General features: G+C 39.8%; 1 protein-coding gene, 1 long non-coding RNA gene and 1 pseudogene across 2 annotated transcripts; 1 reads left to right on the top strand and 2 right to left on the bottom strand.

Moving 5' to 3' along the window:
* Window positions 1-3847: 3847 nt before the first annotated feature.
* LOC109888254 (NLR family CARD domain-containing protein 3-like) lies at window positions 3848-5047 on the bottom strand (annotated as a pseudogene).
* Window positions 5048-13034: 7987 nt separating this feature from the next.
* LOC116364161 (uncharacterized) lies at window positions 13035-17489 on the bottom strand. Its single transcript, XR_004207929.1, has 3 exons — window positions 17234-17489; window positions 14319-14386; window positions 13035-13085 (listed from the first exon to the last, which is right to left on the bottom strand). It is a non-coding gene; the product is annotated as an uncharacterized LOC116364161 (long non-coding RNA).
* An 11810-nt stretch (window positions 17490-29299) lies between these two features.
* LOC116364162 (NLR family CARD domain-containing protein 3-like) lies at window positions 29300-63949 on the top strand. The gene is made up of 6 exons (XM_031817399.1): window positions 29300-29395; window positions 41395-41547; window positions 44374-44490; window positions 57258-57374; window positions 61389-61624; window positions 61782-63949. The coding sequence occupies exons 2-6, from the start codon at window positions 41411-41413 to the stop codon at window positions 63947-63949; spliced, it is 2775 nt and encodes a 924-aa protein (XP_031673259.1). The 5' UTR covers window positions 29300-29395; window positions 41395-41410.
* The last annotated feature ends 8140 nt before the right edge of the window (window positions 63950-72089 follow it).

Genomic DNA, 72089 nt, shown 5'->3' with positions numbered 1-72089 from the left:
GTGTATGACCTTCTGCCTGCCCCTGGACACAGCTACCTGCCTCCTCCTGTGTATGACCTTCTGCCTGCCCCTGGACACAGCTACCTGCCTCCTCCTGTGTATGACCTTCTGCCTGCCCCTGGACACAGCTACCTGCCTCCTCCTGTGTATGACCTTCTGCCTGCCCCTGGACCCAGCTACCTGCCTCCTCCTGTGTATGACCTTCTGCCTGCTCCTGGACCCAGCTACCTGCCTCCTCCTGTGTATGACCTTCTGCCTGCCCCTGGACCCAGCTACCTGCCTCCTCCTGTGTATGACCTTCTGCCTGCTCCTGGACCCAGCTACCTGCCTACTCCTGTGGTCCTCTACAATAAATACCTCTTATTTTATATAATTTTCTTTACTAATATACACCCTGCTGCACCCTGCGCTTGAAACCTGCTCTCTGTCTCCCATCCTATTAATTAAAGATGGTGACAGGAGTAATTTTATTTACAAGTGAGTAGATTTTATTTCATTTATTTTACCTTTATTTACCTTTATTTAACCAGGCAGTTAAGAAAATAAATATTATTTTCAATGACGGAACAGAGGGTTAACTGCCTGTTCAGGGGCAGAACGGCAGATTTGTACCTTGTCAGCTCGGGGGTTTGCGGTTACAACGCTCTAACCAGTAGGCTACCCTGCCGCCCCCAGATAACATGTTTCTAAACACTACTAAATTAATCCTGATGATGCAATGTTTAAGAAAAACCATGAATGAATCAAGAATAATAATTAGTGAGTTACAGAGGCTACAACAAAACATGCTAACCTCTCACCATTACAGAGTCTACAACAAAACATGCTAACCTCTCACCATTACAGAGTCTACAACAAAACATGCTAACCTCTCACCATTACAGAGTCTACAACAAAACATGCTAACCTCTCACCATTACAGAGTCTACAACAAAACATGCTAACCTCTCACCATTACAGAGTCTACAACAAAACATGCTAACCTCTCACCATTACAGAGTCTACAACAAAACATGCTAACCTCTCACCATTACCAATAACAGAGGCTACAACAAAACATGCTAACCTCTCACCATTACCAATAACAGAGGCAACAACAAAACATCCTAACCTCTCACCATTACCAATAACAGAGGCTACAACAAAACAAGCTAACCTCTCACCATTACCAATAACAGAGGCTACAACAAAACATGCTAACCTCTCACCATTACCAATAACAGAGGCAACAACAAAACATCCTAACCTCTCACCATTACCAATAACAGAGGCTACAACAAAACAAGCTAACCTCTCACCATTACCAATAACAGAGGCTACAACAAAACATGCTAACCTCTCACCATTACCAATAACAGAGGCTACAACAAAACATGCTAACCTCTCACCATTACCAATAACAGAGGCTACAACAAAAAATGCTAACCTCTCACCATTACCAATAACAGAGGCTACAACAAAACATGCTAACCTCTCACCATTACCAATAACAGAGGCTACAACAAAAAATGCTAACCTCTCACCATTACCAATAACAGAGGATAAAACAAAACATGTTAACCTCTCACCATTACCAATAACAGAGGCTACAACAAAACATGCTAACCTCTCACCATTACCAATAACAGAGGCAACAACAAAACATACTAACCTCTCACCATTACCAATAACAGAGGCTACAACAAAACATGCTAACCTCTCACCATTACCAATAACAGAGGCTACAACAAAACATGCTAAGCTCTCACCATTACCAATAACAGAGGCTACAACAAAACATGCTAACCTCTCACCATTACCAATAACAGAGGCTACAACAAAACATGCTAACCTCTTACCATTAGCAATAACAGGTGAGGTTAGCATTTATTCTGATCTTTGTGCCTCAAACTTTGTTATTCATCATCACGATTCATTCCTGATGATCCATAATCATGGTAACATTCACATGCATGTAGAAGTGTTCAGAAACATCTTCTATTCTTACTGACAATACAAGTGAAGTGACTCCAAAATCACAGGACATTATTCATCATTCAGTTTCTATTAGGAAAAACATCCAAAACACAACCAAGACAAATTGCAAATGCATTCAACAAGTCAGTAGAATCACAAGCTTGATGAAATCACTGCAGGCATGGAATATGGGACCAAATACTAAACTTTCGTTGAATGTATTTATCCAAATAATTAAGACTTCTTCAAATTGGAGAACAACATTCATAAAGTTTTTCATTTCTAAACATATGTATGAAAATACCTTTAAATAAAAGGTGGCTTTCTGTACTGTCTCCTAATATGACAATGTGTGTCTGGTGAACACATGTGGTTCTGGTGAACAGTTATCACTTGTTGACCAACTACAGGAATACTGACCTCAGAGTCTCCAGTCTACAGTGGGGATTCCCCAGTCCAGCAGAGAGCAGCTTCACTCCTGAATCCTTCAGGTCATTGTTACTCAGGTCCAGCTCTCTCAGGTGTGAGGGGTTTGACTCCAGAACTGAGACCAGAGAAGCACAGCCTTTCTCTGTGACTCCACAGCCTGACAGCCTGCAAAGAGATCATCATGATTTCACAAACACACTGTTTATTTAATGAGTAGTGTAGAAGGACAATTGCAGATGCATTTGGTTTATTCTCTCAAACAACATATAGAATCATCTTCCATCTCCTAGAATTGTATGGTCATATTGTTATACTGATGTGAACATCAATGAATTTATTGAATATGTTATTCAATATAATATTATTTACATATTATAATACATATTTTTCTCTAAACTGAATATTTCTTCCTGATGATTAGTTCTTATATGTCATTTTATTTACTCACAGAACAGCTCTGGAGGCTTTGACCACTGGCAGCAGCCTCAGAAGACCTTCCTCTGATCTGGAGTATTTCTTCAGGTCAAACACATCCAGCTCCTTTTCTGAAGTCAGCAACACAAAGACCAGAGCTGACCACTGTGCAGGGGACAGGTTGGGTTCTGAGAGACTTCCTGATCTCAGGTATCTTTGGATCTCCTCCACTAGAGAATGGTCATTCAGTTCATTCAGACAGTGGAACAGATTGATGCTCCTCTCTGGAGAGGGATTCTCCCTGATCTTCTCCTTGATGTACTTGACTGTTTCTTCATGGCTCTGTGAGCTGCTTCTTGTCTTTGTCAGTAGACCTCGTAAGTGCTTCTGATTGGACTCCAGTGAGAGGCCCAGAAGGAAGCGGAGGAAAAGGTCCAGGTTTCCCGTCTCACTTTGTAAGGCTTTATCCACAGCACTCTTGTAGAAAGTAACTTTACGCCTTTGTTTGTTCACACAAAAGTTCCTGGACGTCGATTGCAGTTCGGCCAATAGATTCTTATTGTTGTTGATGAATGAGAGGAACACATATACAGCAGCCAGAAACTCCTGAATGCTCAGATGAACAAAGCAGAACACCTTGTCCTGGTACAGCCCACATTCCTCTTTAAAGAGCTGTGTGCACAATCCTGAGTACACTGAGGCTTCATTGACATCAATGTCAGCCTCTTTCAGGTCTTCTTCATAGAAAATCAGATTGCCTTTCACAAGCTGTTGAAAAGCCAGTTTTCCCAGTGACAGAATGCTCTCTTTATTCCAGTGTGGACCTGTCTCTTCATTCCCAAGATACTTTTCATTCTTTTGTTTGGTATGAAACACCACAAGGTGTGTGTACATCTCAGTCAGAGTCTTGGGCATCTCTTCTCTCTTATGTTTCAGCATGTGTTCAAGGACTGTTGCAGAAATCCAACAGAAGACTGGAATGTGGCACATGATGTGGAGGCTCCTTGATGTCTTTATGTGTGAGATGATTCTGCTGGACAGGTCATCATCACTGAATCTCTTCCTGAAGTACTCCTCCTTCTGTGGGTCATTGAACCCTCGTACCTCTGTCACCTGGTCAACACACCCTGAAGGGATCTTATTGGCTGCTGCAGGTCGGGTAGTTATCCAGAGGAGAGCAGAGGGAAGCAGATTTCCCTTGATGAGATTTGTCAGCAGAACATCCACTGAGGTTGACTTTGTGATGTCACAACAGATCTTGTTCTTCTGGAAGTCTAGGGGCAGTCGGCACTCATCCAGACCATCAAAGATGAACAGAACTTTGTACTTGTTGTAGTTGGAGATTCTTGATTGTTTGGTTTCCATTGAGAAGTGATTGAGAAGTTCAATCAAAGTGTTTTCCCCTTTCATCAAATTCAGCTCCCGGAAAGGGAATGAAAATACAAATTGGACATCCTGATTTGCTTTTCCTTCAGCCCAGTCCAGAATGAACTTCTGCACAGAGACTGTTTTTCCAATGCCAGCAACTCCCTTTGTCAGCACAGTTCTGATAAGTTTGTCTTGTCCAGTTAAGGGTTTGACGATGTCGTTACATTTGATTGCAGTCTCTGGTCTTGCTTGTTTCCTGGTTGTTGTCTCAATCTGTCTCAGCTCATGTTCATTATTGACCTCTCCTGTTCCACCCTCTGTGATGTAGAGCTCTGTGTAGATCTTATTGAGAAGTGTTGGGTTTCCTTGTTTAGCGATCCCCTCAAATACACATTGAAACTTCTTCTTTAGATTAGATTTGAGTTCACGTTGGCAAATCACAGCGAGCTCATCTGAATGAATAAATACCACAGAGGATATTAATATTACGTCTGTTTTAATGCCTACAGTATTGAAGGACTGTTATGAAGTTTAAAAGTATAATCATTTATTTTCTTAACTGACTGTATAAATGTGTAAAAGTTTTCATAATGCATTACAGACTGGTGTGACTGATTATATTATTATCGGTATTATTGATGGTATTATTAATGTTGTCTCTCTCTCTCTCTAAATTAATCACCACAACACATCCCTGCTGCTTCTTGATGAGGTCACTAGGTGTTGTGTTAAGGCTGCTACAATATCATTGAGTTACACAGCTACTTTAGCTGTACTTTAGCTACATCTTTTAAATGTTATAAAACATAATTCAACATGAGGCAGACAGATCTTACATTTCTCCAGTGTGTCAGCAAGCTCCTTCTGGTTCATTTTCCTCAGGATGTGCAGTGTGATCTTCAGAGCCCCCTCTCTGGCACTGCTCTCCTGCTTCTCATCTTCAGCATCCACCACTTCCTTATCCTGCTTCTGACTCTCAAAGCCTTCTGGGAGTTCTGGACTAAGAATCTTCAGCATCCACCACTTCCTTATCCTGCTTCTGACTCTCAAAGCCTTCTGGGAGTTCTGGACTAAGAATCCTCTTGAACATCTTCAGCTCGTTCTTCACAAATGTCATAATATTCTCTTCAAGCAACTGAAATAAATCAAGTAAATAAGTTAAACACGATAAGAAATGCTTTCTCGTTAACACCTTAATGAATGATTGACAGGTCAACTTTATTTGAGGTAAACAAAAACAAATGTACATAATAGGACCACATACACTGAATATGGAGGCCAGGTCTGTTTGATGACTCTGGGAAGACTGACCACTGAGAATATCTGACTCTGATCTCTCCTGTTGGTTTCTGTGGACAAAACATGAGATTACATCTCCTCATCCAGGGAGTGCACACACACACACACGCACACACACACACACACACACACACACACACACACACACACACACACACACACACACACACACACACACACACACACACACACACACACCCACACACACACAGGGAGGGAATGTTGTGTTTGTTTAATATTGTTTTAGGACTATGAAAATGGAAAAAAATTTAGCCTATGGATTATGAAAACAACAAATTGAAATGGGAAAATGGGAGAGAAATGACTAGAGACAGTGTTGTTTAACTCACTGACCAGGACCCATGAGTTCTTCTTACCTTTGTTCAGTAGAAAATGTATAAGGTAGTTCCATAGACCAGTCACTCTTCATGGACACACAGCTGGGAACAGGGGAGGCTGGTCTCTCCTGCTTGATTGGACTTCAACACAACAGAGACAAACATTACATCTCTCATCTACTCTGAGCTCAGATGGGGAAACATAAGAAGAGTTTCATTCCAAAACGCTCTATATTCATTTTTATGTTGTTTTTATTGTTATTAAACCACAACGTAACTTTATAAAAGCTTCTAATTTAATTTAATGTTTAATTTACACTTAAAAATGTCAGACTTGATTTGATGATAAATGGATCAGCTCCTACAAAAAATTTCCCTTAATTATAAATCACATAAAAATGCCCATTTGCTGTTGCTGCAGGATTATTTTCCTAGTGTGAGAAACTGGTTCAAATTAAGATATGGCATTTGTAAGTGTCCGTATATACATTGGTGTTTACACAGACACAGGTTGTTCCCACTGTGACTATTAAAACCTGCCCAAACCAGAAACCATGGATAGAGGGTAGCATTCGTGCTAAACTGAATGCGTGAAACACCGCATTTAACCATGGCAAGGTGACAAGGAATATGGTTAAATACAAACAGTTATTCTCTCTGTAAGGTAAACAAACAGGCAACACTTCAGTACAGAGATAAAGTCACAATTCAAAGGCTCAGACATGAGACGAATGTGGTAGGATCTACAGACAATCACAGATTACAATGGGAAAACCAGCCACGTTGCGGACACCGATTTCTTGCTCCCGGACAAGCTAAATACCTTCTTCGCCCGCTTTGAGGACAACACAGTGCCCCCGACGTGGCCCGCTCCCAAGGACTGTGGGCTCTCTTTCTCCATGGGCGACGTGAGTAAGACATTTTAGCGTGTTAACCCTCGCAACGCAGCCGTCCCATTCCTGGCCGCGTCCTCAGAGCATGCGCAGACCAGCTGGCTGGAGTGTTTATGGACATACTCAATCTCTCCCTATCCCAGTCTGCTGTCACCACTTGCTACAAGATGTCTACCATTGTTCCTGTTCCCAAGAAAGCAAATGCAACTGAACTAAATTACTATCGCCCCGCAGCACTCACTTCTGTCATCATGAAGTACTTTGAGAAGCTAGTTAAGGATCATATCACCTCTACCTTACCTGACACCCTAGACCCACTACAATTTGCTTAGTGCCCCAATAGATCCACAGACTATGCACTGCACACTGCCCTTTTAAAAATACATGTTTTAACCTCACTAGGGTAGGGGGCAGCATTCATAATTTTGGATGAAAAGCGTGTCTATATATATATATCTAGGTGAGACAACAATGGATATATAGATATCTAGGTGAGACAACAATGGATATATAGATATCTAGGTGAGACAACAATGGATATATAGATATCTAGGTGAGACAACAATGGATATATAGATATCTAGGTGAGACAACAATGGATATATAGATATCTAGGTGAGACAACAATGGATATATAGATATCTAGGTGAGACAACAATGGATATATAGATATCTAGGTGAGACAACAATGGATATATAGATATCTAGGTGAGACAACAATGGATATATAGATATCTAGGTGAGACAACAATGGATATATAGATATCTAGGTGAGACAACAATGGATATATAGATATCTAGGTGAGACAACAATGGATATATAGATATCTAGGTGAGACAACAATGGATATATAGATATCTAGGTGAGACAACAATGGATATATAGATATCTAGGTGAGACAACAATGGATATATAGATATCTAGGTGAGACAACAATGGATATATAGATATCTAGGTGAGACAACAATGGATATATAGATATCTAGGTGAGACAACAATGGATATATAGATATCTAGGTGAGTCAACAATGGATATATAGATATCTAGGTGAGACAACATTGGATATATAGATATCTAGGTGAGACAACAATGGATATATAGATATCTAGGTGAGACAACAATGATATATAGATATCTAGGTGAGACAACAATGGATATATAGATATCTAGGTGAGACAACAATGGATATATAGATATCTAGGTGAGACAACCACATATCACAGTCAGATACACAGGATACAAACATTCCATTCCTGTTAAATAATGGATAAATAGATATCTAGGTGAGACAACCACATATCACAGTCAAATATACAGGACACCAACATTCCTGTTAAATAATGGATATATAGATATCTAGGTGAGACAACTACATATCACAGTCAAATATACAGGATCCCAACATTCCTGATAATCAATGGATATATAGATATCTAGGTGAGACAACCACATATCACAGTCAGATATACAGGATACCAACATTCCTGTTAAATAATGGATATATAGATATCTAGGTGGAGACAACAATGGATATATAGATATCTAGGTGAGACAACAATGGATATATAGATATCTAGGTGAGACAACATGGATATATAGATATCTAGGTGAGACAACAATGGATATATAGATATCTAGGTGAGACAACAATGGATATATAGATATCTAGGTGAGACAACAATGGATATATAGATATCTAGGTGAGACAACAATGGATATATAGATATCTTGGTGAGACAACAATGGATATATAGATATCTAGGTGAGACAACAATGGATATATAGATATCTAGGTGAGACAACAATGGATATATAGATATCTAGGTGAGACAACAATGGATATATAGATATCTAGGTGAGACAACAATGGATATATAGATATCTAGGTGAGACAACAATGGATATATAGATATCTAGGTGAGACCAATGGATATATAGATATCTAGGTGAGACAACAATGGATATATAGATATCTAGGTGAGACAACAATGGATATATAGATATCTAGGTGAGAACAACAATGGATATATAGATATCTAGGTGAGACAACAATTGGATTATTATAGAATCTAGGTGAGACAACAATGGATATATAGATATCTAGGTGAGACAACAATGGATATATAGATATCTAGGTGAGACAACAATGGATATATAGATATCTAGGTGAGACAACAATGGATTATAGATATCTAGGTGAGACAACAATGGATATATAGATATCTAGGTGAGACAACAATGGATATATAGATATCTAGGTGAGACACAATGGATATATAGATATCTAGGTGAGACACAATGGATTATAGATATCTAGGTGAGACAACAATGGATATATAGATATCTAGGTGAGACAACAATGGATATATAGATATCTAGGTGAGACAAAATGGATATATAGATATCTAGGTGAGACAACAATGGATATATAGATATCTAGGTGGAGATAACAATGGATAGCTGACAACAATGGATATATAGATATCTAGGTGAGACAACAATGGATATATAGATATCTAGGTGAGACAACAATGGATATATAGATATCTAGGTGAGACAACAATGGATATATAGATATCTAGGTGAGACAACAATGGATATATAGATATCTAGGTGAGACAACAATGGATATATAGATATCTAGGTGAGACAACAATGGATATATAGATATCTAGGTGAGACAACAATGGATATATAGATATCTAGGTGAGACAACAATGGATATATAGATATCTAGGTGAGACAACAATGGATATATAGATATCTAGGTGAGACAACAATGGATATATAGATATCTAGGTGAGACAACAATGGATATATAGATATCTAGGTGAGACAACAATGGATATATAGATATCTAGGTGAGACAACAATGGATATATAGATATCTAGGTGAGACAACAATGGATATATAGATATCTAGGTGAGACAACAATGGATATATAGATATCTAGGTGAGACAGGTGAGAACACATGGATATATAGATCTCTAGGTGAGAACAACATGGATATCTTAGATATCTAGTTGAGAACGACAACAATGGATCCCCCCCACCCCCCCCCCGGCATAGATATCTAGGTGAGGGACAACAATGGATATATAGATATCTAAGGTGAGACAACAATGGATATATAGATATCTAGGTGAGACAACAATGGATATATAGATATCTTAGGTTGAGCAACAATGGATATATAGATATCTAGGTGAGACAAACAATGGATATATAGATATCTAGGTGAGACAACAATGGATATATAGATATCTAGGTGAGACAACAATGGATATATAGATATCTAGGTGAGACAACAATGGATATATAGATATCTAGGTGAGACAAACAATGGATATATAGATATCTAGGTGAGACAACAATGGATATATAGATATCTAGGTGAGACAACAATGGATATATAGATATCTAGGTGAGACAACAATGGATATATAGATATCTAGGTGAGGACAACAATGGATATATAGATATCTAGGTGAGACAACAATGGATATATAGATATCTAGGTGAGACAACAATGGATATATAGATATCTAGGTGAGACAACAATGGATATATAGATATCTAGGTGAGACAACAATGGATATATAGATATCTAGGTGAGACAACAATGGATATATAGATATCTAGGTGAGACAACAATGGATATATAGATATCTAGGTGAGACAACAATGGATATATAGATATCTAGGTGAGACAACAATGGATATATAGATATCTAGGTGAGACAACAATGGATATATAGATATCTAGGTGAGACAACAATGGATATATAGATATCTAGGTGAGACAACAATGGATATATAGATATCTAGGTGAGACAACAATGGATATATAGATATCTAGGTGAGACAACAATGGATATATAGATATCTAGGTGAGACAACAATGGATATATAGATATCTAGGTGAGACAACAATGGATATATAGATATCTAGGTGAGACAACAATGGATATATAGATATCTAGGTGAGACAACAATGGATATATAGATATCTAGGTGAGACAACAATGGATATATAGATATCTAGGTGAGACAACAATGGATATATAGATATCTAGGTGAGACAACAATGGATATATAGATATCTAGGTGAGACAACAATGGATATATAGATATCTAGGTGAGACAACAATGGATATATAGATATCTAGGTGAGACAACAATGGATATATAGATATCTAGGTGAGACAACAATGGATATATAGATATCTAGGTGAGACAACAATGGATATATAGATATCTAGGTGAGACAACAATGGATATATAGATATCTAGGTGAGACAACAATGGATATATAGATATCTAGGTGAGACAACAATGGATATATAGATATCTAGGTGAGACAACAATGGATATATAGATATCTAGGTGAGACAACAATGGATATATAGATATCTAGGTGAGACAACAATGGATATATAGATATCTAGGTGAGACAACAATGGATATATAGATATCTAGGTGAGACAACAATGGATATATAGATATCTAGGTGAGACAACAATGGATATATAGATATCTAGGTGAGACAACATGGATATATAGATATCTAGGTGACAACAATGGATATATAGATATCTAGGTGAGACAACAATGGATATATAGATATCTAGGTGAGACAACAATGGATATATAGATATCTAGGTGAGACAACAATGGATATATAGATATCTAGGTGAGACAACAATGGATATATAGATATCTAGGTGAGACAACAATGGATATATAGATATCTAGGTGAGACAACAATGGATATATAGATATCTAGGTGAGACAACAATGGATATATAGATATCTAGGTGAGACAACAATGGATATATAGATATCTAGGTGAGACAACAATGGATATATAGATATCTAGGTGAGACAACAATGGATATATAGATATCTAGGTGAGACAACAATGGATATATAGATATCTAGGTGAGACAACAATGGATATATAGATATCTAGGTGAGACAACAATGGATATATAGATATCTAGGTGAGACAACAATGGATATATAGATATCTAGGTGAGACAACAATGGATATATAGATATCTAGGTGAGACAACAATGGATATATAGATATCTAGGTGAGACAACAATGGATATATAGATATCTAGGTGAGACAACAATGGATATATAGATATCTAGGTGAGACAACAATGGATATATAGATATCTAGGTGAGACAACAATGGATATATAGATATCTAGGTGAGACAACAATGGATATATAGATATCTAGGTGAGACAACAATGGATATATAGATATCTAGGTGAGACAACAATGGATATATAGATATCTAGGTGAGACAACAATGGATATATAGATATCTAGGTGAGACAACAATGGATATATAGATATCTAGGTGAGACAACAATGGATATATAGATATCTAGGTGAGACAACAATGGATATATAGATATCTAGGTGAGACAACAATGGATATATAGATATCTAGGTGAGACAACAATGGATATATAGATATCTAGGTGAGACAACAATGGATATATAGATATCTAGGTGAGACAACAATGGATATATAGATATCTAGGTGAGACAACAATGGATATATAGATATCTAGGTGAGACAACAATGGATATATAGATATCTAGGTGAGACAATAATGGATATATAGATATCTAGGTGAGACAACCACATATCAGTCAAATATACAGGATACCAACATTCCATTCCAGCTAAACAATGGATATATAGATATCTAGGTGAGACAACAATGGATATATAGATATCTAGGTGAGACAACAATGGATATATAGATATCTAGGTGAGACAACAATGGATATATAGATATCTAGGTGAGACAACAATGGATATATAGATATCTAGGTGAGACAACAATGGATATATAGATATCTAGGTGAGACAATAATGGATATATAGATATCTAGGTGAGACAACCACATATCAGTCAAATATACAGGATACCAACATTCCATTCCAGCTAAACAATGGATATATAGCATTTTGCAATAAATAAATAAAAAATATATATACCCATCTAAAATCTATTAGTTAAAAATCTGAGAACAGTAATATTGAAGGTAACCATAAGCAACCATTTCTGATTAAAAAACAAATGGAAATAAAAACATATTAATGATATCAAAAATTGTCATCTCACCTCTTAGCTTTGGTGTCATGTTCCCCAGAGAAACTAATTTTAGAGGCAGGGACCCAATCCTCTCTCTCCCCAGAGAGACTCCTTTTAGATTCAGGGACCCCCTCCTTTCTCTCCCCAGAGAGACTCATTTTAGAGGCAGGTTCAGTCTCTCCCTCCCCAGAGAGACTCATTTTAGAGGCAGGGCCCCCCTCATCTCTCTCCCCAGAGAGACTCATTTATGAGAACTGACCCCTAAACAGAGATCCAAAATGTTGGTTGTGGTTAACACAGTAATTATTTAATGTCAATTGTTATCATTTATTAATTATCTCTTGTAAAACATTTACTAACAGACATAGAAACAATCAGATGATTTAATGCAATCACATGAACATGACATTAATATGTAGTTATTTTCAAAATGTATCTGAGAATGTAGACAGAAGGGCTAAAACGGACATGATTGATCTGAGGAGGAAATCATTGATCCATTCAGAAAGGTTATTTGCAACAAGTAAGAGATTTTATATTATGTAAAGTAGACTAGGTTATAATGTATAGTAGTGGGTTGTTAGTGATATGTAGATGTTATATTATGTAAAGTAGACTAGGTTATGATGTCTAGTAGTGGGTTGTTAGTGATATGTTATATTATGTAAAGTAGACTAGGTTATAATGTATAGTAGTGGGTTGTTAGTGATATATAGATGTTATATTATGTAAAGTAGACTAGGTTATAATGTATAGTAGTGGGTTGTTAGTGATATGTTATATTATGTAAAGTAGACTAGGTTATAATGTATAGTAGTGGGTTGTTAGTGATATGTAGATGTTATATTATGTAAAGTAGACTAGGTTATAATGTATAGTAGTGGGTTGTTAGTGATATGTAGATGGTATATTATGTAAAGTAGACTAGATTATAATATATAATAGCAGTTTGTTAGTGATATGTAGATCAAGGTCTATACCTCGGCTATAGCCTACATATCATAGATGACCAGTCTAAACCTGTTCAGATCAGTTCACATAATGTTATAGTCCTTCCAGTAGCAGGACAGAGAATGTACTGTATATAACCTACATATCATAGATGACCAGTCTAAACCTGTTCAGGTCAGTTCACATAATGTTATAGTCCTACCAGTAGCAGGACAGAGAATGTACTGTATATAACCTACATATCATAGATGACCAGCCTAAACCTGTTCAGATCAGTTCACAGAGAACATCAGGTTTGTCAGCATGATAAGTGATCATAACTCAAACCTACTCTGACTATTGAATGTCTGACATCGACTAACCTTATAATAGTTTGTAGAAAGCCAAGACCAACGAGGGTTTGCCCATCTTTCCTACGTCTCAACACATTTATCTGACTTCTAATGTACTGAGAAATATGTGCCACAGTTTCAACAGCCATTTTATAACTGCGTAGGCTACAAACATACTTTTAATTTCATATGAGGAAATCACATAACTTACAGTCACTGGTGCAGACGCCTGTTTTCTTACAGATGAAGTAGCTTTCATAGGCAACTCATTCAACCAGCCTAAACAACAGTAAATACAAGATGTCAAATGGTCAAAGGAGAACACATGGAAGACAGGTGTTTTAGTCATATACATTAGAGAGAGGTATATATATCCTGATAGAGTCATACACATGAAAGACAGGTGTTTTGCTACAGATGTAGGATCTTAATTTGAGACAGTTTACTGAAGCAGAAACATTATGTGGATTATAATTAACATTTTAAAGCGGAAAGTGGAAATGACAAACTTCAGAAGCCTTTTAAAACATCAAATACACTGCAAGTTTTAGTTTTCCTGCAACAGGGTGATCAAATTCAGATCCTACATCTGTACAGAGATGATGTCTTTATCTGAAAAAGGAAGTTTGAGTTATTAGCAATGAAGTTGCAACTGTCAGCTGCTGTAAACCTCTGTGATTGGATGTTATAGACCCCAATCTGAACAGTTTCTTCCCCGTGGTTATAGCCTTTAGCTCTATGCTCACTCTACCTAGTTCAATATATTGTTGTACGTAAACTTTGTGCAAACTGCACCGCCTGTATTCTGTCTCTTAATGTTTTCTATCACTAGCAGCACCATGTCACCATGTTAAATAATGTGTACAGATGTAGGATCTTTCCAACTCTGAGGACATGTCATTGTGATGTCATTTATTACATTTCAACCTGTTGATAAAGGCAACTAGAAGGCTGAACCCAGAAGACAACTCTAAATCAACACTTACTGATATTATCCTAAAATCCTTTCACTCGTATTATTGTGTCTCTTTCTTCAACAAATGTCAGGGCAGCCTGTGCTGTTAATTTAGTTGAAAACAGCAGGCAGGGAGGTCAACACCCTACGGGCAGCCTGTGCTGTTAATATAGTTGAAAACAGCGGGCAGGGAGGTCAACACCCTACGTATTGCACCAATAGGGTTAACCCACATGGTGGGAATTGTTACCTGGCTCACACAAAAGCTTGTCTCAGACACCACTTCTGACACCAATGTAGCAAACAGCAGGGCAGGGAAGTGAACACAGGTTGCATGTGTTAAAGGTGAACAACCTACGCATCGCACCATTGGCATCAATTGGGTAACTTGGTTGGAATTGAGACGTGGCTCATATAGTGAGGATCACTACAGTATAGAGGAACTATGGTACAATTACATGATCATATGAAGTGTTAAATGTAGAACTATAATATATGAATATGGATATATTGAATTTGACTTGACCACGTCCAGTCAGCTCCATGTTGTATGATTAAACTGACACCAACCTGTCTCAGTAGAAGTAGACTGTTAGGAGTGTTTTACTTCACTATACTAACATTACACCAGACATTTAATTTATCTACAACCTGGGATGTATTCATTAGTTTACCCCTCAGGCTACGTTCAGGTTTCAGCATCAGGCAGGTATCAACATGCCGAGTCGTAGGCAACAACCTGGGCTGTGTTCATTAGTTTACCCCTCAGGCTACGTTCAGGTTTCAGCATCAGGCAGGTATCAACATGCCGAGTCGTAGGCAACAACCTGGGCTGTGTTCATTAGTTTACCCCTCAGGCTACGTTCAGGTTTCAGCATCAGGCAGGTATCAACATGCCGAGTCGTAGGCAACAACCTGGGCTGTGTTCATTAGTTTACTCCACAGCCAACAGTATTAAAATGTTGCATAAAACATAGACAGTTCTCTAAATGCTGTACAATGTGACCTAAACGGTTTCTGTTGTTTTGTTACAGTGGGCACTAATGAATACACACAACCTGTTTTGAGGAAGTGTAAGTTGTTGTTAGTCTTACAGTAGGAGATCACCCTGGTCTATAGACCTATGATACAGTAGGAGATCACCCTGGTCTATAGACCTATGATACAGTAGGAGATCACCCTGGTCTATAGACCTATGATACAGTAGGAGATCACCCTGGTCTATAGACCTATGATACAGTAGGAGATCACCCTGGTCTATAGACCTATGATACAGTAGGAGATCACCCTGGTCTATAGACCTATGATACAGTAGGAGATCACCCTGGTCTATAGACCTATGATACAGTAGGAGATCACCCTGGTCTATAGACCTATGATACAGTAGGAGATCACCCTGGTCTATAGACCTATGATACAGTAGGAGATCACCCTGGTCTATAGACCTATGATACAGTAGGAGATCACCCTGGTCTATAGACCTATGATACAGTAGGAGATCACCCTGGTCTATAGACCTATGATACAGTAGGAGATCACCCTGGTCCATAGACCTATGATACAGTAGGAGATCACCCTGGTCTATAGACCTATGATACAGTAGGAGATCACCCTGGTCTATAGACCTATGATACAGTAGGAGATCACCCTGGTCTATAGACCTATGATACAGTAGGAGATCACCCTGGTCTATAGACCTATGATACAGTACACTCTTAGACTAAAGGGTTCCAAACAGGTCCTCTGGCTGTCCCCATAGGAGAACACTTTTGGGTTCCAGGTAGAATTCTCCTGGCTTCTATGCAGAACCCTCTGTGGAAAGGGTTCTTCATGGAACCCTAAAGGGTTCTACCTAGTACCAAAAAGGGTTCTACAAAGGGTTCTCCTATGGGGACAGCCAAATAACCCTTTTAGATTCTAGATAGTGTAGGAGTGATCGCCCTGGGGCACACAGATGGGCACAGAACAAATTCACCCCACGCATCTCATTTATATTGAAAACATTTTAATGAGAGTAGGACTATTATAACACTGTCCACCAGAAATATCATCAATTATATGAATACACATAACAATATCATCAACTACATGACACATAACAATATCATCAACTATATGACACATAACAATATCATCTACTATATGAAAACACATAACAATCGTCGTCTTACCTTTTATCTCTCAATAGAAACACAGTCTGGATGATCATCAGGTCGTCAAAAGTGAGTTTCATTTGCTCTGCTCATTTACATATCAGGTTATGCCTGTTCTCTCTCCCACCCCCTCTCTCTTTATAGCTCTTACAATGTGTCTTGGTATACATTCTACAACTGTCTGGAACTCTATTCTCTTCTGTCTCTCTCCATCACTTTCTCTGTGTCGTCTGTTGCTGTCTCTGTGTCTTGTCTGGTGTCTCTCTCCATCAAATCCTATTCCTCTGTTGCTGTCTCTGTGTCTTGTCTGGTGTCTCTCTCCATCAAATCCTATTCCTCTGTTGCTGTCTCTGTGTCTTGTCTGATGTCTCTCTCCGTCATATCACATTCTGTTGCTGTCTCTGTGTCCTGTCTGGTGTCTCTCTCCATCATGTCCTATTCTGTTGCTGTCTCCGTGTCTTGTCTGTCTCTCTCCATCATATCCTATTCTGTTGCTGTCTCTGTGTCTTGTCTGTGTCTCTCTCCATCATGTCCTATTCTGTTGCTGTCTCCGTGTCTTGTCTGTCTCTCTCCATCATATCCTATTCTGTTGCTGTGTCTGTGTCTTGTCTGTGTCTCTCTCCATCACCAGAAAATGTTGAGGGTTAGGCCTGCTACAATACAACATTCACAACATGACAACACAACTACATAACACCATTAAATACAGTTGAGGGTTACTACAATACAACATGACAACACAACTACATAACACCATTAAATACAGTTGAGGGTTACTACAATACAACATGACAACACAACTACATAACACCATTAAATACAGTTGGAATGTAGTTAGAACTCAAAGTGTTTCCGTCAAACAGAAAAACAACAATAAATCTGGATCAACACATTTAGATTTCTAGATGCTGCACTTTGCTGTTTCATTACCCAGACAGCTGTTTAAGGTCAGACCAAGGCAGAGTGTAGTATCAGTACTTAGGGGTCATAGGTCATACCAAGGCAGAGTGCAGTATCAGTACTTAGGGGTCATAGGTCAGACCAAGGCAGAGTGCAGTATCAGTACTTAGGGGTCATAGGTCATACCAAGGCAGAGTGCAGTATCAGTACTTAGGGGTCATAGGTCAGAGCAGTGGTCATGGCTATAACACCATTAAATTAATGCATGGAAAAACAAACAAACTTTAAAGCCATTTTTCTCAGATTCACTGTTTGTCTTTGTAGGACAGTAGTTCAGGTGGCTGTTTGTGTAGATGCTGTTTGTCTCTGTAGGACAGTACTTCAGGTGGCTGTTTGTCTTTGTAGGACAATAGTTCAGGTGGCTGTTTGTGTAGATGCTGTTTGTCTTTGTAGGACAGTAGTTCAGGTGGCTGTTTGTCTCTGTAGGACAGTAGTTCAGGTGGCTGTTTGTGTAGATGCTGTTTGTCTCTGTAGGACAGTAGTTCAGGTGGCTGTTTGTGTAGATGCTGTTTGTCTCTGTAGGACAGTAGTTCAGGTGGCTGTTTGTCTCTGTAGGACAGTAGTTCAGGTGGCTGTTTGTCTTCGTAGGACAGTAGTTCAGGTGGCTGTTTGTCTTTGTAGGACAGTAGTTCAGGTGGCTGTTTGTGTAGATGCTGTTTGTCTTTGTAGGACAGTAGTTCAGGTGGCTGTTTGTCTTCGTAGGACAGTAGTTCAGGTGGCTGCCCTTGCACTTAGTCTGCCTCCTGCCCCCCCATCGTCATGGTTACACCTTCCTGAAAACATTGACTCCATACTTTGCTGAAACCTGTTCTGCCAGTTCATGTCCTTAAAGACTAGAATGTTCCAATGTGGTTAGCCAAAGAGATGACAAGATAGTTCACACATGCATCTTTCAGGATAACTGTCAAACAGACATGTCACATTTCTGGTTGGTCCATAACTAGTTTCCTGCTTGTAGCAGGCCGTGTTAACAGGAATCCTCTTCTCTCACTAGAAGTCATGTGATTTCATGAGGATGTTGTTCTGCAGTGAGAGTGTAATGCAAGTCAAGGTGTCCTGGGATGAATGTCAACTAGATTTATAAACAGCATTGTTAAATTAACTGTTGTAATAAAACAACATCAATGCTGTCATTTTCTTTACGTTGGTTCGCTTTTAAAGTGTTTGATTGTCACAGACATCAGATTGGTTCAGTGAAATGTGTTGTTGTACAGGGTCAGCCATAGTAGTATGATAGGTGTTGTTTTACAGGGTCAGTCATAGTAGTATGATAGGTGTTGTTGTACAGGGTCATAGTAGTATGATAGGTGATGTTGTACAGGGTCATAGTAGTATGATAGGTGTTGTTTTACAGGGTCATAGTAGTATGATAGATGTTGTTTTACAGGGTCAGTCATAGTAGTATGATAGGTGTTGTTGTACAGGGTCAGTCATAGTAGTATGATAGGTGTTGTTTTACAGGGTCAGTCATAGTAGTATGATAGGTGTTGTTTTACAGGGTCAGTCATAGTAGTATGATAGGTGTTGTTGTACAGGGTCAGTCATAGTAGTATGATAGGTGTTGTTTTACAGGGTCAGTCATAGTAGTATGATAGGTGTTGTTTTACAGGGTCAGTCATAGTAGTATGATAGGTGATGTTGTACAGGGTCAGTCATAGTAGTATGATAGGTGTTGTTGAACAGGGTCAGTCATAGTAGTATGATAGGTGTTGTTGTACAGGGTCAGTCCTAGTAGTATGATAGGTGTTGTTTTACAGGGTCAGTTATAGTAGTATGATAGGTGTTGTTTTACAGGGTCAGTCATAGTAGTATGATAGGTGTTGTTTTACAGGGTCAGACATAGTAGTATGATAGGTGTTGTTTTACAGGGTCAGTCATAGTAGTATGATAGGTGTTGTTTTACAGGGTCGTAGTAGTATGATAGGTGTTGTTTTACAGGGTCGTAGTAGTATGGTGACCATGGAGCAAATTAGATGTAAGTTGTCTTGCTTAAGGGCACATCGACATATTTTCACCTTGACTGGTCAGGTTTTCAAACCAGCGATACCAGTTACTGACCCACCACTCTAACCACTAGTCTACCTGACCATACCAGTTACTGACCCAACACTCTAACCACTAGTCTACCTGACCATACCAGTTACTGACCCAACACTCTAACCACTAGTCTACCTGACCATACCAGTTACTGACCCACCACTCTAACCACTAGTCTAGTCTAGGTAGTTTTTATCAGACCATGTGGACACCTCCTAGTGGTGGGGTTGTTAGGAGTGTTTATCAGACCATGTGGACACCTCCTAGTGGTCTGGTTGTTAGGAGTGTTTATCAGACCATGTGGACACCTCCTAGTGGTCTGGTTGTTAGGAGTGTTAATCAGACCATGTGGACACCTCCTAGTGGTCTGGTTGTTAGGAGTGTTAATCAGACCTAGTGGACACGTGGTCTGGTTGTTAGGAGTGTTAATCAGACCATGTGGACACCTCCTAGTGGTGGGGTTGTTAGGAGTGTTAATCAGACCATGTGGACACCTCATAGTGGTCTGCTTGTTAGGAGTGTTTATCAGACCATGTGGACACCTCCTAGTGGTCTGGTTGTTAGGAGTGTTTATCAGACCATGTGGACACCTCCTAGTGGTGGGGTTGTTAGGAGTGTTAATCAGACCATGTGGACACCTCATAGTGGTCTGCTTGTTAGGAGTGTTTATCAGACCATGTGGACACCTCCTAGTGGTGGGGTTGTTAGGAGTGTTAATCAGACCATGTGGACACCTCCTAGTGGTGGGGTTGTTAGGAGTGTTTATCAGACCATGTGGACACCTCCTAGTGGTGGGGTTGTTAGGAGTGTTTATCAGACCATGTGGACACCTCCTAGTGGTCTGGTTGTTAGGAGTGTTTATCAGACCATGTGGACACCTCCTAGTGGTGGGGTTGTTAGGAGTGTTTATCAGACCACGAGGACACCTCCTAGTGGTGGGGTTGTTAGGAGTGTTTACCAGACCATGTGGACACCTCCTAGTGGTGGGGTTGTTAACTCTTAGAACTACCCCTCTCGGATCCGGGAGAATTGTCATCAACTTACACTAATTAGCATAACGCAACGGACAACAAATCTTACTAGAAAATATTCATTCAAGGCAAGACAAGCATTTGTGTAAGTTTATCGATAGCCTAGCATAGCATTATGCAAAGCTCATGTTGGTCACGAAAATCAGAAAAGCAATCAAATTAACAAGAAGGTATTTAAATGGTAATAACCAGACTTTTTTCCAACAGATATTATTGGCAAATGTATTCCAGTAAGTTGTGACATAAGGAATGGATACAATCTCCCTTTGAAATGAAGCAGGTATAGATCTGTTGTTTTGAGGGAGCAGGGAGAGAAACAGTTTCCCTATTGGAGAGTCAACTGGATTAATGAAGCAGGTATAGATCTGTTGTTCTGAGGGAGCAGGGAGAGAAACAGTTTCCCCATTGGAGAGTCAACTGGATTAATCGAAGGCAGGTCAACAAGGTGAGGTCTGGCTGCACCTCTAAATAACATGAGTTCCAGATGGAATAGCATCAGAGACTATGGAGAACTCTCTAGGTGTTACAGGGATATTGTAACAAGATACAAATTCCTCATAATTGAGTAACAATCCTTCTGCATTAAAAAGTTGACTTACCAGCAGGATATGGTTATTAAACCAGTTCTTCAAAAATAAAGACTTGTTTCTATACAAAATATCCTTATTGTTCCAAATGAAATACCTTTTTAAATATATTAACGAGCACGCTAAGAATACTGTTGTAGGAATCTTATCGGTGTTGTAGTTACAAAGTAACACAAAATGGAGAACTCTCTAGGAGGGCAGGTCAACAAGGTGAGGTCTGGTTACACCTCTAAATAACATGAGTTCCAGATGGAATAGCATCAGAGACTATGGAGAACTCTCTAGGAGGGTAGGTCAACAAGGTGAGGTCTGGTTACACCTCTAAATAACATGAGTTCCAGATGGAATAGCATCAGAGACTATGGAGAACTCTCTAGGAGGGCAGGTCAACAAGGTGAGGTCTGGCTACACCTCTAAATAACATGAGAGTTCCAGATGGAACAGCATCAGAGACTATGGAGAACTCTCTAGGAGGGCAGGTCAACAAGGTGAGGTCTGGTTACACCTCTAAATAACATGAGTTCCAGATGGAATAGCATCAGAGACTATGGAGAACTCTCTAGGAGGGCAGGTCAACAAGGTGAGGTCTGGTTACACCTCTAAATAACATGAGTTCCAGATGGAATAGCATCAGAGACTATGGAGAACTCTCTAGGAGGGCAGGTCAACAAGGTGAGGTCTGGTTACACCTCTAAATAACATGAGTTCCAGATGGAATAGCATCAGAGACTATGGAGAACTCTCTAGGAGGGCAGGTCAACAAGGTGAGGTCTGGTTACACCTCTAAATAACATGAGAGTTCCAGATGGAATAGCATCAGAGACTATGGAGAACTCTCTAGGAGGGCAGGTCAACAAGGTGAGGTCTGGTTACACCTCTAAATAACATGAGTTCCAGATGGAATAGTATCAGAGACTATGGAGAACTCTCTAGGAGGGCAGGTCAACAAGGTGAGGTCTGGCTGCACCTCTAAATAACATGAGTTCCAGATGGAATAGTATCAGAGACTATGGAGAACTCTCTAGGAGGGCAGGTCAACAAGGTGAGGTCTGGTTACACCTCTAAATAACATGAGTTCCAGATGGAATAGCATCAGAGACTATGGAGAACTCTCTAGGAGGGCAGGTCAACAACCCAATTTATCAACCAGGTCATTTTAGTTTCTCTTAGAATCACAACCTCAGTGGAACAACAGTTTGTCATTTCCCACAGGTACAGTTCTCCTGAACAAACAAGTGCAGGACAGAGGAATAGCAATTCTTACCTTGTTCTAAATTCAATCACCTTCTTCATCCTCATCATTCAGTTCATTGAAATACAGTTTTGAAGTTGTGCACAATTATCAGTTTCTGTTTGGTTTATGCAGCCCATTCATTCACTGTCAGCTACATCAGCCCATTCATTCACTGTCAGCTACATCAGCCCATTCATTCACTGTCAGCTACATCAGCCCATTCATTCACTGTCAGCTACATCAGCCCATTCATTCACTGTCAGCTACATCAGCCCATTCATTCACTGTCAGCTACATCAGCCCATTCATTCACTGTCAGCTACATCAGCCCATTCATTCACTGTCAGCTACATCAGCCCATTCATTCACTGTCAGCTACATCAGCCCATTCATTCACTGTCAGCTACATCAGTCCATTCATTCACTGTCAGCTACATCAGCCCATTCATTCACTGTCAGCTACATCAGCCCATTCATTCACTGTCAGCTACATCAGCCCATTCATTCACTGTCAGCTACATCAGCCCATTCATTCACTGTCAGCTACATCAGCCCATTCATTCACTGTCAGCTACATCAGCCCATTCATTCACTGTCAGCTACATCAGCCCATTCATTCACTGTCAGCTACATCAGTCCATTCATTCACTGTCAGCTACATCAGCCCATTCATTCACTGTCAGCTACATCAGCCCATTCATTCACTGTCAGCTACATCAGCCCATTCATTCACTGTCAGCTACATCAGCCCATTCATTCACTGTCAGCTACATCAGCCCATTCATTCACTGTCAGCTACATCAGCCCATTCATTCACTGTCAGCTACATCAGCCCATTCATTCACTGTCAGCTACATCAGTCCATTCATTCACTGTCAGCTACATCAGCCCATTCATTCACTGTCAGCTACATCAGCCCATTCATTCACTGTCAGCTACATCAGCCCATTCATTCACTGTCAGCTACATCAGCCCATTCATTCACTGTCAGCTACATTAGACAAATTAGCGCCTTGGAACCCAAGAGCATAGTCAGTGATCTGTAAGTAGATCTGGAAGTAGATCTGTAAGTAGATCTGTAAGTAGATCTGGAAGTAGATCTGGAAGTAGATCTGTACGTAGATCTGGAAGTAGATCTGTAGGTAGATCTGGAAGTAGATCTGGAAGTAGATCTGGAAGTAGACCTGGAAGTAGATCTGGAAGTAGATCTGGAAGTAGATCTGGAAGTAGATCTGGAAATAACTTCATCTTTAGAAAGCAACACTCAACCTTTCCAGGATAAATCCCTCTGTAACCATTGGTTCAACTTCTTTTCATTTATTTTCTTCAATAATAAGTACACACATTGAATGAGCATATTTTCTGTTGATCCTTAGACATGGTAATCCCAAGGTATGTTACATTTTCCTTAAGTGGAATATTGCAGATAGAGGGATTCACACAGTCTGTAACATATGTCTATCACACAGTCTGTAACACATGTCTATCACACAGTCTGTAACATATGTCTATCACACAGTCTGTAACATATGTCTATCACACAGTCTGTAACATATGTCTATCACACAGTCTGTAACATATGTCTATCACACAGTCTGCAACATATGTCTATCACACAGTCTGTAACATATGTCTATCACACAGTCTGTAACATATGTCTATCACACAGTCTGTAACATATGTCTGTTCCTCATGAAGACAGATTGGGTCTCCTCTGTAATTACGTCCAATATCGCTTTCATTCTTTTTGCAAATATAGAAGCTAATATCTGTAGGCGTTGAGCAGACAGACTGGACGCCAATTATCGAGAAGAAGCAAGTCTTTCTTAGGCTTATGGATGAATGTAATCAGAGCTTGAGTCAACCTGGGAGGGAGAGCATTATTTACAATGTAATCAGACCTGGAGTCAGACTGGGAGGGAGAGCATTATTTACAATGTAATCAGACCTGGAGTCAAACTGGGAGGGAGAGCATTATTTACAATGTAATCAGACCTGGAGTCAGACTGGGAGGGAGAGCATTATTTACAATGTAATCAGACCTGGAGTCAGACTGGGAGGGAGAGCATTATTTACAATGTAATCAGACCTGGAGTCAGACTGGGAGGGAGAGCATTATTTACAATGTAATCAGACCTGGAGTCAGACTGGGAGGGAGAGCATTATTTACAATGTAATCAGACCTGGAGTCAGACTGGGAGGGAGAGCATTATTTACAATGTAATCAGACCTGGAGTCAGACTGGGAGGGAGAGCATTATTTACAATGCTTCCAGAAAAGACCTCCAACAGAAAAGGGACTAACTGTTCTGTAAACAGTTGTGTAAAACTCAGCAGATATACCATCAGTCCCAGGAGACTTATTATTTTTAAGTTGTTCAATAGAATAAATGATGTGTTCAACTATAACAGGGTCATGACACTGTTCCCTGTCAGCCTCACCAACTGATTTCACATCCCCCAGACAATCAAAACAAAGAGTTGAGGACACCTCACAATACTGTAGAAGATGAGGACACCTCACAATACTGTAGAAGATGAGGACACCTCACAATACTGTAGAAGATGAGGACACCTCACAATACTGTAGAAGATGAGGACACCTCACAATACTGTAGAAGATGAGGACACCTCACAATACTGTAGAAGATGAGGACACCTCACAATACTGTAGAAGATGAGGACACCTCACAATACTGTAGAAGATGAGGACACCTCACAATACTGTAGAAGATGAGGACACCTCAAAATACTGTAGAAGATGAGGACACCTCACAATACTGTAGAAGATGAGGACACCTCACAATACTGTAGAAGATGAGGACACCTCACAATACTGTAGAAGATGAGGACACCTCACAATACTGTAGAAGATGAGGACACCTCACAATACTGTAGAAGATGAGGACACCTCACAATACAGTAGAATATGAGGACACCTCACAATACTGTAGAAGATGAGGACACCTCACAATACTGTAGAAGATGAGGACACCTCACGACACTGTAGAAGATGCAACTAAAGATGGAGATTAATGTGGGGTCATTTAATTGCTGAATTGTATTATTTTTAGAGTGGTATTTTTCTAACCTGAAATAAATCTGATATATTTTGTCCGTCCTCCTCCATTTCTACCTACATCTGACTAAGGTTCTGTCTGCTTTCAGTTTATACATATCATCCAACTGGTGTTGTAGATCAAACAGAACAGATTTATCCTCCTCTGAAAGACTTTCAACAGGCTTTTGAACAAGACAGGTGATATTTGTAATTACACTTTCTTCTTCAGCTCTCCTGGTCTTGGCAACAATACTCTCATGTTTTTTTGCATATTTTCCAACCTTAAAAAGCTCCCAGTTATTACTGTATGAATTGTTATTCATAGCGTTGTTCCTGAAGTGTGTAATTACATTGTTTATCTCCATCTTTTTCTATTAAGCTTCCAATAGGATGCTCTGCCAGGGCCATTATCAGAGATAAACAGTGTAATGTCAATATAAACAGCTCTATGATCAGTAAGGGCCATTATCAGAGATAAACAGTGTAATGTCCGTATAAACAGCTCTATGATCAGTAAGGGCCATTATCAGAGATAAACAGTGTAATGTCAGTATAAACAGCTCTATGGTCAGTAAGGGCCATTATGAGAGATAAACAGTGTAATGTCAATATAAACAGCTCTATGATCAGTAAGGGCCATTATCAGAGATAAACAGTGTAATGTCAATATAAACAGCTCTATGATCAGTAAGGGCCATTATCAGAGATAAACAGTGTAATGTCAATATAAACAGCTCTATGATCAGTAAGGGCCATTATCAGAGATAAACAGTGTAATGTCAATATAAACAGCTCTATGATCAGTAAGGGCCATTATCAGAGATAAACAGTGTAATGTCAATATTAACAGCTCTATGATCAATAAGGGCCATTATCAGAGATAAACAGTGTAATGTCAATATAAACAGCTCTATGGTCAGTAAGGGCCATTATCAGAGATAAACAGTGTAATGTCAGTATAAACAGCTCTATGGTCAGTAAGGGCCATTATCAGAGATAAACAGTGTAATGTCAATATAAACAGCTCTATGATCAGTAAGGGCCATTATCAGAGATAAACAGTGTAATGTCAATATAAACAGCTCTATGATCAGTAAGGGCCATTATCAGAGATAAACAGTGTAATGTCAATATAAACAGCTCTATGGTCAGTAAGGGCCATTATCAGAGATAAACAGTGTAATGTCAATATAAACAGCTCTGTGATCAGTAAGGGCCATTATCAGAGATAAACAGTGTAATGTCAATATAAACAGCTCTATGATCAGTAAGGGCCATTATCAGAGATAAACAGTGTAATGTCAATATAAACAGCTCTATGATCAGTAAGGGCCATTATCAGAGATAAACAGTGTAATGTCAATATAAACAGCTCTATGATCAGTAAGGGCCATTATCAGAGATAAACAGTGTAATGTCAATATAAACAGCTCTATGATCAGTCAGGGCCATTATCAGAGATAAACAGTGTAATGTCAATATAAACAGCTCTATGATCAGTAAGGGCCATTATCAGAGATAAACAGTGTAATGTCAATATAAACAGCTAAGAAAAAATGATTCATCTGGACAACATGATTAATGTTTCCACTGTCCATACCTGCCTACTCCTTTAACACCAGAGACAACATGATTAATGTTTCCACTGTCCATACCTGCCTACTCTTTTAACACCAGAGACAACATGATTAATGTTTCCACTGTCCATACCTGCCTACTCCTTTAACACCAGAGACAACATGATTAATGTTTCCACTGTCCATACCTGTCTACTCCTTTAACACCAGAGACAACATGATTAATGTTTCCACTGTCCATACCTGTCTACTCCTTTAACACCAGAGACAACATGATTAATGTTTCCACTGTCCATACCTGCCTACTCCTTTAACACCAGAGACAACATGATTAATGTTTCCACTGTCCATACCTGCCTACTCCTTTAACACCAGAGACAACATGATTAATGTTTCCACTGTCCATACCTGCCTACTCCTTTAACACCATAGACAAAATTATTCATCTGGACTATTAAAAGGACCAGGATGAGCCAAACTAGTTTACAGGCAAAGACTTAGAAGGGAGGATTAAAGCTCCCCAGCATGTAATTATATCAAGAAGACTTTATAACTGTCCTGATAGGCTCTTTACTGACAACTCTAATAGGACAATTATATCAAGAAGACTTTATAACTGCCCTGATAGGCTCTTTACTGACAACTCTAATAGGACAATTATATCAAGAAGACATTATAACTGCCCTGATAGGCTCTTTACCTACAACTCTAATAGGACAATTATATCAAGAAGACATTATAACTGCCCCGATAGGCTCTTTACCTACAACTCTAATAGGACAATTATATCAAGAAGACATTATAACTGCCCTGATAGGCTCTTTACCTACAACTCTAATAGGACAATTATATCAAGAAGACTTTATAACTGCCCTGATAGGCTCTTTACCTACAACTCTAACAGGACCATTATATCAAGAAGACTTTATAACTGCCCTGATAGGCTCTTTACCTACAACTCTAACAGGACCATTATATCAAGAAGACATTATAACTGCCCTGATAGGCTCTTTACTGACAACTCTAACAGGACCATTATATCAAGAAGACTTTATAACTGCCCTGATAGGCTCTTTACCTACAACTCTAACAGGACCATTATATCAAGAAGACTTTATAACTGTCCAACTCTAACAAAAATCCCCCAAAGGCTCTTTTAAAGAACTTGTATAAATCATCTCCTCCTGTGACACTATTCATAAAGAGTAGGAGAGCTGATCTAGGATCAGTTTAGTCTTTAAGATCATAATGAATCAGATTACATGGAGAGGGGGGACCTGATCCTAGATCATAATGAATCAGATTACATGGAGAGGGGGGACCTGATCCTAGATCATAATGAATCAGATTACATAGAGAGGGGGGACCTGATCCTAGATCATAATGAATTAGATTACATGGAGAGGGGGGACCTGATCCTAGATCATAATGAATCAAATTACATGGACAGTGGGACCTGATCCTAGATCAGCACTTCAACTCTGGGACACTACCTGTATGAAACAGAACACATAGTTGTAAAGTTTAGTTACAGCAGGTGTTTACTGCCATCTAGTGGAAGATACTGATAAAACACTATTATCAGGGTGGGGAGGCAGCTGAGCTGAAACAGAAAGTAAAGTTGTTCTTTTGTTCAGGATCCATTTTGAGACGACAGAGCAGAAAACACTATATAGAGATTATTGAAAAATAAAGTAAGTATTTCTGAACAATAATCTATTCTAATGGACAGAATAAGATAATGAATACCTGTAATGATATATTACTAGTTAGTAGAACTGCTACTTGAGCTGAGTTGCTGACAGACAGCAGTTTTCAAAGTGTAAACTAATCAGCAGTCCTACATGTTATCAGTAACACGTCTGGTAAAGATGGTGGAGGAGCTTTTCAATGATATGGTTTTATGTTTATCTCAGGGTTTCTCCATCCTTTTGTTCTTACCAGCACTTACACACCTGATTCAACTAATCATCACATATTTTAAGACAGTTTAATATTCGAGACATACAAATGAACATTCTCAAATTAAAACCTTTTGGGTTTGTAGGACTGCTTACAATTATTAAAGTCCTACAATAACTCACATTTTGGAGGAAAACAACTGAACTTGGTTTAGAGTAAATTATATGTTTATCAAAAATAATGAATAATGAAGAAACGCGTCTGGGTTTAGAACTCTGTGTCTCAGGACATATATTTTAAGGACCAATGGAATGGTCTAAAATGCGCAACACCTGCTCCCCCGGGGAGCCGGGCAATGCACAATTAATTCACCCAGTGACCGTTACTTTATTTCCTGATATGAAATGGAAAGTAACTTTGTAGCTGACGCAGTTCCAGAATGTCTGTTGAAACTGTGTCTCATATGGAACGTTAGAACAGTGGTGGAAACAGAACTCAGTTCCAGAATGTCTGTTGAAACTGTGACTCATATGGAACGTTAGAACAGTGGTGGAAACAGAACTCAGTTCCAGAATGTCTGTTGAAACTGTGTCTCATATGGAACGTTAGAACAGTGGTGGAAACAGAACTCAGTTCCAGAATGTCTGTTGAAACTGTGTCTCATATGGAATGTTAGAACAGTGGTGGAAACAGAACTCAGTTCCAGAATGTTTGTTGAAACTGTGTCTCATATGGAACGTTAGAACAGTGGTGGAAACAGAACTCAGTTCCAGAATGTCTGTTGAAACTGTGTCTCATATGGAATGTTAGAACAGTGGTGGAAACAGAACTCAGTTCCAGAATGTCTGTTGAAACTGTGTCTCATATGGAACGTTAGAACAGTGGTGGAAACAGAACTCAGTTCCAGAATGTCTGTTGAAACTGTGTCTCATATGGAACGTTAGAACAGTGGTGGAAACAGAACTCAGTTCCAGAATGTCTGTTGAAACTGTGTCTCATATGGAACGTTAGAACAGTGGTGGAAACAGAACGCAGTTCCAGAATGTCTGTTGAAACTGTGTCTCATATGGAACGTTAGAACAGTGGTGGAAACAGAACTCAGTTCCAGAATGTCTGTTGAAACTGTGTCTCATATGGAACGTTAGAACAGTGGTGGAAACAGAACTCAGTTCCAGAATGTCTGTTGAAACTGTGTCTCATATGGAACGTTAGAACAGTGGTGGAAACAGAACTCAGTTCCAGAATGTCTGTTGAAACTGTGTCTCATATGGAACGTTAGAACAGTGGTGGAAACAGAACTCAGTTCCAGAATGTCTGTTGAAACTGTGTCTCATATGGAACGTTAGAACAGTGGTGGAAACAGAACTCAGTTCCAGAATGTCTGTTGAAACTGTGTCTCATATGGAACATTAGAACAGTGGTGGAAACAGAACTCAGTTCCAGAATGTCTGTTGAAACTGTGTCTCATATGGAACGTTAGAACAGTGGTGGAAACAGAACTCAGTTCCAGAATGTCTGTTGAAACTGTGTCTCATATGGAACGTTAGAACAGTGGTGGAAACAGAACGCAGTTCCAGAATGTCTGTTGAAACTGTGTCTCATATGGAACGTTAGAACAGTGGTGGAAACAGAACTCAGTTCCAGAATGTCTGTTGAAACTGTGTCTCATATGGAATGTTAGAACAGTGGTGGAAACAGAACTCAGTTCCAGAATGTCTGTTGAAACTGTGTCTCATATGGAACGTTAGAACAGTGGTGGAAACAGAACTCAGTTCCAGAATGTCTGTTGAAACTGTGTCTCATATGGAACGTTAGAACAGTGGTGGAAACAGAACTCAGTTCCAGAATGTCTGTTGAAACTGTGTCTCATATGGAACGTTAGAACAGTGGTGGAAACAGAACGCAGTTCCAGAATGTCTGTTGAAACTGTGTCTCATATGGAACGTTAGAACAGTGGTGGAAACAGAACTCAGTTCCAGAATGTCTGTTGAAACTGTGTCTCATATGGAACGTTAGAACAGTGGTGGAAACAGAACGCAGTTCCAGAATGTCTGTTGAAACTGTGTCTCATATGGAACGTTAGAACAGTGGTGGAAACAGAACTCAGTTCCAGAATGTCTGTTGAAACTGTGTCTCATATGGAACGTTAGAACAGTGGTGGAAACAGAACTCAGTTCCAGAATGTCTGTTGAAACTGTGTCTCATATGGAACGTTAGAACAGTGGTGGAAACAGAACTCAGTTCCAGAATGTCTGTTGAAACTGTGTCTCATATGGAACATTAGAACAGTGGTGGAAACAGAACTCAGTTCCAGAATGTCTGTTGAAACTGTGTCTCATATGGAACGTTAGAACAGTGGTGGAAACAGAACTCAGTTCCAGAATGTCTGTTGAAACTGTGTCTCATATGGAACGTTAGAACAGTGGTGGAAACAGAACTCAGTTCCAGAATGTCTGTTGAAACTGTGTCTCATATGGAACGTTAGAACAGTGGTGGAAACAGAACTCAGTTCCAGAATGTCTGTTGAAACTGTGTCTCATATGGAACGTTAGAACAGTGGTGGAAACAGAACTCAGTTCCAGAATGTCTGTTGAAACTGTGACTCATATGGAACGTTAGAACAGTGGTGGAAACAGAACTCAGTTCCAGAATGTCTGTTGAAACTGTGTCTCATATGGAACGTTAGAACAGTGGTGGAAACAGAACTCAGTTCCAGAATGTCTGTTGAAACTGTGTCTCATATGGAATGTTAGAACAGTGGTGGAAACAGAACTCAGTTCCAGAATGTCTGTTGAAACTGTGTCTCATATGGAACGTTAGAACAGTGGTGGAAACAGAACTCAGTTCCAGAATGTCTGTTGAAACTGTGTCTCATATGGAATGTTAGAACAGTGGTGGAAACAGAACTCAGTTCCAGAATGTCTGTTGAAACTGTGTCTCATATGGAACGTTAGAACAGTGGTGGAAACAGTACTCAGTTCCAGAATGTCTGTTGAAACTGTGACTCATATGGAACGTTAGAACAGTGGTGGAAACAGTACTCAGTTCCAGAATGTCTGTTGAAACTGTGTCTCATATGGAACGTTAGAACAGTGGTGGAAACAGAACTCAGTTCTCAAACTGGAGTAAAAGTAAAGATTCCTTCATAGAAAATGACTCAAGTAAAAGTGAAAGTCACCCAGTAAAATACTACTTCAGGAAAAGTCTAAAAGTATTTGGTTTTAAATATAATTAAGTATCAAAAGTAAAAGTAAAGTAGTAATAATTTAAATTCCTTTTATTAATCAAACCAGACGGCACAATTTCCATGTTATTTTAATTTATGGATAGCCAGGGTCACACTCCAACACTCAGACATCATTTAAAAACAAAGCATTTGTGTTTAGTGAGTCCATTTTCTGTCCTGCTAAGCATTCAACATGTAAGGAGTACTTTTGGGTGTCAGGGAACATGTGGAGTTAAAAGTATATCATTTTCTTTATGACTGTAGTGAAGTAAAAGTAAAAGTTGTTAAAATATAAATAGTAAAGGACAGATTCCCCCCAAAACTACTGAAGTTGTACTTTAAAGTATTTTACTGAAGTACTTTACACCACTGCATTAGAAGACAGATAAATGTGTTGATTTGAAGGAAAGACGGGCAGATTCTGGTAGGTCGGCTACAAACTATTATAAAGTTAGGTCGTCGTCAGACATTCAACAGTCACAGTAGGTTTGAGATACAGTATGATCACTAATCATGCCGACCAACCTGATGGTCTCTGTTGGAAATGTTGTGAAAAGTATCTGGCCCAAGCTATAAATATCTGGCATTACTCATCTAATATTTATATACTGTATTCTATACTATTCTACTGTATCTTAGTCTATGCATTACTCATCTCATATGTATATACTGTATTCTATACTATTCTACTGTATCTTAGTCTATGCATTACTCATCTCATATGTATATACTGTATTCTATACTATTCTACTGTATCTTAGTCTATGTATTACTCATCTCATATGTATATACTGTATTCTATACTATTCTACTGTATCTTAGTCTATGCATTACTCATCTCATATGTATATACTGTATTCTATACTATTCTACTGTATCTTAGTCTATGTATTACTCATCTCATATGTATATACTGTATTCTATACTATTCTACTGTATCTTAGTCTATGTATTACTCATCTCATATGTATATACTGTATTCTATACTATTCTACTGTATCTTAGTCTATGCATTACTCATCTCATATGTATATACTGTATTCTATACTATTCTACTGTATCTTAGTCTATGCATTACTCATCTCATATGTATATACTGTATTCTATACTGTTCTACTGTATCTTAGTCTATGCATTACTCATCTCATATGTATATACTGTATTCTATACTATTCTACTGTATCTTAGTCTATGCATTACTCATCTCATATGTATATACTGTATTCTATACTATTCTACTGTATCTTAGTCTATGCATTACTCATCTCATATGTATATACTGTATTCTATACTATTCTACTGTATCTTAGTCTATGCATTACTCATCTCATATGTATATACTGTATTCTATACTATTCTACTGTATCTTAGTCTATGCATTACTCATCTCATATGTATATACTGTATTCTATACTATTCTACTGTATCTTAGTCTATACATTACTCATCTCATATGTATATACTGTATTCTATACTATTCTACTGTATCTTAGTCTATGTATTACTCATCTCATATGTATATACTGTATTCTATACTATTCTACTGTATCTTAGTCTATACATTACTCATCTCATATGTATATACTGTATTCTATACTGTTCTACTGTATCTTAGTCTATGTATTACTCATCTCATATGTATATACTGTATTCTATACTGTTCTACTGTATCTTAGTCTATGCATTACTCATCTCATATGTATATACTGTATTCTATACTATTCTACTGTATCTTAGTCTATGCATTACTCATCTCATATGTATATACTGTATTCTATACTATTCTACTGTATCTTAGTCTATGTATTACTCATCTCATATGTATATACTATATTCTATACTGTTCTACTGTATCTTAGTCTATACATTACTCATCTCATATGTATATACTGTATTCTATACTATTCTACTGTATCTTAGTCTATGTATTACTCATCTCATATGTAGATACTGTATTCTATACTATTCTACTGTATCTTAGTCTATGCATTACTCATCTCATATGTATATACTGTATTCTATACTATTCTACTGTATCTTAGTCTATGTATTACTCATCTCATATGTATATACTGTATTCTATACTATTCTACTGTATCTTAGTCTATGTATTACTCATCTCATATGTATATACTGTATTCTATACTATTCTACTGTATCTTAGTCTATGCATTACTCATCTCATATGTATATACTGTATTCTATACTGTTCTACTGTATCTTAGTCTATGTATTACTCATCTCATATGTATATACTGTATTCTATACTATTCTACTGTATCTTAGTCTATGTATTACTCATCTCATATGTATATACTGTATTCTATACTATTCTACTGTATCTTAGTCTATGCATTACTCATCTCATATGTATATACTGTATTCTATACTATTCTACTGTATCTTAGTCTATGTATTACTCATCTAATATGTATATACTGTATTCTATACTATTCTACTGTATCTTAGTCTATGCATTACTCATCTCATATGGATATACTGTATTCTATACTATTCTACTGTATCTTAGTCTATGCATTACTCATCTCATATGGATATACTGTATTCTATACTATTCTACTGTATCTTAGTCTATGCATTACTCATCTCATATGTATATACTGTATTCTATACTATTCTACTGTATCTTAGTCTATGCATTACTCATCTCATATGTATATACTGTATTCTATACTATTCTACTGTATCTTAGTCTATGCATTACTCATCTCATATGTAGATACTGTATTCTATACTATTCTACTGTATCTTAGTGTATGCATTACTCATCTCATATGTATATACTGTATTCTATACTATTCTACTGTATCTTAGTCTATGCATTACTCATCTCATATGTATATACTGTATTCTATACTATTCTACTGTATCTTAGTGTATGTATTACTCATCTCATATGTATATACTGTATTCTATACTGTTCTACTGTATCTTAGTCTATGCATTACTCATCTCATATGTATATACTGTATTCTATACTGTTCTACTGTATCTTAGTCTATGCATTACTCATCTCATATGTATATACTGTATTCTATACTATTCTACTGTATCTTAGTCTATGTATTACTCATCTAATATGTATATACTGTATTCTATACTATTCTACTGTATCTTAGTCTATGCATTACTCATCTCATATGTATATACTGTATTCTATACTATTCTACTGTATCTTAGTCTATGTATTACTCATCTAATATGTATATACTATATTCTATACTATTCTACTGTATCTTAGTCTATGCATTACTCATCTCATATGTATATACTGTATTCTATACTATTCTACTGTATCTTAGTCTATGCATTACTCATCTAATATGTATATACTATATTCTATACTATTCTACTGTATCTTAGTCTATGCATTACTCACCTCATATGTAGATACTGTATTCTATACTATTCTACTGTATCTTAGTCTATGCATTACTCATCTCATATGTATATACTGTATTCTATACTATTCTACTGTATCTTAGTCTATGCATTACTCATCTCATATGTATATACTGTATTCTATACTATTCTACTGTATCTTAGTCTATGCATTACTCATCTCATATGTAGATACTGTATTCTATACTATTCTACTGTATCTTAGTCTATGCATTACTCATCTCATATGTATATACTGTATTCTATACTATTCTACTGTATCTTAGTCTATGTATTACTCATCTCATATGTAGATACTGTATTCTATACTATTCTACTGTATCTTAGTCTATGCATTACTCATCTCATATGTATATACTGTATTCTATACTATTCTACTGTATCTTAGTCTATGCATTACTCACCTCATATGTAGATACTGTATTCTATACTATTCTACTGTATCTTAGTCTATGCATTACTCATCTCATATGTATATACTGTATTCTATACTATTCTACTGTATCTTAGTCTATGCATTACTCATCTCATATGTATATACTGTATTCTATACTATTCTACTGTATCTTAGTCTATGCATTACTCATCTCATATGTATATACTGTATTCTATACTATTCTACTGTATCTTAGTCTATGTATTACTCATCTCATATGTAGATACTGTATTCTATACTATTCTACTGTATCTTAGTCTATGCATTACTCATCTCATATGTATATACTGTATTCTATACTATTCTACTGTATCTTAGTCTATGCATTACTCACCTCATATGTAGATACTGTATTCTATACTATTCTACTGTATCTTAGTCTATGCATTACTCATCTCATATGTAGATACTGTATTCTATACTATTCTACTGTATCTTAGTCTATGCATTACTCATCTCATATGTATATACTGTATTCTATACTATTCTACTGTATCTTAGTCTATGCATTACTCATCTCATATGTATATACTGTATTCTATTCTATTCTACTGTATCTTAGTCTATGCATTACTCATCTCATATGTATATACTGTATTCTATACTATTCTACTGTATCTTAGTCTATGCATTACTCATCTCATATGTATATACTGTATTCTATACTATTCTACTGTATCTTAGTCTATGTATTACTCATCTCATATGTATATACTGTATTCTATACTGTTCTACTGTATCTTAGTCTATGCATTACTCATCTCATATGTATATACTGTATTCTATACTATTCTACTGTATCTTAGTCTATGTATTACTCATCTCATATGGATATACTGTATTCTATACTATTCTACTGTATCTTAGTCTATGCATTACTCATCTCATATGTATATACTGTATTCTATACTATTCTACTGTATCTTAGTCTATGCATTACTCATCTCATATGTATATACTGTATTCTATACTATTCTACTGTATCTTAGTCTATGTATTACTCATCTCATATGTATATACTGTATTCTATACTATTCTACTGTATCTTAGTCTATGTATTACTCATCTCATATGGATATACTGTATTCTATACTATTCTACTGTATCTTAGTCTATGCATTACTCATCTCATATGGATATACTGTATTCTATACTATTCTACTGTATCTTAGTCTATGCATTACTCATCTCATATGTATATACTGTATTCTATACTATTCTACTGTATCTTAGTCTATGCATTACTCACCTCATATGTATATACTGTATTCTATACTGTTCTACTGTATCTTAGTCTATGTATTACTCATCTCATATGTATATACTGTATTCTATACTATTCTACTGTATCTTAGTCTATGCATTACTCATCTCATATGTATATACTGTATTCTATACTATTCTACTGTATCTTAGTCTATGCATTACTCATCTCATATGTATATACTGTATTCTATACTATTCTACTGTATCTTAGTCTATGCATTACTCATCTCATATGTATATACTGTATTCTATACTATTCTACTGTATCTTAGTCTATGCATTACTCATCTCATATGTATATACTGTATTCTATACTATTCTACTGTATCTTAGTCTATGCATTACTCATCTCATATGTATATACTGTATTCTATTCTATTCTACTGTATCTTAGTCTATGCATTACTCATCTCATATGTATATACTGTATTCTATACTATTCTACTGTATCTTAGTCTATGTATTACTCATCTCATATGTATATACTGTATTCTATACTATTCTACTGTATCTTAGTCTATGTATTACTCATCTCATATGTATATACTGTATTCTATACTATTCTACTGTATCTTAGTCTATGCATTACTCATCTCATATGTATATACTGTATTCTATACTATTCTACTGTATCTTAGTCTATGCCCCTCAGACATTGTGACCAATAACATTTGACTTGATTTAGATTAGGCTATATATACTACATGACCAAAAGTATGTGGACACCTGCTAGTTGAACGTCTCATTCCAAAATCATAGGCATTCCTATGGAGTTGGTCCCCCCTTTGCTGTTATAACAGCCTCCACTCTTCTGGGAAGGCTTTCCACTAGATGTTGGAACATTGCTGCGGGGACTTGCTTCCGTTCAGCCACAAGAGCATTAGGGAGGTCGGGGACTGATGTTGGGTGATTAGGCCTGGCTCGAAGTCAGCGTTCCAATTCATCCCAAAGGTGTTCGATGGGGTTGAGGTCAGGGCTCTGTGCAGGCCAGTCAAGTTCTTCCACACTGATCTCGACAAGCCATTTCTGTATGGACCTCGCTTTGTGCACGGGGACATTGTCATGCTGAAACAGGAAAGGAAAGGGCCTTCCCCAAACTGTTGCCACCAAGTTGGATGCACAGAATCATCTAGAATGTAATTTTATACTGTAGCGTTAAGATTTATCTTCACTAGAACTAAGGAAAAACAGCCCCAGACCATTATTACTCCTCCACCAAACTTTACAGTTGGCACTATGCATTCGGGCAGGTAGCGTTTTCCTGGCATCCGCCAAACCCAGATTCTTCTGTCGGACTGCCAGATGGTGAAGTGTGATTCATAACTCTAAAGAACATGTTTCCACTGCTCCACAGTCCAATGGCGGTGATCTTTACACCAATCAAGCCGATGCTTGGCATTGCACATGGTTATCTTGTATGCGGCTGCTCAGCCATGGAAACCAGTTTCATGAAGCTCCCGACGAACAGTTATTTTGCTGACGTTGCAGTTTGGAACTCGGTATTGAGTGTTGCAACCGAGGACAGACCGTTTTGATGCGCTTCCGCACTCGGTGGTTCCGTTCTGTGAACTTGTGTGGCCTACCACTTCACGGTTGAGCCGTTGTTGCTCCTAAATGTTTCCACTTCACTTCACATCCTATTTCTTCACAGTTGAGCCGTTGTAGATGTAGATTGAATGGCGGTCTGCTCGATTTTATTTATACACCTGTCAGCAACGGGTGTGGCTGAAATAGCCGAATCCACTAATTTGAAGGGACATACTTTTGTATATATAGTGGACATTCTCTGTCCTGCTACTGGTAGGTCTATAACATTATGTGAACTGACCTGAACAGGTTTAGACTGGTCATCTATGATATGTAGGTTATATACAGTACATTCTCTGTCCTGCTACTGGTAGGACTATAACATTATGTGAACTGATCTGAACAGGTTTAGACTGGTCATCTATGATATGTAGGTTATACACAGTACATTCTCTGTCCTGCTACTGGTAGGACTATAACATTATGTGAACTGATCTGAACAGGTTTAGACTGGTCATCTATGATATGTAGGCTATAGCTGAGGTATAGACCTCGATCTGCATATCACTAACAACCTGCTATTATATATTATAACCTAGTCTACTTTACATAATATAACATCTACATATCACTAACAACCCACTACTATACATTATAACCTAGTCTACTTTACATAACATAACATATCACTAACAACCCACTACTATACATTATAACCTACTCTACTTTACATAATATAACATCTACATATCACTAACAACCCACTACTATACATTATAACCTAGTCTACTTTACATAATATAACATATCACTAACAACCCACTACTATACATTATAACCTAGTCTACTTTACATAATATAACATATCACTAACAACCCACTACTATACATTATAACCTAGTCTACTTTACATAATATAACATATCACTAACAACCCACTACTATACATTTTAACCTAGTCTACTTTACATAATATAAAATCTCTTACTTGATGCAAATAAACTTTCTGAATGGATCAATGATTTCCCCCTCAGATCAATCATGTCCATTTTAGCGCTTCTGTCTACATTCTCAGATACATTTAGAAAATAACAGATTGAAAGACAATAAATATCCTGTTTTTGATTAATACAATAAATATCCTGTTTTTGATTAATACAATAAATATCCTGTTTTTGATTAATACAATAAATATCCTGTTTTTGATTAATACAATAAATATCCTGTTTTTGATTAATACAATAAATATCCTGTTTTTGATTAATACAATAAATATCCTGTTTTTGATTAATACAATAAATATCCTGTTTTTGATTAATACAATAAATATCCTGTTTTTGATTAATACAATAAATATCCTGTTTTTGATTAAGACAATAAATATCCTGTTTTTGATTAATACAATAAATATCCTGTTTTTGATTAATACAATAAATATCCTGTTTTTGATTAATACAATAAATATCCTGTTTTTGATTAATACAATAAATATCCTGTTTTTGATTAATACAATAAATATCCTGTTTTTGATTAATACAATAAATATCCTGTTTTTGATTAATACAATAAATATCCCACCTTTAAATAATAAAATAGGAATTTGTTCTGAACAGACTTGTCTAGTTAAATAAAAAAGGTGAATAAAACTAATTGTGAGACATGGCCTTGTGCTGCTGTAATGTCTAGAACTACCTTAACAGTGACTTATTATTATTGACAGTTACCATGGAGAAGAGATGGCACATCTACATATTCATGTGATTGTATTAAATAACCTGACTGTTTCGAGATTTTTTCTGTTTCGATATGTCTGTTCGTAAATGTTTTATAAGAGATTGTTAATAAATTATAACAATTGACATTCAATAATGACTGTTTTAAACACAACCAACATGCTGGATCTCTGTTTATAGGGGTCAGTTCTCTAAAATGAGTCTCTCTGGGGAGAGAGATGAAGGGGACCCTGCCTCAAAAATGAGACTCTCTGGGGAGAGAGATGAAGGGGACCCTGCCTCAAAAAGACTCTCTGGGGAGAGAGAGGGAGGACCTGACACCAAAGCTAAGAGGTGAGATGACAGTTGTGTTTAGGAATTATTTTGAGTTTCATTCAAAAATGCCATTTCCAAAAATGTTCACATTAGTTTTTTTTAATCAGAAATGGTTGCTTATGGCTTATTATTTAACAACATGATGTTGGTGGCTTATGGCTTATTATTTAACAACATGATGTTGGTTGCTTATGGCTTATTATTTAACAACATGATGTTGGTTGCTTATGGCTTATTATTTAACAACATGATGTTGGTTGCTTATGGCTTATTATTTAACAACATGATGTTGGTTGCTTATGGCTTATTATTTAACAACATGATGATGGTTGCTTATGGCTTATTATTTAACAACATGATGATGGTTGCTTATGGCTTATTATTTAACAACATGATGTTGGTTGCTTATGGCTTATTATTTAACAACATGATGTTGGTTGCTTATGGCTTATTATTTAACAACATGATGATGGTTGCTTATGGCTTATTATTTAACAACATGATGATGGTTGCTTATGGCTTATTATTTAACAACATGATGTTGGTTGCTTATGGCTTATTATTTAACAACATGATGTTGGTTGCTTATGGCTTATTATTTAACAACATGATGTTGGTTGCTTATGGCTTATTATTTAACAACATGATGTTGGTTGCTTATGGCTTATTATTTAACAACATGATGTTGGTTGCTTATGGCTTATTATTTAACAACATGATGTTGGTTGCTTTTCCTCCAAAGGGAGAACTTGAAATAACATGATGTAGAGAATTAAATAATCAAAAGAACAACGTGTTTATTTTACACTCTCAGAACAGAAGGTTCCTTCTAGAACCAAAAAGGCTTCTATCACATTAATATATGGAACCACTAAAAGTTATATATATTTTTGGGTTCAGTGAAGAAGAACCTCTAGAGTTCTGATCAACGAAAGGTGAATGTGTTGAGGATGTGAACCCAGCAGCCCTCCAGTGGTCAGATCAAGTCCGCCTGTATTTTCCAGCACCCAGCCTGGGATTCGAACCAGCCACCTTTCAACCACAAGTCCACAAATCCAATTCCTGCCACAGCTACAACTCTTTAGCCTTTGGGCGAAAACCTGAGTTAATCTTCAGAAATAAGCATGAGTTAATCTGCCAAAATTAAGACAAAATGGTATCACTTGTTATACAGAAATATTATACATAATCATTGCCAAAAGCACAAGACATACTGTTGCATGTAGGTCTATATTATTTATGGATTGATCATATAGAAATATAAAACATTATTATAAACTACTACAAAGCAATTACATGTGGCGCAGGAACCACTGACTCACTGCATTATTCTATAGTATTATCAAGACAGCTGCTGTTAACTCTTAACTACTTAGGACAGCTCACGAGGTGTCCTAAATATCTGCCGACTAGGTGGGACTAGAGACTTCATGCATAGTTACCCACCCACTTATACCCATAAGTGTAAAATGTCTTTATTCTCAGCACTTATATGGCCAATGTTCTACTCTGAGACACTTTGTGGACATGGTCCCAGATCTCAACATATTGTTATAGAAAAACATAGAATTTTTGTTTTACATAATAATCCAAAATGAATATTACTAATGTAACCCACTGTAAAGACTGGGTTTAGTTGATTGTGTTGCACTGATCATGTCCGCGTTCTGGAACTGTCCGCGTCCCCGTACAGAACAGTCCGCGTCCCCGACAGAACAGTCCGCGTTCTCGTTCGGTGTGGCGCCAAGCCGGTTACGCGCAGAGTGGACTGAGGTGATCTTGGGGAATAACGACGTAGTTTGTTACAGTGTTGAAACACCGAAGTTTATTGTTCAATTTGCTTTTTTCTTTACGGTCAGGGACAGTATGAGTGTAGCCAGATCCTTTTCACTCTCTATCCTTGTTTCAATTTGTGGTTCACCGAATTCATCATCGAGACGAGAGACAGACGAACGACCTGCTAGCTAGTCGGTACAGCTCGGTAAGCTAGCTATCTACTCTACCAGCAGCATCCTAGTTATCCTAGCTAGTCGGTACAGCTCGGTAATCTAGCTATCTACTCTACCAGCAGCATCCTAGTTATCCTAGCTAGTCGGTACAGCTCGGTAAGCTAGCTAGCTACTCTACCAGCAGCATCCTAGTTATCCTAGCTAGTCGGTACAGCTCGGTAAGCTAGCTAGCTACTCTACCAGCAGCATTCTGGTTACCATAGCTACCACTACATCATCACCGGCTGTCTGCATTTCTTGTGGACCGATGGAGCTCCCCGGTTGTTTCTTCCACCTGTTAAATCCCGGTGAGGCTTCTCCCTCTCTCGTTGACGGATGCTGGCTACCTCTGTCCGGTTCTCCTCTCTTCACTAGATGGACGGTAACTTTAGTGTTTAAACCCTCTGTGTCCAAGGACCAAACTTTTGAATATTATTTTCAGGGCGCCTCAATAGCAGGTATTGAACCCCGGGTAAATAATCACTAGTCAGAACCTCAACCTCGGTATACATTCATTATAACAAATACATTTAATATCAGATATTGTGAGTAAACAACCTCGAGAGTGCGTCTTCCAGCCCTCCAATAAATTACATCATTCAACCCTCCCGGTTATTAAATTTACCTCAACATGCCCCCGGAGAAGGCAGAGTAACGACACCAGGCTTTTAGCGGGGCTGACAGACTGACTACAACGCTCGCGAGCTAAATTAATTTAGTTATTAAAAATGACACCCTGCTCGCGCGCTGCAACGAGCGTCTAGAAGTCAGTTCTATTTGTGAAACTCTTCTTATGTTTCCCCATCTGAGCTCTGAGAAGATGAGAGATGTAATGTTTGTCTCTGTTGTGTTGAAGACCAATCCAGCAGGAGAGACCAGCCTCCCCTGTTCCCAGCTGTGTGTCCATGACGAGTGACCGGTCTATGCGTCTACCTATACAGTTTAGAGAGGGAGACTTTTCTACTGAACAAAGGTAAGGAGAACTCATGGGTCCTGGTCAGTGAGTTAAACAACACTGTCTCTAGTCATTTCTCCTCTCCCATTTTCCCATTTATTGTTGTTGTTTTCATAATCCATAGGCTAATCATTTTGTCTATTTGCATAGTCCTAAACAATATTAAACAAACACTGTTTATTGTAGTGCTTGTGCACATGATGATGATGCTGGTGTGTAACGGGTTTTGTTCACCCATTCATTTATTGTTCTGTTTATGGGGGTTTTATGTATTGATCTGCGTCGTTGTAAATCAGTTTTTGCCTGACTTCTCTGCTGCCAGTACACACCACAGAGAGAGAGAGAGAGAGAGAGAGAGAGAGAAAACTTTTAAAAGGTTGTATTCTGTTAACTCATACCCAAGTAAAACTGAATGCTCTTCAACTGATTGCTTCCTGCACCCGCCCACCCGACTAGCATCACTACTCTGGATGGCTCTGACTTAGAATACGTGGACAACTACAAATACCTGGGTGTCTGGTTAGACTGTAAACTCTCCTTCCAGACTCACATTAAGCATCTCCAATCCAAAATTAAATCTAGAATCGGCTTCCTATTTCGCAACAAAGCCTCCTTCACTCATGCTGCCAAACATACCCTCGTAAAACTGACTAAAACTGACTAGCCTACCGACTGTCATTTACAAAATAGCCTCCAATACTCTACTCAGCAAATCGGATGCAGTCTATCACAGTGCCGTCCGTTTTGTCACCAAAGCCCCATATACTACCCACCACTGCGACCTGTATGCTGTTGTTGGCTGGCCCTCGCTTCATACTTGTCGGCAAACACACTGTCTCCAGGTCATCTATGTCTTTGCTAGGTAAAGCCACGCTTTATCTCAGCTCACTGGTCACCATAGCAACACCCACTTGTAGCACACGCTCCAGCAGGTATATTTCACTGGTCATCCCCAAAGCCAACACCACTATGGCACGATGGCCTATCTATTGCCTTAATTCCCTAATCGTACTACATTTGCACACACTGAACACAGATTGTTCTATTGTGTTACTGACTGTCCGTTTGCTAATCCCATGTGGAACTCTAAGTTGTTTTTGTGGCACAGCTTTGCTTTATCTTGGCCAGGTCGCAGTTGTAAATGAGAACGTGTTCTTAATAGGCCAACCTGGTTAAATAAAGGAAGAAATAAAATTAAAAATTAAAAACTTAATTACCAATTATTAGAAGGAAAACTATTTCACTCATATTTGAAAACATTTTTAGGTCAGATTTCATATAAACCTGTAAACACTGGACAGATACTTTAAGCTCAATCATCTGAGCTGGAGTTTACAAACACAGAACATGAAGCCAACACATAAACAAACTTAGTCCCAGATATAAATCAAATTGGTCACATACACAGGGTTAGCAGATGTTATTGGTCACATACACATGGTTAGCAGATGTTATTGGTCACATACACAGGGTTAGCAGATGTTATTGGTCACATACACAGGGTTAGCAGATGTTATTGGTCACATACACAGGGTTAGCAGATGTTATTGGTCACATACACAGGGTTAGCAGATGTTATTGGTCACATACACAGGGTTAGCAGATGTTATTGGTCACATACACAGGGTTAGCAGATGTTATTGGTCACATACACAGGGTTAGCAGATGTTATTGGTCACATACACAGGGTTAGCAGATGTTATTGGTCACATACACAGGGTTAGCAGATGTTATTGGTCACATACACAGGGTTAGCAGATGTTATTGGTCACATACACAGGGTTAGCAGATGTTATTGGTCACATACACAGGGTTAGCAGATGTTATTGGTCACATACACAGGGTTAGCAGATGTTATTGGTCACATACACAGGGTTAGCAGATGTTATTGGTCACATACACAGGGTTAGCAGATGTTATTGGTCACATACACAGGGTTAGCAGATGTTATTGGTCACATACACAGGGTTAGCAGATGTTATTGGTCACATACACAGGGTTAGCAGATGTTATAGGTCACATACACAGGGTTAGCAGATGTTATTGGTTACATACACAGGGTTAGCAGATGTTATTGGTCACATACACAGGGTTAGCAGATGTTATTGGTCACATACACAGGGTTAGCAGATGTTATAGGTCCCATACACATGGTTAGCAGATGTTATTGGTCCCATACACAGGGTTAGCAGATGTTATAGGTCACATACACAGGGTTAGCAGATGTTATAGGTCACATACACAGGGTTAGCAGATGTTATTGGTCACATACACAGGGTTAGCAGATGTTATTGGTCACATACACAGGGTTAGCAGATGTTATTGGTCACATACACATGGTTAGCAGATGTTATTAGTCACATACACAGGGTTAGCAGATGTTATTGGTCACATACACAGGGTTAGCAGATGTTATTGGTCACATACACATGGTTAGCAGATGTTATTGGTCACATACACAGGGTTAGCAGATGTTATTGGTCACATACACATGGTTAGCAGATGTTATTGGTCCCATACACAGGGTTAGCAGATGTTATTGGTCACATACACAGGGTTAGCAGATGTTATTGGTCACATACACAGGGTTAGCAGATGTTATAGGTCACATACACAGGGTTAGCAGATGTTATTGGTCACATACACATGGTTAGCAGATGTTATTGGTCACATACACATGGTTAGCAGATGTTATAGGTCACATACACAGGGTTAGCAGATGTTATTGGTCACATACACATGGTTAGCAGATGTTATTGGTCACATACACATGGTTAGCAGATGTTATTGGTCACATACACAGGGTTAGCAGATGTTATTGGTCACATACACAGGGTTAGCAGATGTTATTGGTCACATACACAGGGTTAGCAGATGTTATAGGTCACATACACAGGGTTAGCAGATGTTATTGGTCACATACACAGGGTTAGCAGATGTTATTGATCACATACACAGGGTTAACAGATGTTATTGGTCACATACACAGGGTTAGCAGATGTTATTGGTCACATACACAGGGTTAGCAGATGTTATTGGTCACATACACAGGGTTAGCAGATGTTATTGGTCACATACACAGGGTTAGCAGATGTTATTGGTCACATACACAGGGTTAGCAGATGTTATTGGTCACATACACAGGGTTAGCAGATGTTATAGGTTACATACACAGGGTTAGCAGATGTTATTGGTCACATACACAGGGTTAGCAGATGTTATTGGTCACATACACAGGGTTAGCAGATGTTATTGGTCACATACACAGGGTTAGCAGATGTTATTGGTCACATACACAGGGTTAGCAGATGTTATTAGTCACATACACAGGGTTAGCAGATGTTATTGGTCACATACACATGGTTAGCAGATGTTATTGGTCACATACACATGGTTAGCAGATGTTATTGGTCACATACACATGGTTAGCAGATGTTATTGGTCACATACACATGGTTAGCAGATGTTATTGGTCACATACACATGGTTAGCAGATGTTATTGGTCACATACACAGGGTTAGCAGATGTTATTGGTCACATACACATGGTTAGCAGATGTTATTGGTCACATACACAGGGTTAGCAGATGTTATTGGTCACATACACATGGTTAGCAGATGTTATTGGTCACATACACAGGGTTAGCAGATGTTATTGGTCACATACACATGGTTAGCAGATGTTATTGGTCACATACACAGGGTTAGCAGATGTTATTGGTCACATACACATGGTTAGCAGATGTTATTGGTCACATACACATGGTTAGCAGATTTTTTATTTTATTTTTATTTTATTTTTATTTCACCTTTATTTAACCAGGTAGGCTAGTTGAGAACAAGTTCTCATTTGCAACTGCGACCTGGCCAAGATAAAGCATAGCAGTGTGAGCATACAACAAAGAGTTACACATGGAGTAAACAATTAACAAGTCAATAACACAGTAGAAAACGAAGGGGGGGTCTATATACAATGTGTGCAAAAGGCATGAGGAGGTAGGCAAATAATTACAATTTTGCAGATTAACACTGGAGTGATAAAAGATCAGATGGTCATGTACAGGTAGAGATATTGGTGTGCAGAAGAGCAGAAAAGTAAATAAATAAAAACAGTACGGGGATGAGGTAGGTGAAAAGGGTGGGCTGTTTACCAATAGACTATGTACAGCTGCAGCGATCGGTTAGCTGCTCAGATAGCTGATGTTTGAAGTTGGTGAGGGAGATGAAAGTCTCCAACTTCAGCGATTTTTGCAATTCGTTCCAGTCACAGGCAGCAGAGTACTGGAACGAAAGGCGGCCAAATGAGGTGTTGGCTTTAGGGATGATCAGTGAGATACACCTGCTGGAGCGCGTGCTACGGATGGGTGTTGCCATCGTGACCAGTGAGCTGAGATAAGGCGGAGCTTTACCTAGCATAGACTTGTAGATGACCTGGAGCCAGTGGGTCTGGCGACGAATATGTAGCGAGGGCCAGCCGACTAGAGCATACAAGTCGCAGTGGTGGGTAGTATAAGGTGCTTTAGTGACAAAACGGATGGCACTGTGATAGACTGCATCCAGTTTGCTGAGTAGAGTGTTGGAAGCCATTTTGTAGATGACATCGCCGAAGTCGAGGATCGGTAGGATAGTCAGTTTTACTAGGGTAAGCTTGGCGGCTTGAGTGAAGGAGGCTTTGTTGCGGAATAGAAAGCCGACTCTTGATTTGATTTTCGATTGGAGATGTTTGATATGAGTCTGGAAGGAGAGTTTGCAGTCTAGCCAGACACCTAGGTACTTATAGACGTCCACATATTCTAGGTCGGAACCATCCAGGGTGGTGATGCTAGTCGGGCATGCAGGTGCAGGCAGCGACCGGTTGAAAAGCATGCATTTGGTTTTACTAGCGTTTAAGAGCAGTTGGAGGCCACGGAAGGAGTGTTGTATGGCATTGAAGCTTGTTTGGAGGTTAGATAGCACAGTGTCCAAAGACGGGCCGAAAGTATATAGAATGGTGTCGTCTGCGTAGAGGTGGATCAGGGAATCGCCCGCAGCAAGAGCAACATCATTGATATACACAGAGAAAAGAGTCGGCCCGAGAATTGAACCCTGTGGCACCCCCATAGAGACTGCCAGAGGACCGGACAGCATGCCCTCCGATTTGACACACTGAACTCTGTCTGCAAAGTAATTGGTGAACCAGGCAAGGCAGTCATCCGAAAAACCGAGGCTACTGAGTCTGCCGATAAGAATATGGTGATTGACAGAGTCGAAAGCCTTGGCGAGGTCGATGAAGACGGCTGCACAGTACTGTCTTTTATCGATGGCGGTTATGATGTCGTTTAGTACCTTGAGTGTGGCTGAGGTGCACCCATGACCGGCTCGGAAACCAGATTGCACAGCGGAGAAGGTACGGTGGGATTCGAGATGGTCAGTGACCTGTTTGTTGACTTGGCTTTCGAAGACCTTAGATAGGCAGGGCAGGATGGATATAGGTCTGTAACAGTTTGGGTCCAGGGTGTCTCCCCCTTTGAAGAGGGGGATGACTGCGGCAGCTTTCCAATCCTTGGGGATCTCAGACGAGATGAAAGAGAGGTTGAACAGGCTGGTAATAGGGGTTGCGACAATGGTGGCAGATAGTTTCAGAAATAGAGGGTCCAGATTGTCAAGCCCAGCTGATTTGTACGGGTCCAGGTTTTGCAGCTCTTTCAGAACATCTGCTATCTGGATTTGGGTAAAGGAGAACCTGGAGAGGCTTGGGCGAGGAGCTGCGGGGGGGGCGGAGCTGTTGGCCGAGGTTGAAGTAGCCAGGCGGAAGGCATGGCCAGCCGTTGAGAAATGCTTATTGAAGTTTTCGATAATCATGGATTTATCAGTGGTGACCGTGTTACCTAGCCTCAGTGCAGTGGGCAGCTGGGAGGAGGTGCTCTTGTTCTCCATGGACTTCACAGTGTCCCAGAACTTTTTGGAGTTGGAGCTACAGGATGCAAACTTCTGCCTGAAGAAGCTGGCCTTAGCTTTCCTGACTGACTGCGTGTATTGGTTCCGGACTTCCCTGAACAGTTGCATATCACGGGGACTATTCGATGCTATTGCAGTCCGCCACAGGATGTTTTTGTGCTGGTCGAGGGCAGTCAGGTCTGGGGTGAACCAAGGGCTGTATCTGTTCTTAGTTCTGCATTTTTTGAACGGAGCATGCTTATCTAAAATGGTGAGGAAGTTACTTTTAAAGAATGACCAGGCATCCTCAACTGACGGGATGAGGTCAATGTCCTTCCAGGATACCCGGGCCAGGTCGATTAGAAAGGCCTGCTCACAGAAGTGTTTTAGGGAGCGTTTGACAGTGATGAGGGGTGGTCGTTTGACTGCGGCTCCGTAGCGGATACAGGCAATGAGGCAGTGATCGCTGAGATCCTGGTTGAAGACAGCGGAGGTGTATTTGGAGGGCCAGTTGGTCAGGATGACGTCTATGAGGGTGCCCTTGTTTACAGAGTTAGGGTTGTACCTGGTGGGTTCCTTGATGATTTGTGTGAGATTGAGGGCATCTAGCTTAGATTGTAGGACTGGCGGGGTGTTAAGCATATCCCAGTTTAGGTCACCTAACAGAACAAACTCTGAAGCTAGATGGGGGGCGATCAATTCACAAATGGTGTCCAGGGCACAGCTGGGAGCTGGGGGGGGTCGGTAGCAGGCGGCAACCGTGAGAGACTTATTTCTGGAGAGAGTAATTTTCAAAATTAGTAGTTCGAACTGTTTGGGTATGGACCTGGAAAGTATGACATTACTTTGCAGGCCATCTCTGCAGTAAACTGCAACTCCTCCCCCTTTGGCAGTTCTATCTTGACGGAAGATGTTATAGTTGGGTATGGAAATCTCTGAATTTTTGGTGGCCTTCCTGAGCCAGGATTCAGACACAGCAAGGACATCAGGGTTAGCAGAGTGTGCTAAAGCAGTGAGTAAGACAAACTTAGGGAGGAGGCTTCTGATGTTGACATGCATGAAACCAAGGCTTTTTCGAACACAGAAGTCAACAAATGAGGGTGCCTGGGGACATGCAGGGCCTGGGTTTACCTCCACATCACCCGCGGAACAGAGAAGGAGTAGTATGAGGGTGCGGCTAAAGGCTATCAAAACTGGTCGCCTAGAGCGTTGGGGACAGAGAATAAGAGGAGCAGGTTTCTGGGCATGGTAGAATATATTCAGGGCATAATGCGCAGACAGGGGTATGGTGGGGTGCGGGTACAGCGGAGGTAAGCCCAGGCACTGGGTGATGATGAGAGAGGTTGTATCTCTGGACATGCTGGTAGTAATGGGTGAGGTCACCGCATGTGTGGGAGGTGGGACAAAGGAGTTATCAGGGGTATGAAGAGTGGAACTAGGGGCTCCATTGTGAACTAAAACAATGATAACTAACCTGAACAACAGTATACAAGGCATATTGACATTTGAGAGAGACATACAGCGAGGCATACAGTAATCACAGGTGTTGAATTGGGAAAGCTAGCTAAAACAGTAGGTGAGACAACAGCTAATCAGCTAGCACAACAACAGCAGGTAAAATGGCGTAGACTAGGCAACGGGGCCAACAGATAAAACAAACAAGCAGAATGGAGTACCGTGATTTATGGACAGTCCAGCGTGCATCAGCTATGTAGCCAAGAGATCAGTGTCCAGGGGGCAGCGGTGGATGGGGAAGGGAAGCTGGACTGGCGAGTGTTATCCAGGTTAAAAAAACGAACAATGACTAAATAGCTTGTAGCTAGTTAGCTGGTTAGCTTCTGGAGGTTCTTGAGTGTGTTCTAAAAATAAATAAATAAATAATAGCGATTCCGTATCACATTGGGTGAGGCAGGTTTCCGGAAGGTATAAACAAATTAAAAGTCAAAAGAGATAGAAAGTAAATATGGGTCCGGTGGGCGTTTGGGACGCGGCGATTCAGGCGGTTAGCAGGCCTGTGCTAACAAGCTAACAGTTTGTAGGCCCGGGCTAGACAAGGTAGCAGTTAGCGGACCGGAGCTGGACAAGCTAGCAGTTAGCAGGCCGAATTAGCAAGCAGGGAGATAGCGAGGGCTAGAGAGTTAGCCTTTGGGGGACGTCGCGATGGGGTGAGTCTGTTTATTCCTCTTCATGCGGTGACATCGATAGACCGGTCGTGGGCCCGGGTATTGTAGCTCAGGAGTATGCTACGGTGGTAGCGCAGGCCGGGCTAGCTTCAAGCTAAGTGGGTGGAAACGCTAGCCAGGGGTAATCATCCAGGGTTGCAGTTTAGCTAGATAGCTAGTTGTGAAGATCCAGCGTATTTGGAAGCTTAGGTTTAGCAAAATGTTTTTAAAGGGATAGCTATGTAAAAAACGAAAAATAAACAAAATATAAACAAAATATACAGGGACACGACACGACAGGACGACTTACTGCTACGCCATCTTGGATTCACAGATGTTATTGGTCCCATACACAGGGTTAGCAGATGTTATTGGTCACATACACAGGGTTAGCAGATGTTATTGGTCCCATACACAGGGTTAGCAGATGTTATTGGTTACATACACAGGGTTAACATATGTTATTGGTCACATACACATGGTTAACATATGTTATTGGTCCCATACACATGTTTAGCAGATGTTATTGGTCACATACACAGGGTTAACAGATGTTATTGGTCACATACACAGGGTTAGCAGATGTTATTGGTCACATACACATGGTTAGCAGATGTTATTGGTTACATACACATGGTTAGCAGATGTTATTTACAATGTAATACCACGCAGGGCAGAACAGAGGACTGACTGGGCTCACTGTAATACCACGCAGGACAGAACAGAGAACTGACTGGGCTCACTGTAATACCACGCAGGACAGAACAGAGAACTGACTGGGCTCACTGTAATACCACGCAGGGCAGAACAGGGAACTGACTGGGCTCACTGTAATACCACGCAGGACAGAACAGGGAACTGACTGGGCTCACTGTAATACCACGCAGGGCAGAACAGGGAACTGACTGGGCTCACTGTAATACCACGCAGGACAGAACAGAGAACTGACTGGGCTCACTGTAATACCACGCAGGGCAGAACAGGGAACTGACTGGGCTCACTGTAATACCACGCAGGACAGAACAGAGAACTGACTGGGCTCACTGTAATACCACGCAGGGCAGAACAGGGAACTGACTGGGCTCACTGTAATACCACGCAGGGCAGAACAGAGAACTGACTGGGCTCACTGTAATACCACGCAGGGCAGAACAGGGAACTGACTGGGCTCACTGTAATACCACGCAGGACAGAACAGGGAACTGACTGGGCTCACTGTAATACCACGCAGGACAGAACAGGGAACTGACTGGGCTCACTGTAATACCACGCAGGACAGAACAGAGAACTGACTGGGCTCACTGTAATACCACGCAGGGCAGAACAGGGAACTGACTGGGCTCACTGTAATACCACACAGGACAGAACAGAGAACTGACTGGGCTCACTGTAATACCACGCAGGGCAGAACAGGGAACTGACTGGGCTCACTGTAATACCACGCAGGACAGAACAGGGAACTGACTGGGCTCACTGTAATACCACGCAGGGCAGAACAGAGAACTGACTGGGCTCACTGTAATACCACGCAGGACAGAACAGGGAACTGACTGGGCTCACTGTAATACCACGCAGGACAGAACAGGGAACTGACTGGGCTCACTGTAATACCACGCAGGGCAGAACAGAGAACTGACTGGGCTCACTGTAATACCACGCAGGACAGAACAGGGAACTGACTGGGCTCACTGTAATACCACGCAGGACAGAACAGAGAACTGACTGGGCTCACTGTAATACCACGCAGGACAGAACAGGGAACTGACTGGGCTCACTGTAATACCACGCAGGGCAGAACAGGGAACTGACTGGGCTCACTGTAATAACACGCAGGGCAGAACAGAGAACTGACTGGGCTCACTAATACCACGCAGGACAGAACAGAGAACTGACTGGGCTCACTGTAATACCACGCAGGACAGAACAGGGAACTGACTGGGCTCACTGTAATACCACGCAGGACAGAACAGAGAACTGACTGGGCTCACTGTAATACCACGCAGGACAGAACAGGGAACTGACTGGGCTCACTGTAATACCACGCAGGACAGAACAGAGAACTGACTGGGCTCACTGTAATACCACGCAGGGCAGAACAGGGAACTGACTGGGCTCACTGTAATACCACGCAGGGCAGAACAGGGAACTGACTGGGCTCACTGTAATACCACGCAGGACAGAACAGAGAACTGACAAGATGTATGTAAACAGTGTTCTTTATACTGTGATGGACATAGTTCCAACCCGTCTGTTGGCCTATCACAGTAGAGACTGGGCGTGGTTTAAACTTGCTCAGCCTATTGCAGGCGCTCAGGCGGGTCCCCGCCTCTTGGCGCTTCTTGGAGTCCTCCCTCCGTCGATGTATAGATCCTTACTGTTCTGGTATCGCAGCCTAGTTAGAACAGTTGCTCAGTTCCTGCTATGTGTTGTTCAGTATTTTTCCATCTCAGTTAAACCTCGTGATGACTACCCCTCCCTATCACAACTTTGTAAGATACAGCAAGTCACACCATGTGCTCAATATTGTTACATGCAAACACAAGGACAAAGCATCTGCTGGGTTGTTATCTGCAGTTTTGCAACATGCAGGTTGCATGTTACTCAGTTCTTGTCACACACAAACAGGCAAGTAGCAAGCAGTTGTTTAATCTCATAATGATGCTCCAGTGCACAAATGCAGACACCTCACACAACCAACATCAGATAATATTTAATCATATATATCTAATGGCTATAATGTTAAATACAGGATCCAACAATATCACTTGTTATACATCATTATTATACATAAATCATTGCCAAAAGCACAAGACTTGCTATTGCATGTAGGTCTATATTATTAACGGATTGATCATATAGAAATATAAAACATTATTTTTAACTACTACAAAGCAATTACATGTGGCTCAGGAACCACTGACTCACTGCTTTATTCTATAGTATTATCAAGACACCTGCTGTTAACTCTTAACTACTTAGGACACCTGCAGTTAACTCTTAACTACTTAGGACAGCTGCTGTTAACTCTTAACTACTTAGGACACCTGCTGTTAACTCTTAACTACTTAGGACAGCTGCTGTTAACTCTTAACTACTTAGGACAGCTGCTGTTAACTCTTAACTACTTAGGACACCTGCTGTTAACTCTTAACTACTTAGGACAGCTGCTGTTAACTCTTAACTACTTAGGACACCTGCTGTTAACTCTTAACTACTTAGGACAGCTGCTGTTAACTCTTAACTACTTAGGACAGCTGCTGTTAACTACTTAGGACAGCTGCTGTTAACTCTTAACTACTTAGGACAGCTGCTCTTAACTCTTAACTACTTAGGACAGCTGCTCTTAACTACTTAGGACAGCTGCTCTTAACTACTTAGGACAGCTGCTGTTAACTCTTAACTACTTAGGACAGCTGCTGTTAACTCTTAACTACTTAGGACAGCTGCTGTTAACTCTTAACTACTTAGGACACCTGCTGTTAACTCTTAACTACTTAGGACAGCTCACCAGGTTATACGACCAATAGCACTTATATGACCAATGTTCTACTCTGAGACACTTTGTGGGTATGGACCCAGATCTCAACATAATGTTATAGAAAAACATAGAATGTTTGTTTTACATAATAATCCAAAATGAATATTACTAATGTAACCCACTGTAAAGACTGGGTTCAGTTGATTGTGTTGCACTGATCATGTCCGCGTTCTGGAACTGTCCGCGTCCCCGTACAGAACTGTCCGCGTCCACGTACAGAACTGTCCGCGTCCCCGTACAGAACTGTCCGCGTCCCCGTACAGAACTGTCCGCGTCCCCGTACAGAACTGTCCTTGTGGCGCCAAGCCGGTTACGCGCAGAGTGGACTGAGGTGATCTTGGGGAATAACGACGGAGTTTGTTACAGTGTTGAAACACCGAAGTTTATTGTTCAATTTGCTTTTTTCTTTACGGTCAGGGACATTATGAGTGTAGCCAGATCCTTTTCACTCTCTATCCTTGTTTCATTTTGTGGTTCACCTGATTCATCATCATCGAAACGAAAGACCTGCTAGCTAGTCGGTACAGCTCGGTAAGTTAGCTAGCTACTCTACCAGCAGCATCCTAGTTATCCTAGCTAGTCGGTACAGCTCGGTAAACTAGCTAGCTACTCTACCAGCAGCATCCTAGTTATCCTAGCTAGTCGGTACAGCTCGGTAAACTAGCTAGCTACTCTACCAGCAGCATCCTAGTTATCCTAGCTAGTCGGTACAGCTCGGTAAGCTAGCGAGCTACTCTACCAGCAGCATCCTAGTTATCCTAGCTAGTCGGTACAGCTCGGTAAGCTAGCTAGCGCCTCAATAGCAGGTATTGAACCTCAGTTTACATTCATTATAAAAATCATCTTAATATCTGATATTGTGAGTAAACAACCTCGAGAGTGCGTCTTCCAGACCTCCAATAAATTACATAATTCAACCCTCCCGGTTAGTAAATTTACCTCGACATGACCCCGGAGAAGGCAGAGTAACGACACCAGCCTTTTAGCGGGGCTGACAGACTGACTACAACGCTCGCGACGCTGAATTAATCTCGTCATTAAAAATGACACACTGCTCGCGCGTTAACTAACGTCTGGAAGTCAGTTCTATTTGTGAAACTCTTCTTATGTTTCCCCATCTGAGCTCAGAGTAGATGAGAGATGTAATGTTTGTCTCTGTTGTGTTGAAGTCCAATCAAGCAGGAGAGACCAGCCTCCCCTGTTCCCAGCTGTGTGTCCATGAAGAGTGACTGGTCTATGGATCTACCTATACAGTTTAGAGAGGGAGACTTTTCTACTGAACAAAGGTAAGAAGAACTCATGGGTCCTGGTCAGTGAGTTAAACAACACAGTCTCTAGTCATTTCTCCTCTCCCACTTTCCCATTTATTGTTGTTGTTTTCATAATCCATAGGCTCATCCTTTTGTCTATTTGCATAGTCCTAAAACAAACACAACATTCCCTCCCTCCCTGTGTGTGTGTTTGTGTGTGTGTGTGTGTGCACTCCCTGGATGAGGAGTGGTAATCTCTATCCTGATTTTCTAGTCACTTTTACCTCTACCTACATGTACATATTATCTCAATTATAGCCTCATTATTACCTCAACTACCTGGTACCCTGCACATTGACTCAGTACTGGTTCTCCTTATAGTCTCATTATTACCTCAACTACCTGGTACCCTGCACATTGACTCAGTACTGGTACTCCTTATAGTCTCATTATTACCTCAACTACCTGGTACCCTGCACATTGACTCAGTACTGGTTCTCCTTATAGTCTCATTATTACCTCAACTACCTGGTACCCTGCACATTGACTCAGTACTGGTACTCCTTATAGTCTCATTATTACCTCAACTACCTGGTACTGTCTATGAACAGAGTATACTGTTCCCAGCTGTCTGTCTATGAACAGAGTATACTGTTCCCATCTGTCTGTCTATGAACAGAGTATACTGTTCCCCTGTCTATGAACAGAGTATACTCTTCCCCTGTCTGTCTATGAACAGAGTATACTGTTCCCATCTGTCTGTCTATGAACAGAGTATACTGTTCCCCTGTCTATGAACAGAGTATACTGTTCCCAGCTGTCTGTCTATGAACAGAGTATACTGTTCCCATCTGTCTGTCTATGAACAGAGTATACTGTTCCCCTGTCTATGAACAGAGTATACTGTTCCCCTGTCTATGAACAGAGTATACTGTTCCCCTGTCTATGAACAGAGTATACTGTTCCCCTGTCTATGAACAGAGTATACTGTTCCCCTGTCTATGAACAGAGTATACTGTTCCCCTGTCTATGAACAGAGTATACTGTTCCCCTGTCTATGAACAGAGTATACTGTTCCCCTGTCTATGAACAGAGTATACTGTTCCCCTGTCTATGAACAGAGTATACTGTTCCCCTGTCTATGAACAGAGTATACTGTTCCCCTGTCTATGAACAGAGTATACTGTTCCCCTGTCTATGAACAGAGTATACTGTTCCCAGCTGTCTGTCTATGAACAGAGTGTACTGTTCCCCTGTCTGTCTATGAACAGAGTATACTGTTCCCAGCTGTCTGTCTATGAACAGAGTATACTGTTCCCAGCTGTCTGTCTATGAACAGAGTATACTGTTCCCAGCTGTCTGTCTATGAACAGAGTATACTGTTCCCAGCTGTCTGTCTATGAACAGAGTATACTGTTCCCCTGTCTATGAACAGAGTATACTGTTCCCAGCTGTCTGTCTGTGAACAGTGACTTCTCCATGGATCGTCCTGTTAATTCCAGTGGTGGATCAAAATGTCTCTCTCTCTCTCCTTTATCTCTGTAGTGGATGGTCTACTCTGTTAGAGGATCAGTATCTCTCTCCTGTATCTCTGTAGTGGATGGTCTAGTCTGTTTGAGGATCAGTATCCCTCTCTCTCCTTTATCTCTGTAGTGGATGGTCTACTCTGTTAGAGGATTAGTATCTCTCTCCTTTATCTCTGTAGGGGATGGTCTACTCTGTTAGAGGATCAGTATCTCTCTCCTTTATCTCTGTAGTGGATGGTCTACTCTGTTAGAGGATTAGTATCTCTCTCCTTTATCTCTGTAGTGGATGGTCTACTCTGTTAGAGGATCAGTATCTCTCTCCTTTATCTCTGTAGTGGATGGTCTAGTCTGTTAGAGGATCAGTATCCCTCTCTCTCCTTTATCTCTGTAGTGGATGGTCTACTCTGTTAGAGGATCAGTATCTCTCTCCTTTATCTCTGTCGTGGATGGTCTACTCTGTTAGAGGATCAGTATCTCTCTCTCTCTCCTTTATCTCTGTAGTGGATGGTCTACTCTGTTAGAGGATCAGTATCTCTCTCTCTCCTTTATCTCTGTAGTGGATGGTCTACTCTGTTAGAGGATCAGTATCTCTCTCCTTTATCTCTGTAGTGGATGGTCTACTCTGTTAGAGGATCAGTATCTCTCTCTCTCTCCTTTATCTCTGTAGTGGATGGTCTACTCTGTTAGAGGATCAGTATCTCTCTTTCTCTCTCTATCTCTGTAGTGGATTGTCTACTCTGTTAGAGGATCAGTATCTCTCTCCTTTATCTCTGTAGTGGATGGTCTACTCTGTTAGAGGATCAGTATCTCTCTCTCTCTCCTTTATCTCTGTAGTGGATGGTCTACTCTGTTAGAGGATCAGTATCTCTCTTTCTCTCTCTATCTCTGTAGTGGATTGTCTACTCTGTTAGAGGATCAGTATCTCTCTCCTTTATCTCTGTAGTGGATGGTCTACTCTGTTAGAGGATCAGTATCTCTCTCCTTTATCTCTGTAGTGGATGGTCTACTCTGTTAGAGGATCAGTATCTCTCTCCTTTATCTCTGTAGTGGATGGTCTACTCTGTTAGAGGATCAGTATCTCTCTCTCTCCTTTATCTCTGTAGTGGATGGTCTACTCTGTTAGAGGATCAGTATCTCTCTCTCTCCTTTATCTCTGTAGTGGATGGTCTACTCTGTTAGAGGATCAGTATATCTCTCTCTCCTTTATCTCTGTAGTGGATGGTCTACTCTGTTAGAGGATCGGTATCTCTCTCCTTTATCTCTGTAGTGGATGGTCTACTCTGTTAGAGGATCAGTATCTCTCTCCTTTATCTCTGTAGTGGATGGTCTACTCTGTTAGAGGATTAGTATCTCTCTCCTTTATCTCTGTAGGGGATGGTCTACTCTGTTAGAGGATCAGTATCTCTCTCTCTCCTTTATCTCTGTAGTGGATGGTCTACTCTGTTAGAGGATCAGTATCTCTCTCTCTCTCTCTCCTTTATCTCTGTAGTGGATGGCCTACTTTTTAGAGGATTAGTATCTCTCTCCTTTATCTCTGTAGTGGATGGTCTACTCTGTTAGAGGATCAGTATCTCTCTCTCCTTCATCTCTGTAGTGGATGGTCTACTCTGTTAGAGGATCAGTATCTCTCTCTCTCTCCTTTATCTCTGTAGGGGATGGTCTACTCTGTTAGAGGATCAGTATCTCTCTCTCTCCTTTATCTCTGTAGTGGATGGTCTACTCTGTTAGAGGTTGAGTATCTCTCTCTCCTTTATCTCTGTAGTGGATGGTCTACTCTGTTAGAGGATCAGTATCTCTCTCCTTTATCTCTGTAGTGGATGGTCTACTCTGTTAGAGGATCAGTATCTCTCTCTCTCTCTCCTTTATCTCTGTAGTGGATGGTCTACTCTGTTAGATGATCAGTATCTCTCTCCTTTATCTCTGTAGTGGATGGCCTACTCTGTTAGAGGATCAGTATCTCTCTCTCTCTCTCCGTTATCTCTGTAGTGGATGGCCTACTCTGTTAGAGGATCAGTATCTCTCTCTCTCTCCTTTATCTCTGTAGTGGATGGCCTACTCTGTTAGAGGATCAGTATCTCTCTCTCTCCTTTATCTCTAGTGGATGGTCTACTCTGTTAGAGGATCAGTATCTCTCTCTCTCTCCTTTATCTCTGTAGTGGATGGTCTACTCTGTTAGAGGATCAGTATCTCTCTCCTTTATCTCTATAGTGGATGGTCTACTCTGTTAGAGGATCAGTATCTCTCTCCTTTATCTCTGTAGTGGATTGTCTACTCTGTTAGAGGATCAGTATCTCTCTCCTTTATCTCTGTAGTGGATGGTCTACTCTGTTAGAGGATCAGTATCTCTCTCCTTTATCTCTGTAGTGGATGGTCTACTCTGTTAGAGGATCAGTATCTCTCTCTCCTTTATCTCTGTAGTGGATGGTCTACTCTGTTAGAGGATCAGTATCTCTCCTTTATCTCTGTAGTGGATGGTCTACTCTGTTAGAGGATCAGTATATCTCTCTCTCCTTTATCTCTGTAGTGGATGGTCTACTCTGCCAGAGGATCAGTCCAGGTGTGCAGTGTGTCAGCAGGTGCTGAGGGATCCAGTCTCTATCACCTGTGGACACCGGTTCTGCAGACAGTGCATCACCAGATACTGGGAGAAACCTGCTCCTTCAGGAGACTATGACTGTCCTCGGTGTAGAAAGAGATCCAGAACACGTCCTGTACTACAGCACCTGAGTGAACCCAATGATGCAAGAGGCTCTGACTACAGTAAGGACACTTGCTCACCTGTGCTAAGTCAATACCTCAATATGATTAAGAGTTAACTACAATAATATGAGATAATATAACTTACTGTAGTTGTGAAGGCCCACTTCATCCTGTTAACGAATGTGTCTGATACACATCCTTTTCCTCTTCCTTGTAGTGGATGACAGCCTGCAGAGAGCTGTAGTAAACCATGAAGACAGTCTGCAGAGAGCTGTAGTAAACCATGAAGACAGCCTGCAGAGAGCTGTAGTAAACCATGAAGACAGTATGCAGAGAGCTGTAGTAAACCATGAAGACAGCCTGCAGAGAGCTGTAGTAAACCATGAAGACAGTCTGCAGAGAGCTGTAGTAAACCATGAAGACAGTCTGCAGAGAGCTGTAGTAAACCATGAAGACAGTCTGCAGAGAGCTGTAGTAAACCATGAAGACAGCCTGCAGAGAGCTGTAGTAAACCATGAAGACAGTCTGCAGAGAGCTGTAGTAAACCATGAAGACAGCCTGCAGAGAGCTGTAGTAAACCATGAAGACAGTCTGCAGAGAGCTGTAGTAAACCATAAAGACAGTCTGATAAGGAGATATGAATGTGTGATAGAAGGCATCGAAACAGCAGGGACTCAAACTCCCCTTAACAGGATTTACACAGAGCTCTACATCACAGAAGGAGAGAGTGAAGGGGTTAACGATGAACATGAGGTGTGGCAGCTAGAGACAGCATCCAGGACACCAACCTCACATGACACAGCAATCCACTGCAATGACCTCTTTAAACCCTTACCTGGCCAAGAGAGAAGCATCAGAACTGTGCTGACGAAGGGCATCGCTGGCATCGGAAAAACTGTCTCTGTGCAGAAGTTCATCCTAGACTGGGCTGAAGGGAAGGCTAATCAAGATGTGGAGATCATATTTGTGCTTCCTTTCCGGGAGCTGAACTTGATCAAAGATCGCCAGTACAGTCTTCTCAGACTTTTAAATGACTTCCACACAGAACTAGACAAAGGCAATGCAGAGAAACTCGCTGCCTGTAAAGCTATGTTCATCTTGGATGGTTTGGATGAAAGCAGATTTCCATTGGATTTCCAGCACAATGAAAAGGTGTCTGATGTCACCCAGACATCATCTCTTGATGTTCTGATGACAAATCTCATCAAGGGAAATCTGCTTCCCTCTGCTCTCCTCTGGATAACCTCCCGACCAGCAGCAACCAATCAGATACCACCTCAGTGTGTTGACCAGGTGACAGAGGTACGAGGGTTCAATGACCCACAGAAGGAGGAGTACTTCAGGAAGAGATTCAGTAATGAGGACCTGGCCAGCAGAATCATCTCACACATAAAGACATCAAGGAGCCTCCACATCATGTGCCACATTCCAGTCTTCTGTTGGATTTCTGCAATAGTCCTTGAACACATGTTGAGTACAGACAAGAGGAGAGAGATGCCCACGACTCTGACTGAGATGTCCATACACTTCCTGCTCATTCAGACCAGCCTGAAGAACCAGAAGTATCATGGAAGAGATGAGATGGATCAAGAGGAGCTCATGGAGTCAGATAAGGACATTCTTCTGAAGCTGGGGAAGCTGGCGTTTGAAAATCTGGAGAAGGGTAATCTGATGTTCTACGAAGAAGACCTGAAAGAGGCTGGCCTTGATGTCAAAGAAGCTTCAGTGTACTCAGGAGTGTGCACACAAATCTTTAAAGAAGAGTCTGTGTTGTTTCAGAGAGTGGTGTACTGCTTTGTTCATCTGAGCATTCAGGAGTTTCTCTCAGCTGTCTACATGTACCATTGTTACACAACCAAGAACATGGATGAACTGAAGCCCTTCCTCAAGAGAAAGTCTAGAGGTGCGTCTGAAGAGATAACCTTGGATGAGCTGCTGAAGAGTACCGTGGATAAAGCCTTGGAGAGTAAGAATGGACACCTGGACCTTTTTGTCCGCTTCCTTCATGGCATGTCACTGGCAGCCAATCAGAAACTCCTACGAGGTCTGGTGACACAGACAGAAATCAGTCCAGAGAGCGTCAAGAAAACAATCCGATCCCTGAAGGTGATGCAGAGGAAGAACATCTCCCCTGAGAGGTGCATCAATCTCTTCCACTGTCTGATAGAGATGAAAGACCATTCAGTACAGAAAGTAATCCAAGAGTACTTGAGGTCAGAGAACAGATCCAAAAACCTCTCCCTTGCTCAGTGTTCAGCGCTGGCCTACATGCTGCAGATATCAGAGGAGGTTCTGGATGTGTTTGACCTGAAGGAATACAAGACATCAGAGGAGGGTCGTAGGAGACTGCTCCCAGCTGTTAGAGGCTGCAGGAAAGCTCTGTAAGTATTCATGTAAATATCGCACACCAAAATAAATTGTAGTTACAGCTGAATTTTCATTGGCTGACTGGCTCTGTAAGTAGTCATGTGACTATCCCTCAGACCAAACTTTACTGTTTGTAGGAACAACAGTATTTTCATTGGCTGAATAAACTTTCTATCAGCTGAAAACTCTCTAACTATATTACAAATTGATCAGCACGATATACACATTATTTGAGCACTGCTAACAGTGTAAGCAGGGAAAGCTAAGCAAAATATTTTAATACAACCTGTCTATCATTGTATTTCTTCTGTGTTGGCAGACTCACTGGCTGTAAACTCAGAAACACATCCTGTAAAGTGTTGGCCTCAGTTCTCATTTCAAACCCCTCACACCTGAGAGAGCTGGACCTGAGTAACAATGACCTGAAGGATTCAGGAGTGGAGCTGCTCTCTGCTGGACTGGGGAATCCCCACTGTAAACTGGAGACTCTGAGGTCAGTATAATATATATTGTGGACTGTATACTCAATACAATCTAAATCTGATACCTCACTGTCTAAATAGATATGGTGTGGACTGTATACTCAATACAATCTAAATCTGATACCTCACTGTCTAAATAGATATGGTGTGGACTGTATACTCAATACAATCTAAATCTGATACCTCACTGTCTAAATAGATATGGTGTGGACTGTATACTCAATACAATCTAAATCTGATACCTCACTGTCTAAATAGATATGGTGTGGACTGTATACTCTATACAATCTAAATCTGATTCCTCACTGTCTAAATAGATATGGTGTGGACTGTATACTCAATACAATCTAAATCTGATACCTCACTGTCTAAATAGATATGGTGTGGACTGTATACTCAATACAATCTAAATCTTATACCTCACTGTCTGTCTTCTGACTGAAACTGCTTTTAAACTGGTCTGGTCAGTCTACTGAAATATTTGTTAATATGCATCTTTCTATCTACAAGCAATACTTGGATAATTTGTCATTTTCTAATAACGATACATTCATGTAGGAATAGATATGGAAGGTTTCAGGACACTGATATATCTGAACATGTAAAAAAGATATACTGCCATTATTTTCACCACCAAAGAATATCAGTGTGATTTTAATATGATTTGACTCTTTGCAGGCTGTCAGGCTGTCTAGTCACAGAGGAAGGCTGTGCTTCTCTGGTCTCAGCTCTGAGGTCAAACCCCTCACACCTGAGAGAGCTGGACCTGAGCTACAATCACCCAGGAGACTCAGGAGTCAGACTGCTCTCTGCTGGACTGGAGGATCCACACTGCAGACTGGAGACTCTGAGGTCAGTATTCCTGTAGTTGGTCAACAAGTGATAACTGTTCATCAGATCCACATGTGTTTACCAGACACACATAGTCCACACCATATGTGTTTGGACAGTGAAGCTTACAGTTTTACATGTGCTGCTCTGCTCCAGCATTTAGGATTTGAGAGAAAATACCTGTGTTACTGTTTAAATATGATTAGTGAATTACAAAGTTATAGAGGCACAAAGATCAGAATAAATGCTAAACTCCTCTGTTACTGGTAATGGTGAGAGGTTAGTATGTTTTGTTGTAGCCTCTGTTATTGGTAATGGTGAGAGGTTAGCATGTTTTGTTGTAGCCTCTGTTATTGGTAATGGTGAGAGGTTAACATGTTTTGTTGTAGCCTCTGTTATTGGTAATGGTGAGAGGTTAGCATGTTTTGTTGTAGCCTCTGTTATTGGTAATGGTGAGAGGTTAGCATGTTTTGTTGTAGCCTCTGTTATTGGTAATGGTGAGAGGTTAACATGTTTTGTTGTAGCCTCTGTTATTGGTAATGGTGAGAGGTTAGCATGTTTTGTTGTAGCCTCTGTTATTGGTAATGGTGAGAGGTTAGCATGTTTTGTTGTAGCCTCTGTTATTGGTAATGGTGAGAGGTTAGCATGTTTTGTTGTAGCCTCTGTTATTGGTAATGGTGAGAGGTTAGCATGTTTTGTTGTAGCCTCTGTTATTGGTAATGGTGAGAGGTTAGCATGTTTTGTTGTAGCCTCTGTTATTGGTAATAGTGAGAGGTTAGCATGTTTTGTTGTAGCCTCTGTTATTGGTAATGGTGAGAGGTTAGCATGTTTTGTTGTAGCCTCTGTTATTGGTAATGGTGAGAGGTTAGCATGTTTTGTTGTAGCCTCTGTTATTGGTAATGGTGAGAGGTTAGCACGTTTTGTTGTAGCCTCTGTTATTGGTAATGGTGAGAGGTTAGCATGTTTTGTTGTAGCCTCTGTTATTGGTAATGGTGAGAGGTTAGCATGCTTTGTTGTAGTCTCTGTTATTGGTAATGGTAAGAGGTTAGCATGTTTTGTTGTAGCCTCTGTTATTGGTAATGGTGAGAGGTTAGCATGTTTTGTTGTAGCCTCTGTTATTGGTAATGGTGAGAGGTTAGCATGTTTTGTTGTAGCCTCTGTTATTGGTAATGGTGAGAGGTTAGCATGTTTTGTTGTAGTCTCTGTTATTGGTAATGGTGAGAGGTTAGCATGTTTTGTTGTAGCCTCTGTTATTGGTAATGGTGAGAGGTTAGCATGTTTTGTTGTAGTCTCTGTTATTGGTAATGGTGAGAGGTTAGCATGTTTTGTTGTAGCCTCTGTTATTGGTAATGGTGAGAGGTTAGCATGTTTTGTTGTAGCCTCTGTTATTGGTAATGGTGAGAGGTTAGCATGTTTTGTTGTAGCCTCTGTTATTGGTAATGGTGAGAGGTTAGCATGTTTTGTTGTAGCCTCTGTTATTGGTAATGGTGAGAGGTTAGCATGTTTTGTTGTAGCCTCTGTTATTGGTAATGGTGAGAGGTTAGCATGTTTTGTTGTAGCCTCTGTTATTGGTGATGGTGAGAGGTTAGCATGTTTTGTTGTAGCCTCTGTTATTGGTAATGGTGAGAGGTTAGTATGTTTTGTTGTAGCCTCTGACATTGGTAATGGTGAGAGGTTAACATGTTTTGTTGTAGCCTCTGTAACTTTCTCACTCATTATGATTCATTCACGATCTTTCTCAGTCAGGCTTGATGTTGTCATTGTGTTCGAGGAATATGGGACCAGATAAACTTTTGTCTAATGTAATACACTTTAAGTGTCAGAATAGTTATGACTTCTTCAAAATGGGGACTAGATACATAAAATGCTTTTAATTTTTCTAAACGTTGAAACAGATATGTATTAAAATATCCTCAAATAAAAGGTGACATTATAAACTGTCACCTCATATGAAACATTTGATCTGAAATCCAAAATGCTAACAGTGTAAGCAGGGAAAGCTAAGCGGAATATTTTAATATAACCTGTCTGTCATTGTATTTCTTCTGTGTTTTCAGACTCACTGGCTGTAAACTCACAGACACATCCTGTGAAGTGTTGGCCTCAGTTCTCAGTTCAAACCCCTCACACCTGAGAGAGCTGGATCTGAGTAACAACGACCTGAAGGATTCAGGAGTGAAGCTGCTCTCTGCTGGACTGGGGAATCCCCACTGTAAACTGGAGACTCTGAGGTCAGTATAATATATATTGTGGACTGTATACTCAATACAATCTAAATCTGATACCTCACTGTCTAAATAGATATGGTGTGGACTGTATACTCAATACAATCTAAATCTGATACCTCACTGTCTAAATAGATATGGTGTGGACTGTATACTCAATACAATCTAAATCTGATTCCTCACTGTCTAAATAGATATGGTGTGGACTGTATACTCAATACAATCTAAATCTGATACCTCACTGTCTAAATAGATATGGTGTGGACTGTATACTCAATACAATCTAAATCTGATACCTCACTGTCTAAATAGATATGGTGTGGACTGTATACTCAATACAATATAAATCTGATACCTCACTGTCTGTCTTCTGACTGATTCTGCTTTTAAACTGGTCTGGTCAGTCTACTATAATATTTGTACTAGACATGTTTCTATCTGCAGGCAATACTTTGATCATTTGTCATTTTTTCTGATGATACACTATTTTATGAATAGAAATTGAAGGTTTCAGGACTGAATATGCTGAAAAAATGAATATCAGTGTGATTTTAATATGATTTGACTCTTTGCAGCCTGTCAGGCTGTCTAGTAACAGAGGAAGGCTGTGCTTCTCTGGTCTCAGCTCTGAGGTCAAACCCCTCACACCTGAGAGAGCTGGATCTGAGTAACAATGACCTGAAGGATTCAGGAGTGGAGCTGCTCTCTGCTGGACTGGGGAATCCCCACTGTAAACTGGAGACTCTGAGGTCAGTATTCCTGTAGTTGGTCAACAAGTGATAACTGTTCACCAGATCCACATGTGTTTACCAGACACACATAGTCCACACCATATGTGTTTGGACAGTGAAGATTACAGTTTTACATGTGGTGCTTTGCTCCAGCATTTTGGATTTGAGGTAGAATGTTTCATATTAGGAGACAGTATAGAATGTCACCTTTTATTTGAGGTTGATGGTGAGAGGTTAGCATGTTTTGTTGGAAGTCTCTGTTATTGGTAATGGTGAGAGGTTAGTATGTTTAGTTGTAGTCTTTGTTATTGGTAATGGTGAGAGGTTAGCATGTTTTGTTGTAGCCTCTGTTATTGGTAATGGTGAGAGGTTAGTATGTTTTGTTGTAGTCTCTATTATTGGTACAGGTGAGAGGTTACCATGTTTTGTTGTATCCTCTGTTATTGGTAATGGTGAGAGGTTAGCATGTTTTGTTGTAGCCTCTGTTATTGGTAATGGTGAGAGGTTAGCATGTTTTGTTGTAGCCTCTGTTATTGGTAATGGTGAGAGGTTAGCATGTTTTGTTGTAGCCTCTGTTATTGGTAATGGTGAGAGGTTAGCATGTGTTGTTGTAGCCTCTGTTATTGGTAATGGTGAGAGGTTAGCATGTTTTGTTGTAGCCTCTGTTATTGGTAATGGTGAGAGGTTAGCATGTTTTGTTGTAGCCTCTGTTATTGGTAATGGTGAGAGGTTAGTATGTGTTGTTGTAGTCTCTGTTATTGGTAATGGTGAGAGGTTAGCATGTTTTGTTGTAGTCTCTGTTATTGGTAATGGTGAGAGGTTAGCATGTTTTGTTGTAGCCTCTGTTATTGGTAATGGTGAGAGGTTAGTATGTTTTGTTGTAGTCTCTGTTATTGGTAATGGTGAGAGGTTAGCATGTTTTGTTGTAGCCTCTGTTATTGGTAATGGTGAGAGGTTAGCATGTTTTGTTGTAGCCTCTGTTATTGGTAATGGTGAGAGGTTAGTATGTTTTGTTGTAGTCTCTATTATTGGTACAGGTGAGAGGTTACCATGTTTTGTTGTATCCTCTGTTATTGGTAATGGTGAGAGGTTAGCATGTTTTGTTGTAGCCTCTGTTATTGGTAATGGTGAGAGGTTAGCATGTTTTGTTGTAGCCTCTGTTATTGGTAATGGTGAGAGGTTAGCATGTTTTGTTGTAGCCTCTGTTATTGGTAATGGTGAGAGGTTAGCATGTGTTGTTGTAGCCTCTGTTATTGGTAATGGTGAGAGGTTAGCATGTTTTGTTGTAGTCTGTTATTGGTAATGGTGAGAGGTTAGCATGTTTTGTTGTAGTCTGTTATTGGTAATGGTGAGAGGTTAGTATGTTTTATTGTAGTCTCTGTTATTGGTAATGGTGAGAGGTTAGCATGTTTTGTTGTAGTCTCTATTATTGGTACAGGTGAGAGGTTACCATGTTTTGTTGTATCCTCTGTTATTGGTAATGGTGAGAGGTTAGCATGTTTTGTTGTAGCCTCTGTTATTGGTAATGGTGAGAGGTTAGCATGTTTTGTTGTAGCCTCTGTTATTGGTAATGGTGAGAGGTTAGCATGTGTTGTTGTAGCCTCTGTTATTGGTAATGGTGAGAGGTTAGCATGTTTTGTTGTAGCCTCTGTTATTGGTAATGGTGAGAGGTTAGTATGTTTTGTTGTAGACTCTGTTATTGGTAATGGTGAGAGGTTAGCATGTTTTATTGTAGTCTCTGTTATTGGTAATGGTGAGAGGTTAGCATGTTTTGTTGTAGTCTCTGTTATTGGTAATGGTGAGAGGTTAGCATGTTTTGTTGTAGCCTCTGTTATTGGTAATGGTGAGAGGTTAGTATGTTTTGTTGTAGCCTCTGTTATTGGTAATGGTGAGAGGTTAGCATGTTTTGTTGTAGCCTCTGTTATTGGTAATGGTGAGAGGTTAGCATGTTTTGTTGTAGCCTCTGTTATTGGTAATGGTGAGAGGTTAGTATGTTTTGTTGTAGTCTCTATTATTGGTACAGGTGAGAGGTTACCATGTTTTGTTGTATCCTCTGTTATTGGTAATGGTGAGAGGTTAGCATGTTTTGTTGTAGCCTCTGTTATTGGTAATGGTGAGAGGTTAGCATGTTTTGTTGTAGCCTCTGTTATTGGTAATGGTGAGAGGTTAGCATGTTTTGTTGTAGCCTCTGTTATTGGTAATGGTGAGAGGTTAGCATGTGTTGTTGTAGCCTCTGTTATTGGTAATGGTGAGAGGTTAGCATGTTTTGTTGTAGTCTGTTATTGGTAATGGTGAGAGGTTAGCATGTTTTGTTGTAGTCTGTTATTGGTAATGGTGAGAGGTTAGTATGTTTTATTGTAGTCTCTGTTATTGGTAATGGTGAGAGGTTAGCATGTTTTGTTGTATCCTCTGTTATTGGTAATGGTGAGAGGTTAGCATGTTTTGTTGTAGCCTCTGTTATTGGTAATGGTGAGAGGTTAGCATGTTTTGTTGTAGCCTCTGTTATTGGTAATGGTGAGAGGTTAGCATGTGTTGTTGTAGCCTCTGTTATTGGTAATGGTGAGAGGTTAGCATGTTTTGTTGTAGCCTCTGTTATTGGTAATGGTGAGAGGTTAGTATGTTTTGTTGTAGACTCTGTTATTGGTAATGGTGAGAGGTTAGCATGTTTTGTTGTAGCCTCTGTTATTGGTAATGGTGAGAGGTTAGCATGTTTTGTTGTAGTCTCTGTTATTGGTAATGGTGAGAGGTTAGCATGTTTTGTTGTAGCCTCTGTTATTGGTAATGGTGAGATGTTAGCATGTTTTGTTGTAGCCTCTGTTATTGGTAATGGTGAGAGGTTAGTATGTTTTGTTGTAGCCTCTGTTATTGGTAATGGTGAGAGGTTAGCATGTTTGTTGTAGCCTCTGTTATTGGTAATGGTGAGAGGTTAGCATGTTTTGTTGTAGTCTCTGTTATTGGTAATGGTGAGAGGTTAGTATGTTTTGTTGTAGCCTCTGTTATTGGTAATGGTGAGAGGTTAGCATGTTTTGTTGTAGCCTCTGTTATTGGTAATGGTGAGAGGTCAGCATGTTTTGTTGTAGCCTCTGTTATTGGTAATGGTGAGAGGTTAGCATGTTTTGTTGTAGCCTCTGTTATTGGTAATGGTGAGAGGTTAGCATGTTTTGTTGTAGCCTCTGTTATTGGTAATGGTGAGAGGTTAGCATGTTTTGTTGTAGCCTCTGTAACTTTCTCACTCATTATGATTAATTCACGATCTTTCTCAGTCAAGGCTTGATGTCTCATTGTGTTCGAGGAATATGGGACCAGATAAACTTTTGTCTAATGTAATACACTTTAAGTGTCAGAATAGTTATGACTTCTTCAAAAGGGGGACTAGATACATAAAATGCTTTTAATTTTTCTAAACGTTGAAACAGATATGTATTAAAATATCCTCAAATAAAAGGTGACATTATAAACTGTCACCTCATATGAAACATTTGATCTGAAATCCAAAATGCTAACAGTGTAAGCAGGGAAAGCTAAGCGAAATATTTTAATATAACCTGTCTGTCATTGTATTTCTTCTGTGTTTTCAGACTCACTGGCTGTAAACTCACAAACACATCCTGTGAAGTGTTGGCCTCAGTTCTCAGTTCAAACCCCTCACACCTGAGAGAGCTGGATCTGGGTAACAATGACCTGAAGGATTCAGGAGTGAAGCTGCTCTCTGCTGGACTGGGGAATCCCCACTGTAAACTGGAGACTCTGAGGTCAGTATTCCTGTAGTTGGTCAACAAGTGATAACTGTTCACCAGATCCACATGTGTTTACCAGACACACATAGTCCACACCATATGTGTTTGGACAGTGAAGCTTACAGTTTTAAATTTGTAAACTGGAGACTCTG

The sequence above is a fragment of the Oncorhynchus kisutch genome, unplaced genomic scaffold (assembly GCF_002021735.2).
Source record: "Oncorhynchus kisutch isolate 150728-3 unplaced genomic scaffold, Okis_V2 scaffold1014, whole genome shotgun sequence".
Lineage (NCBI taxonomy): Eukaryota > Metazoa > Chordata > Actinopteri > Salmoniformes > Salmonidae > Oncorhynchus > Oncorhynchus kisutch.
Note: the sequence above shows the minus strand (reverse complement) of the source record. Positions and strands in the feature narration are given on the sequence as shown.

What these genes read in the sequence shown, in the direction of transcription:
- LOC116364162 (XM_031817399.1), top strand. Translation starts at nt 41,411, where the DNA reads ATGAGTCTCTCTGGGGAGAGAGATGAAGGGGACCCTGCCTCAAAAATG. An exon ending in GACTTTTCTACTGAACAAAG is followed by an intron (nt 44,491 to 57,257) that starts GTAAGGAGAACT and finishes GTTGTGTTGAAG; the next exon opens with TCCAATCAAGCAGGAGAGAC. An exon ending in GACTTTTCTACTGAACAAAG is followed by an intron (nt 57,375 to 61,388) that starts GTAAGAAGAACT and finishes TTATCTCTGTAG; the next exon opens with TGGATGGTCTACTCTGCCAG.